The 63,870-nt window shown below is 50.8% G+C and overlaps 1 protein-coding gene across 1 annotated transcript; it reads right to left on the reverse strand.

Annotated features, from left to right (window-relative positions):
• Positions 1 to 30,881: 30,881 nt before the first annotated feature.
• TRUB1 (TruB pseudouridine synthase family member 1) lies at positions 30,882 to 37,748 on the reverse strand. Its single transcript, XM_073556592.1, has 9 exons — positions 37,482 to 37,748; positions 35,658 to 35,750; positions 33,856 to 33,911; positions 33,593 to 33,674; positions 33,256 to 33,328; positions 32,954 to 33,093; positions 32,442 to 32,498; positions 31,813 to 32,051; positions 30,882 to 31,736 (listed from the first exon to the last, which is right to left on the reverse strand). Exons 1-8 carry the CDS (start codon positions 37,597 to 37,599, stop codon positions 31,852 to 31,854), a joined length of 819 nt encoding a protein of 272 aa, XP_073412693.1. The 5' UTR covers positions 37,600 to 37,748; the 3' UTR covers positions 30,882 to 31,736; positions 31,813 to 31,851.
• Between the last annotated feature and the right edge of the window lie 26,122 nt (positions 37,749 to 63,870).

Below are 63,870 nucleotides of genomic sequence, written 5' to 3' on the forward strand. Positions count from 1 at the left end.
GAGGCCAATCTAATAAAGGACAAAAAGGCAAATTGGCAAATGCAGATAAATAAGAGTTGGAGTTCAGCACAGCCCAGCCGGGCTGGCTGACCACAAAAAAACTGAGTTGACCAACAAGAGCAAGTGTGAACATTAGCAAAAACAAACTTAACTTGAGAAGACTGGAGCAGAGCTGAAGTCCAAGACCTGAGAAGCAGACTGAATCACCAGCAACTGGATAGGGCGTTAGCTGTCTTATATCCAGTCTGATACTCCAGAGTCACACTAGCGAGAAAAACGGACGAGCGCTATGTGATAAAAAAATCGTATTGCACTCATCTCAATGTTAATCTATGGGGCAGCTCCCATCATCCGATTTTTTTCTTGCTCGTTTTAATCGGGCGGAGAAAATCGCAGCATGCTGCAATTGTCACCGATTCTCGGCCAAGACTTGCCAAATGCAAGTCTATGGGTGTGAGAAAAAATCGGATTACACACGGACCACAAGTGTGACTTGCGAGAAATACGTACCGGTGTCCTTTACCAAAAGCCGGCAATTCATTTAGCGATACAGTAAAATCACACTGACATGTTTAACCCCTTCACTACCAAGGGTGGTTTGCACGTTAACTCCCGGGCCAATTTTTACAATTCTGACCACTGTACCTTTATGAGGTCATAACTCTGGAACGCTTCCATGGATCCCGGTGATTCTGACATTGTTTTCTCGTGACATATTGTACTTCATGTTAGTGGTAAAATTGCATTCAAATAACTTGCGTTTATTTGTGAAAAAAACGGAAATTTGGCGAAAATTTTGAAAATTTTGCAATTTTCCAACTTTGAATTTTTATGCCCTTAAATCACAGCGATATGGCACACAAAAAACTTAATACATAACATTTCCCACATGTTTACTTTACATCAGCACAATTTTGGAACCAAAATTTTTTTTTGTTAGGAAGTTATAAGGGTTAAAAATTGACCAGCGATTTCTCATTTTTGCAACAATATTTTATTTTTAGGGACCACATCACATTTGAAGCCACTTTGAGGGGTCTATATGATAGAAAATACCCAAAAGTGACACCATTCTAAAAACTGCACCCCTTAAGGTGCTTAAAACCACATTCAAGAAGTTTATTAACCCTTTAGGTGCGTCACAGGAATTTTTTGAATATTAAAAAAAAAATGAACATTTAACTTTTTTTCACAAAAAAAATACTTCAGGTTCAATTTTCTTTATTTTACCAAGGGTAACGGGAGAAATTGGACTGCAAAAGTTATTGTGCAATTTGTCCTGAGTACGCTGATACCTGATTTGTGGGGGGGAACGACTGTTTCGGCGCATGGCAGAACTCAGAATGGAAGGAGCGCCGTTTGACTTTTTCAATGCAAAATTGGCTGGAATTCAGATCGGACGCCATGTCGCGTTTGGAGAGCCCCTGATGTACCTAAACAGTGGAAACCCCCCCCAAGTGACCCCATTTTGGAAACTAGACCCCCCAAGGAACTTATCTAGATATGTGGTGAGAACTTTGAACCCACAAGGGCTTCACAGAAGTTTATAACGTACAGCGGTACAATTAAAAAATCATATTTTTTCCACAAAAATGATCTTTTCACCCCCAATTTTTATTTTTCCAAGGGTAACAGGACCCTAAAAGTTATTGTGCAATTTGTCCTGAGTACGCTGATACCCAATATGTAGGTGTAAATGACTATTTGGGCGCATAGCAGAGCTCGGAAGGGAAGCAGCGCCATTTGACGTTTTTGGCTAGAATTGAGATCGGACACCATGTCGCGATTGGAAAACCCCTGATGTACCAAAACAGTGGAAACCCCCCACAAGTGACCCCATTTTGGAATCTAGACCCCCCAAGGAACTTATCTAGATGTGTGGTGAGAACTTTGAACCCCCAAGGGCTTCACAGAAGTTTATAACGTACAGCGGTACAATTAAAAAATCATATTTTTTCCACAAAAATGATCTTTTCACCCTCAATTCTTATTTTTCCAAAAGTAACAGGACCCTAAAAGATATTGTGCAATTTATCCTGAGTACGCTGATACCCCACATGTGGGGGTAAACCACTATTTGGGCGCATGGCAGAGCTCGGAAGGGAAGCAGCGCCATTTGACGTTTTTGGCTGGAATTGAGATCGGACACCATGTCGCGTTAGGAAAGCCCCTGATGTACCAAAACAGTAGAAACCCCCCACAAATGACACCATTCTGGAAACTAGACCCCCCAAGGAACTTATCTAGATGTGCGGTGAGCACTTTGAACCCCCCAGTGCTTCACTGAAGTTTATAACGTCCGGGCGTGAAAATAAAAAAATCGTATTTTTTCCACAAACATCATCTTTTAGTCACCAATTTTTTTATTTTCCCAAGGGTAACAGGAGAAATTGGACCCCAAAAGTTGTTGTCCAATTTGTCCTGAGTACGCTGACACCCCATATGTGGGAGAAAACTACTGTATGGGGACACGTCGGGGCTCGGAAGGGAAGTAGTGACGTTTTGGAATGCAGACTTTGATGGAATGGTCTGCGGGTGTCATGTTGCCTTTGGAGAGCCCCTAATGTACCTAAACAGTGGAAACCCCCCACAAATGACCCCATTTTGGAAACTAGACCCCCTAAGGAACTTATCTAGATGTGTGGTGAGCACTTTGAACCTCCAAGGGCTTCACAGAAGTTTATAATGCCCAGGCATGAAAATAAAAAAATCGTATTTTTTCCACAAACATGATCAATTAGTCTCCAATTTTTTTATTCTCCCAAGGGTAACAGGAGAAATTGGACCCCAAAAGTTGTTGTCCAATTTGTCCTGAGTACGCTGATACCTCATATGTGGGAGAAAACTACTGTATGGGCACACGTCGGGGCTCGGAAGGAAGTAGTGACGTTTTGGAATGCAGACTTTGATGGATTGGTCTGCGGGTGTCATGTGCGTTTGGAGAGCCCCTGATGTACCTAAACTATTGAAACTCCCCACAAGTGACCCCATTTTGGAAACTAGACCCCCCACGGAACTTATCTAGATGTGTGGAGAGCACTTTGAACCCCCAAGTGCTTCACAGAAGTTTATAACGCCTGGGCGTGAAAATAAAAAAAACATTTTTTTTCCGCAAAATTATATTTTTGCCCCCAATTTTTTATTTTCCTAAGGGTAACAGGAGAAATTGGACCCCCAAAAGTTGTTTTGTAATTTGTCCTGAGTAGGCTGATACCCTACATGTGGGGGTAAAACACTGTTTAGGCGCATGGCAGAGCTTGGAAGGGAAGGAGCACCATTTGACTTTTTCAACGCAGAATTGGCTGGAATTGAGATCAGACGCCATGTTGCCTTTGGAGAGCACCTGATGTGCCCAAACAGTGGAAACCCCCCAATTATAACTCCAACCCGAACCCCAACACACCCCTAACCCTAATCTGAGCCCTAGCCCTAACCCTAGCCCTAACCCTAGCCCTAACCCTAACCCTAGCGGGAAAATGGAAATAAATACATTTTCTTTTAGTTTTATTATTTTTCCCTAACTAAGGGGGTGATAACGGGGGGTTTGATTTATTATTTATGGCGGTTTTTATGTTTGGCGAATGTCAGACGCTAAAAGACGCTTTTTATTGTAAAAATAGTTTTTGCATCACCACATATTGAGAGCTATAATTTTTCCGTATTTTGACCCACCGAGTCATGTGAGGTCTTATTTTTTGCGGGACGAGTTGACATTTTCATTGGCACCATTTTCGGGCACGTGACATGTTTCGATCACTTTTTATTCCGATTTTTGGGACTCAGAATGAACAAAAACCAGCGTTTCATGAATTTCTTTTGGGGGGTGCGTTTACACCGTTCCACGTGCGGTAAAATTGATAAAGCGGCTTTATTCTTCGGGTCAGTACGGTTACAGCGATACCTCATTTAGGTCGTTTTTTTATGTTTTGTCGGTTTTTTGCAATGAAAACAATTTTATATAAAAAATAATTATTTTTGTATCGCTTTATTCTGCGAGCTATAACTTTTTTTATTTTTTGCGGATGACGCTGTATGGCGGCTCGTTTTTTGCGGGACAAGATGACGTTTTCAGCGGTACCATGGATATTTATATGCGTCTTTTTGATCGCGCGTTATTGCACTTTTTGTTCGGTGGTATGATAATAAATCATTATTTTTTGCTTCGTTTTTTATTTTTATTTTTTAAGGGGTTCGCTACGGACTCGGCGATACCAAATATGTGTACTTTTATTGCTTGCTTTTTTTTATTTTGAAAAAATGGATTTATTTGGGAATATTTTTTTTTTTTTTACTAATTTATTTAGCGATTTTTTTAAATTTATTTTTAACACTTTTTTTTTTTTTTTTACTTTATTACCTTGTCCCAGGTGGGACATCACTGTCCTGTGACAGATCGCTGATCTGTCACATCACAGATCACTGTGACAGATCATCGATCTGTCACAGGCACTGCACAGGCTTTCCTCATGCCTGTGCTTTGCAGGCAGTGAGGAAGTCAGCTCCCTGCAGGCCCCCGAAGGCCCCCGTCGCCATCTTGGATCCAGGGGCCTGTAGGGAAAGAGCCCCCCGCCGCAGCGCGTTTGATCGCGGTGTACAAGGGGTTAACGTGTCGGGGGCGGTCCGTGACCGCCCCTGACACATTGTGCCGGGTGTCAGCAGTGATAATCAGCTGACACCCAGCCGCGATCAGCGGCGCTCACCACGTGGGCGCCGCTGATCGCTGGGACGTAATATTCCGTCCATGGTAGTTAGGTCCAGGGTCACATGAACGGAATATTACGTCTATTGTAGGTAAGGGGTTAATAAAGAAACGAAAGATTAGATATATACACATACAGTTAGGTCCATATATATTTGGACAGAGACAACATTTTTCTAATTTTGGTTCTAGACATTACCACAATGAATTTTAAACAAAATAATTCAGATGCCGTTGACGTTCAGACTTTCAGCTTTCATTTGAGGGTATCCACATTAACATTGGATGAAGGGTTTAGGAGTTTCAGCTCCTTAACATGCGCCACCCTGTTTTTAAAGGACCAAAAGTAATTGGACAGATTAAATAATTGTAAATAAAATGTTCATTTCTAGTACTTGGTTGAAAACCCTTTGTTGGCAATGACTGCCTGAAGTCTTGCACTCATGGACATCACCAGACGCTGTGTTTCCTCCTTTTTGATGCTCTGCCAGGCCTTCACTGCGGTGGTTTTCAGTTGCTGTTTGTTTGTGGGCCTTTCTGTCTGAAGTTTAGTCTTTAACAAGTGAAATGCATGCTCAATTGGGTTGAGATCAGGTGACTGACTTGGCCATTCAAGAATATTCCACTTCTTTGCTTTAATAAACTCCTGGGTTGTTTTGGCTTTATGTTTTGAGTCATTGTCCATCTGTAGTATGAAACGACAACCAATCAGTTTGGCTGCATTTGGCTGGATCTGAGCACACAGTATGGCTCTGAATAGCTCAGAATTCATTCGGCTGCTTCTGTCCTGTGTCACATTGTCACGGGGTCCTTCTCCGATGCCACACAATCAATAGAGCGAGGGAAGGGTGAACAATTCCAAGACCTTTATTACAGGCAAAATTAGAAGGTCCATAAACAATCCACCACACTGAGGATGCAATAGTCCAGAACAAGAATGTAGTCCAGTAACAGGATAAAATGTCCAGGGAGACGAGATTCCAAAACTCTAGCACCAGAGGATAAAATGGGTCCTTCTCTCTGGGGTGCAGTCTTCACGAAGCTCTCCACACAGGAACTGACTTGTCCACCTCCTCTCCTCCCCACCCCCCTCCTTGTGTACAGCTTCTGTCCTCCCCAGCCCCCTCCTTATGTCCAGGGGTAGTCAGACAGGTTGAGGAGACAAAGGAGCCTTGGGGATTAAGGAACCACTGGGGGTCATCAAGAGACAGACACAGTCAGGCTACAGACGCACAAGGCAACAAGAAAAACGATGAAAATCAGTGAAACAGAAATATACACAAAATGATATCCACACAGCATATCACACCATCACAACCTCTCCCCCCCACAATAAGTGAGTACGCTATTAGGTCTACACAGACTTCTGGCCTGCTCACTTTAGTCCACATTGTTCAGTTATTTATAGTTCCTTGTACTGTGGCAGGGGTAGGTCGGCCTGGGAAGCCTATGGTTCTTCTTGTCGAGACAGACCATCAGCGTTCTGGTGTTGGCTTCCCTGCTTGTATTGGATGGAGAAGCTGTAGGGTTGTAAGGACAAGCTCCACCGCAGCAATCTTCCATTGTCCCCTGATACGCGGTTCAGCCATGTGAGGGGGTTGTGGTCTGTAACAATTGTAAAGTCTCTGCCATACAAGTATGGCTGCAATTTTTTTAGCGCCCATACGATGGCAAGGCACTCCTTTTCAGTAGTGGCATAGGCAACTTCCCGATCCAGTAGTTTCCGACTGGCAAAAGCAACAGGATGTTCTTCTCCGGCGGCGTTCACTTGGCTAAGTACTGCCCCAATCCCAAAGGTGGATGCATCCGTCTGCATGAGGAACCTGCGTTTATAATCAGGGTGTCATGATCCAGGACGGGGTTTTGTCTTTGGCCCGTCCTGGTCAGACAGGGGTTGTTTCTGCCTCTCTCTGGCAGAGGGCGGCTATTTAGTGGCCACTCGACCTAGGTCCGGTGTCAGTTATACTCCTGCCCTCGGCTGAGTTAGTTGACCTATTGCGTACGTGTGCCTTGTGCCTGTTAACTTGTTGCTTGTTTGGTTTTGATCCGGTTCTGTCCCAGTTACGAGTTCTGCCTGTCCCTCTTGTACTGTGCTACCCTCTCTGTGTATGACCCTCTGCCTGTGACTTGACTATTCTTTGCTTGTCCCTCTGGTATCGCACCGTCCTCTCCGTGTATGACCTCTGCTGGTCTGACCTGCGTTTCCCTCTCCCCTACTACAATATCTCTGCAGTAAGTATATTACATCATCTGCAGCAGTAGGACGCTAAGCCCCACCCCCTGCAGTCACATGATCGTAGGTCCTTGTACTCCTTACTACTTTCAGTGTCACAGGTCCTGTCTGCTTGAACTTTCACTGCAGTATCGGACCCCAGGCCCTCCCGTAGTGTGGATAAGTCACCCTGCTCAGCCGTGGCAGTTTGCCGACGCTGACAGGATCCTGACACAGGGGCAGCCAAGATAGGAGCAGTGACAAGGGCGGTCTTTAACGCTGAAAATGCATCCTCGCATGCAGTCGTTCACGTCACATTCCTAGGCATGTTCTTGCGGGTCAGGTCGGTTAGGGGCTTGGCCAAGGTGCTGAAGTTAGAAACAAATTTGCGATAGTAACCAGCAGTTCCTAAAAATGCAAGTACCTGCTTTTTTGTCTGGGGTCTACATCAGTTGCTAATGGCTTCCACCTTGGCAGGATCAGGCCTTAGGGTCCCACCCCCTACTCTATGCCCGAGGTACTGCACCTCAGCCATCCCTATTTGGCACTTATCAGGGCGAATGGTCAGTTCTGCAGTAAGGATACAGTCTAGCACTATGCCCAAGTGTTTAAGATGTTCCTCCCAGGTTGTGCTACAAATGGCGATGTCGAAAAAAGCACAAAAAAAAAAGCACAAAATGGCAAATTTGAAAAAATACTCTGCAGTAAAAAACATAAAAGTAATCAGCAAGTGCTGTATAACAAATACAGGGTATTTAGTCGACACATTTTTTGCAAAAAATACATACCAAGCTGCTTCACCACTTCACGGTAACCCTTCATGAAGCAGTCCCTATCTAATGTATTCAAAACCTGAACATGTGAACAGTGTCTGAATGAACAGGATACAGACAGGCGCTTCCCAGTATATGGGCTTGTTGGTGAAAGACAGCTCATTTATGTGCATGTCACAAAGGAGGAGTGTTGTTATACAGCACTTGCTGATTGCTTTTATGTTTTTTACTGCAGAGTATTTTTTCAAATTTGCCATTTTGTGCTCTCTTGTGGTTCAGCCATTGGGTGGTGTGGGCATTGTCTTACCAACTTGTTCACACTTGTGCATGTCACATATATGTTTTTAATCCTTTTTTTCCGTGCTCAGCACGGTTTGGGAGACCCCACCCTCCTCCTTTGTGACATGCACATAAATGAGCTGTCTTTCACCAACAAGCCCATATACTGGGAAGCGCCTGTCTGTATCCTGTTCATTCAGACACTGTTCACATGTTCAGGTTTTGAATACATTAGATAGGGACTGCTTCGTGAAGGGTTACCGTGAAGTGGTGAAGCAGCTTGGTATGTATTTTTTGCAAAAAATGTGTCGACTAAATACCCTGTATTTGTTATACAGCACTTGCTGATTACGTTTATGTTTTTTACTGCAGAGTATTTTTTCAAATTTGCCATTTTGTGCTCTCTTGTTGTGGTTCAGCCATTGGGTGGTGTGGGCATTGTCTTACCGACTTGTTCACACTTGTGCATGTCACATATATGTTTTTAATTTTTTTTCAGTCTCTGGAAAGTAGCGGGGGCAGTTTTTATCCCAAAGGGCATTCCCAGGAACTCAAAAAGCAAAATGGAGTAATGAAGGCCGAGCGCTCTCGAGCGTCCTCCGTTAGGGGTATCTGCCAGTACCCTTTGCTCAAGTCTAATGTAGTCATAAATTGGGCACTGGCCAGACGATCCAATAGATCATCAATCCTGGGCATCGGATAAGCATCACTCTTGGTGGCATCATTTAATCGTCTGTAATCAACGCAGAATCGTGTTGTACCATCCTTCTTGGGGACCAGGACAACAGGAGAGGCCCAAGAACTGTGAGATGGCTGAATAACTCCCAGTCGTTTCATCTCCTCCAGTCCGTTCTTTATCATGCCTTGAACAGCCTCTGGAACCCGGTAGGCAGCCTGCTGGATGGGGCGTTGTCCGGGGGTTTCCACATGGTGGCTGGTGAGAGTAGTCTTCCCCGGCTTTGAGGAGAAAGCAGCAGCCCTCGGCCTTAGTACGGCGACAATATCGTCCTTTTGTATATCCGATAAATGGGACCCCAGGGGCACTTGTTCCAGTGATCCTCCCGCTTGGGCAACCTGGAGGAGATCGGGGAGACACTCGTCGGCGGCGGTATCACTAGGGGGGTGGCAGACAACTAGAACAGGCAGAGCTCGGTCATGGTAGTCTTTCAGCATGTTAATGTGGACGGTTTTCTGTCGTCGACCACTAGAGTCCAGGGCAATAACATAATTAGTGTCATTAATTTTCTTGACAACCTGATAAGGGCCTTCCCACACTGCTTGAAGCTTGTTGGCAGGGGAAGCAGTAATCATGAGCACTTGCTGTCCTTCCATAAATTTCCGGGTCCTGGCATTACGGTCATACCAGGTTTTTTGTCTGGACTGGGCCATTCGCTGATGTTCTTTAGCCAAGGTAGCTAGCTGGGCGAGACGGTCTCTGAGCTCTAGAACATAGGGAACGATGGGCATTCCGGTATCTGAGATGTCTCCCTCCAAATGTTCTTTCAGAAGAGTGAGAGACCCACGGACCTTCCGGCTAAAGAGTAGTTCGAAGGGAGAGAACCCTGTGGACTCTTGGGGAACCTCCCGATAGGCGAAGAGGAGATGTGGCAGGTACTTTTCCCAGTCTTTTTCAACATCAACAAAAGCCCTCAGCATATCTTTTAGGTTTCCATTAAAGCGTTCACATAGTCCGTTGGTCTGCGGGTGGTATGGGGTGGTGCGAATGGCTCGAACACCACAGGTATGCCATAGGGACTGGACCAGATCTGACATGAACTGAGTGCCTTGATCCGATATTTCACTAGGAAACCCTACCCGGGTAAAGATGGTAACAAGGGCCTCGGCTACCTTTACTGCTGTAATACTGGACAGGGCCACAGCTTCAGGATACCTAGTGGCATAGTCCACCACGGTCAGGATATATTTTTTCCCCGACCGGCTGGGGTGGGCCAGAGGACCTATGATGTCGACAGCTACACGTTGAAATGGTTCCTCAATTATGGGCAGGGATTGCAGGGGTACCTTATGTCGCGCTCCTCGATGCCACATTCGCTGGCACACATCTCAGGTGCGGCAATAATGGGCTACAGACTGCGAGACGCCCGGCCAGTAAAAACTTTGGGTGAGTCTCTTTTCAGTCCTTTTTCTCCATTGATGCCCAGCCAAGGGGATGTCATGGGCCAGTTGGAGTAGCTGTGCCCTGTACTTCTGAGGGACAATGAGTTGCCTGGTCGTTGCATCAGGGTTGCCCTGGTCACTGCCCTTTGTTACACGATAATACAGTCCGTTTTCCCGAGTGAAGCCATCCCCATTATCTCCCATGTGCCCAGTTTCTGCCTTCCGCCTAAGGGTTGCTAAGGTAGTGTCACCCTCTATTTCTCTCCTAAACTCCTCTCTGTCCCAAGACTCTCCCAATGTAGTAGCAGCGAAAGTATTGCTTACCGACTCTGATGCGGTTCGTGGTGGTTGCTCCCCGGTGGGGTCCGGATGACGTAGTGCTTGAAGGGCCTGTAGTCGGGTGACAGCTCCCACAAATTGGCACTGTAACTCCCCAATGTCGTTCCCAAGGAGGATATCTGCAGGAAGTCCTCCCATAAGTCCAATCCAACACAGTTTTTCTCCACAACCATAATCCAAACGCACAGAAGCTCGCTGTATATATTTGCGGGCACCGCCCGCCAGGACAATGGGAATTCCCGGACCCTAGTAAATTGCCTCGGGTCGAACCACACGGGGGTCAGCGATAGTCAAGAATGCCCCGTGTCTCTAAATCCTGACACTTTGTATCCATCAATAAAGACATCCTGCAGGTGGCGGTGCCGTTGCTCAGAGTAGCTAAAGGACAGAGGCCGGAGTCCGTACACTCCAGGAGGGGTATCTATGGTGCTGTGGTCGGTGGTCCACTCTGGTGGGGGTGGTGGTAGCTCTTCCTCAGGCGGGGTGGAGTGCACAAGATGCACTGGATGAGGTGGGGCTGCGTGGGGCTCCCTCCGAATCCTGGAGGGACAGCCAGACTGCAAATGTCCAGGTTGCCCACACCCATAACACCTCCTCTCTGTGATACCCCCAGGTCGTGGTTGGAACTGTTGGGGCCTAGGATTGTGAGGCGTGATTGTCATTGGCTTGCGACTAGGTGGAAGGGCAGATATAATTGGAGGGGGACGGGGAACGGGAGCAGGCCGTGGTTCATTGTCCAGAAGCCTCCTCCATTGCGGCCGGATAGTAAGGGCTTCATCGGCCAAGGCTGCAGCTCTATCCACTGTACACGGCGTGCGCTCCCGGACCCATTCCCGTACCTCTGCAGGGCACTTGGCAAGAAATTGTTCTATAAGGAACGCCTGTATAACATCTTCCACAGTAAAGGCGTTTTCTGCTTCCAGCCATCTCCGACATGCCTGGGACATCTTATATGCATACATCCTAAACGATCCCCCCGTGGTGCATGGGAGGTCTCGGAACTTGGACCTATATGAGTCTGGGGTGATAGCATGGTAATCCAGGATAGTCTGCTTTACAATGTTATAATCCCGATTCCAGAGTGCATCAATGGTTCGGTAAGCCTCCTCCATGCTTCGGTTCAGGAGCCCCACTAACAAACGCATCCAGCTAGAGTGGGGCACCTCCATCACAGCACACTGCTGCTCAAAGTCCTTGAAGAACCCCTCCACATCTCCGGAAGCCTCATCAAATGGCTTGAACTCTGTCCGGGTGATCCGTACAGGCTCCCGGATTGTTGGGGTTACACTCCACATTGCGTTACTCCCTCTTTTTTAAGCTCCATTGCTTCCTGTCTCCGCTGTGCCCGGCGGGCAGCCTCCTCCTTGTACTCCTGAGAGACGCCGGGGCCCAGAACCGCCATCTCTTCTTCGTACCACACCAACCACTGGCTTTTCTGGATGGGGATCCCTGTCTCCAGTGCTCGTCCTTCAGACATCTGGGAGGAGGTGGCCGGGCTAGCGCCCACCAGTAGATCGATTAAGGCCTCTTTAGTCAGTCCTTGGTAGTTCAGGCCCAGGTCTCTGGCTCTCTCCTGTAAACTGCATACAGTCCAATTTCTGTACTCACTCTGTGATGGAGTCAGCTTACGCTGAGTCGATTTCTTTAGAGTGGACCCTCTGGGTCGTGGCACCCACTTACCTAGGGCGAGCTGACCTTGTGAGGATCCACCCCCTATACAGGGAGTGTCAGGGGCAAGACCAAGGGGGTGAGCCACCACGACTGCTTGAACCAGACGGCCGGCTCAAGTAGACACTAGGTACGAGTGTCTGACGACAAAGGACGTGCAGGAAACAATACAAGACAATACATGAATTCAAGGTATGTTCATTAAGGCAAATTCAGGATAACATTAAGTGCAAAATGTGATAACAGGCAAACACAGCAAGGTGCGTGCGTGGCACGCCAAGGTCCATGGCATGGTACCTGCCAGAAGGTAAGCCCTGTTACCGGCAAGGACATGATGGCATCGGACTCTGGACAGCTGGCAAGGATCAGGGCATCAGGCTGCGGACACCAGCTCCGGACATCAGGCCGTAGTCTTCATGCTTATGATCTCTGGCAGTGATGGCAGGTTCCGGGAATCCAGCAGGCAAACCAGGGTACAGGCAAGGAGGCATGGCAGATCTCCAGACATGGTGCGTGTCAGGGGACACGCCGAGGTCCAAGGCAAGATTCCAGGCAGGGTGCGTGCTAGGGGCACACCAGGGTCCAGGGCAAGGTGCAAGGCAAAATGCGTGTGTAGGGGACACGCCAGGTTCAACATGCAAAGAACAAGACATGGTGCACGTGTAGGGGACACGCCAGGGTTCAAGGTCCAAGATACAAGACAAGGTGCTTGTGTAGGGACACGACAGGGTCCAAGGCAAGGTCCTGCGCGTGCCGAGGGACATGCCAGGGACAGGGTTCAAGGCAGAGTCCTGCGCGTGCAGAGGGGCACGCCAGGGTCAGGGTTCATGGCAAGGTCCTGCGCGTGCCAAGGTCAGGTTCAAGTCAGGGTGCGTGCTAAGAGACACGCCAGGGTTCAGGATAAGGCAAGGGCCTGCGCATGCTAGGAGGCACGCCAGGGTACAGGCTAGGGCCTGTGCGTGCAAGAGGGCACTACAGGGTACAAGCTAGGGCCTGTGCGTGCAAGAGGGCACAACAGGGTACATGGCAAGACCTGCGCGTACTTTTACAGAAGCACGGGGAGGTATGCCAAGGGGCAGGCTAGGGCCTGCGCGTGCTATTAGAGAAGCACGCAAAGCACAGTGCAGAGACAGTGTGGGTGCAAGGGAGCACAGAGAGCAGGCTGGGACACTAGCTAGCTGGTCGGGCTGAGGCACAGACAGACGGGGAAGACTCCGGCGAACCTGGCTGGGGCATAACAGGCGACACAGCTGTCACTGGCCGACGAGCACGGCTGAGGCACAAGCAGGCGGGCACGGCTAGGGCGGCCACGGCTGAGGCAGAGACAGGAGGCTAGGAAGGCCAGGTGCATGCAAAGGGCACACAAAGAAATAAGGCAAAGTAAGGCGAGAAACAAGGTAAGACAAGATACAGGGCAAGGAGCAGAACGTAGGCAGAAACAGAGAGTCAGGTCAGAGCGAGAACAGAGCTAGCAGCGGAGTGTAGGCCGAAGCCCAGAGCCGGGTCAAGGGGGAACCTTGAGACTAGCCCCGAAATGTGCAAGAGAGCACAAAAGGACAAAGAGCAGGAATGGTGCATGTGCCAGGAGGCACAACAGAGCACCATAGGTACGAGAGGAGGAATGGTGTGTGTGCCAGGAGGCACCACAGAGCACCATAGGTCAGAGCAAGGAAGAACAAGCAAAGACAGAGAACATAGGAAGGACCACAAGGCAAAGCATAGCAAAGGCAAGACATGGTAAAAACCAGGGGAAGAGTCTTGAGGAGATCATTTGCATATTCCCAGTGCCTTCTGGGATAAGTGAAGAGTCTCCGTGAGCTCAACGATCACTGGGTTTTGGCCGTTGCAGCTGAAAAGAGGAAATCGGAAAAACCGCGCGCCTATCGGCGCGCAAATTTGGGCTCATCTTTCATCGTTTTTAAGAAATCTCAAGATGGAAGAGGCCAGGAGCCATTTGGTGAGCTGCATTTCTTGCTACATGTTCACAGACTTACCAGTGGAAAAGCCAAACTTCACATGCCACAAATGCAAGCTTGTGTCCCTGTTGGAGGAAAAGTTGCAAAATCTCGAAGAGAGGTTAGCTACGTTGAAGATCATTAAGGAAGGTGAAGAGTTCTTGGACAGAGCAGAATTATCTCTTCATGTTACAGAAAGAGAAGAAATTCGAAGTGCACCTGAAGAAACAGAGGAATGGAGACATGTGACCCAGAGAAGCAGGAGGATCAGGAGGCAGTCAGCACCCATACTGCTCAGGAACCAGTACCAGGCTCTCACGCAGGAAAACGATGAAGAAATACATCAGGAGAAGACTTTGCCAACAAACAGCAACCTTGTACGCCTTCAGAGTCCTCCTGGATGGAGAAAGAAAAATGTTGTGAAGAAGAAACGGAGAGTGGTGGTCATGGGGGATTCCCTGTTGAGAGGAACAGAGGCCGCTATCTGCAGACCGGATATTACTTCAAGAGAAATGTGTTGTCTTCCAGGTGCAAAAATTAAAGATGTGTCTGACAGGATATCAGGACTCTTCAGACCTACAGATGACTACCCATTCCTGCTACTACATGTGGGGACAAATGACACTGCAAGAAACGACCTGGAAACCATCTGCAGAGTCTTTGAAGACTTAGGCAAGAAAGTGAAAGAACTGGGAGCGCAGGTGGTCTTCTCTTCCATCCTCCCAGTGGATGGCCATGGAACAAGGAGGTGGAATAAGATTCTGCAGGTGAACAACTGGCTACGTCGATGGTGCCGTCAGCAACGATTTGGATTTCTGGATCACGGAGTGAACTACTTATACGATGGACTACTTGCTAGAGATGGGGTGCACCTTACGAAGACTGGAAAGCATGTATTTGGAAGTCGCCTTGCTACACTTGTAAGGAGAGCTTTAAACTAGAACAACATGGGAAGGGAAGCAAAAGACCAGAAAAAGCCATACACCTGACAAATGCTATTGAGAACTCTGCTATTAGAAGTGGAAAGGAAGAACAAAGACGAAAGAGTCTAATTAATAAAAATATTGGAGAAAGAGAAACCAATCACAAACTAAAAAGTTTCTATACTAATGCACAAAGCATGGGCAACAAACAAGGAGAATTGGAACTACTAACACAGGAAAAGAAATATGATGTCATTGGAATCACTGAAACTTGGTGGGACAATACACATGATTGGAATACAAGACTAGAAGGATACAACTTATTTGCAAGAAACAGACTTGATAAACGAGGAGGGGGTGTCGCATTGTATGTTAGAAACGCGTATATCTGCACAGAGATTGAAGCTTCAGAGACTGGGAGTTCTGTGGAAACTGTTTGGGTAAGAATACAAGGACAGAACAATGGAAAGGACACCATTGTAGGCATTTACTACAGGCCGCCTGTGCAAGCTGAAGATATGGATGAACTCTTTATGCATCAAATGGCCAAGTTCTCCAAAAAATATGACATAGTTGTCATGGGAGATTTCAACTATCCAGACATTTGTTGGGAATCTCTCTCAGGCAAAACTAACAGGTCAAGGAAATTCTTATCCTCTCTTGCTGACAACTTTATCTTCCAAAAGGTAAGGGAGAAAACAAGGGGAACTGCTACCTTGGATCTAATCCTTATAAACAGGGAGGAAATGGTTGAGGAGGTAAAAGTGGCTGGGACCCTAGGAGGTAGCGACCATGCTATTTTAGAATTTTGGATAACTAGAGGCGGAAGACCTGTGAAGACTCAGACGTCAAGGTTAGATTTCAGAAAGGCAGATTTTAAGGGATTCAGAAAGAGAATTGGAGGAATCCAATGGCTGGATATCCTTAAAGACAAAAATGTCCAGGAAGGATGGGAAATCTTGAAAAATGAAATTCTCAAAGCACAGTTGTTAACAATTCCGAAAAGAGGGAAGAATAGGAAGCAGTTAAGGAAACCAGGATGGATGAACACAGAACTTAAGCACATGCTAAAAAGGAAGAAAAAAATGTTTATAAAATGGAAAGAGGGAGGCATATCTAAAGAAGAATATAATGCTGTCTGCAGAACCTGCAGGGCACAAATCAGATTATCTAAAGCTGAAAATGAATTGAGGCTTGCAAGAGATGTCAAAAGCAATAAGAAAAGGATTTTGGGGATATGTCAAAAGTAAAAGAAAAGTCAAAGATGCTATAGGATTTTTACAGGATGAAAATGATGAAATGGTAAGACAGGATGTTGAGAAGGCTGAACTTTTAAATTCCTATTTTGCATCTGTTTTCTCTCAGAAAGGAAATGTAACATCAACTGTTATTCACTGTCCTATTAAGGGAATAGAAGAATCCAGGATATCTATAAACAGAAAGATAGTGAGGAAACACTTAGCTAGCCTAAATGAATTCAAGTCTCCAGGTCCAGATGAATTACACCCCAGAGTACTGAAGGAGATAGCAGAAGAAATTTTTGAACCCCTCTCTATAATCTTTGAAAATTCTTGGAGAACAGGAGAAGTGCCAGAAGACTGGAGAAGAGCAAATGTTGTTCCTATCTTCAAAAAGGGGAAGAAAGTGGACCCAGGTAACTATAGGCCGGTGAGTCTGACTTCTATACCAGGAAAGATCTTTGAACAAATTATTAAACAACATGTATGTCAATACCTGGATAAGAATGAAGTGATTAAACAGAGTCAGCATGGGTTTGTAACTAATAAGTCATGTCAGACTAACTTAATTTCCTTCTATGACGGTATCACTGATTGGGTGGATCAAGGAAATGCTGTAGATATAGTATATCTTGACTTCAGCAAAGCATTTGACAAAGTCTCTCATACAATCCTTATTGAAAAAATGACTAAGTATGGAATGGACAAGGCAACTGTTAGGTGGATTCATAACTGGCTTAGTGATCGGACCCAAAGAGTGGTCGTAAATGGCTGCACATCCAGTTGGAAGAATGTCTCAAGTGGGGTACCACAGGGCTCTGTCCTGGGCCCTGTATTGTTCAACATCTTTATCAACGATTTAGATGAAGGAATTGAGGGTAAACTGATTAAATTTGCTGATGACACAAAGCTAGGAGGGATAGCTAATACTAGAGAAGAGAGAGAGAGGATTCAAAAAGATTTAAATAAACTGGAGAAGTGGGCAGCAACAAACAGAATGGTTTTTAACAGGGAGAAATGCAAAGTACTACATCTGGGCAATAAAAATGGAAAAAGCATATACAGAATGGGAGGAATAGGGCTAAGTGACAGCACATGTGAAAAAGACTTGGGTATACTAATAGATCACAGACTGAATATGAGTCAACAGTGTGATGCAGCAGCAAAAAAGGCAAATGCAATTCTAGGATGTATTAACAGAAGCATACAGTCTAGATCACGTGAAGTCATTATTTCCCTCTACTCCTCTTTGGTCAGACCTCATCTGGAATATTGTGTCCAGTTTTGGGCACCACATTTTAAAAAAGACATCAACAAACTGGAGCACGTTCAGAAAAGAGCGACCAGAATGGTGACCGGTCTGCAAACCCTGTCTTATGAGGAAAGGTTGCAGGATTTGGGAATGTTTAGTTTGCAAAAGAGAAGACTGAGAGGAGACTTAATAGCTGTCTACAAATATCTAAAGGGCTGTCACATTGTAGAAGGATCAACTTTATTCTCATTTGCACAAGGAAAGACTAGAAGCAATGGGATGAAACTGAATGGGAGGAGACACAGATTAGATATTAGAAAAAACTTTTTGACAGTTAGAGTGATCAATGAGTGGAACAGGCTGCCATGAGAAGTGGTGAGTTCTCCTTCAATGGAAGTTTTCAAACAGAGGCTGGACAGACATCTGACTGGGATGATTTAGCGAATCCTGCTTTGAGCAGGGGGTTGGACCAGATGGCCCAGGAGGTCCCTTCCAACTCTACGATTCTATGATTCTAAAGCAGGCAAGGCAGAGAACACAGGAAGGACTACAAGGCAAAGCATAGCAAGGACAAAACATGGCACAAAGGACAAACACAAGACAAGGCACGGGACAAGAGGCAGAGTGCAAGCACAGAGCTTGTGCAGAGACGCACTACAGGGCAGAGTGCAGGGGCACTCAATATACAGGGAGCGACCGAGCAGACCAAGCAGCCATGCAGGGAAGCAACACGATACTCAGGCCCCGACCATAGGAAGGGGCGGTCTGATATAGCACCATAGCACCTGCACTTCCGGGTCAGGACCAGGGAAGGACTTCCGGTTCAGATCCTCCAGGATCATAGAGAGCATTGCTAGATCAGACTGGGCTGGACCATAGAGGTCACATGATCAGGGGCTCCAGAAACATTGAGAAATTAGCTGGCTCAGACAGTGCTGGAACATAGCAAAGGTCACAAGATCAGGGGCTCCAGGAACACAGAGAGGATTGCTGCAGGCAGAGCAGAGACGGCTGGTCACACAGCAACGGCGTATAGCCATGAGGTAAAACACACGCGCACTGGCAATGGCAGGCAGCCATGAGATGAGGCGCGCATGCACACTGCTCCATGCATCTTGCAGCACAACAGTCATGAAGTGCGTGTGCACACTGTTTCCAGGGATCTTGCAGCATAAGACATAACGGGCATGAGTTCAGTGCACGTGCACACTGCCCCAGGAGTCATGCGGCATACCAGACATGGCGGACATGACACACTCTGTGGGTGGTTCTCCATTGGGTTACGCTCTGTTGATCCCACTGCTGCCACCAGTTGTCACGGGGTCCTTCTCCGATACCACACAATCAATAGAGCGAGGGAAGGGTGAACAATCCGAAGACCTTTATTACAGGCAAAATTAGAAGGTCCATAAACAATCCACCACACTGAGGATACAATAGTCCAGAACAAGAATGTAGTCCAGTAACAGAATTAAATGTCCAGGGAGACGAGATTCCAAAACTCTAGCACCAGAGGATAAAATGGGTCCTTCTCTCTGGGGTGCAGTCTTCACGAAGCTCTCCACACAGGAACTCACTTGTCCACCTCCTCTCCTCCCCACCCCCTTCCTTGTGTACATCTTCTGTCCTCCCCAGCCCCCTCCTTATGTCCAGGGGTAGTCAGACTGGATGAGGAGACAAAGGAGCCTTGGGGATTAAGGAACCACAGGGGGTCATAAAGAGACAGAAACAGACGCACAAGGCAACAAGAAAAACACTATGAAAATCAGTGAAACAGAAATATACACAAAATGATATCCAATCAGCATATCACATCATCAATAAACACTAGTGACCCAGTGCCACTGGCAGCCATGCATGCCCAAGCCATCACACTGCCTCCGCCGTGTCTTACAGATGATGTGGTATGCTTTGGAACATGAGCTGTACCACGCCTTCGCCATACTTTTCTCTTTCCATCATTCTGGTAGAGGTTGATCTTGGTTTCATCTGTCCAAAGAATGTTCTTCCAGAACTGTGCTGGCTTTTTTAGATGTTTTTTAGCAAAGTCCAGTCTAGCCTTTTGATTCTTGATGCTTATGAGTGGCTTGCACCGTGCAGTGACCCCTCTGCATTTACTTTCCTGCAGGCTTCTCTTTATGGTAGATTTGGATATTGATACGCCTCCTGCAGAGTGTTGGTCACTTGGTTGGCTGTTGTGAAGGGGTTTCTCTTCACCATGGAGACTATTCTGCGATCATCCACCACTGTTGTCTTCTGTGGGCGCCCAGGTCTTTTTGCATTGATGAGTTCACCAGTGCTTTCTTTCTTTCTTAGGATGGGCCAAACTGTAGATTTTGCCACTCCTAATGTTGTAGTAATTTCTCGGATGGGTTTTTCCTGTTTTTGCAGCTTAAGGATGGCTTGTTTCACCTGCATGGAGAGCTCCTTTGACCGCATGTTTCCTTCACAGCAAAACCTTCCAAATGCAAGCACCACACCTCCAATCAACTCCAGGCCTTTTATCTGCTTAATTGAGAATGACATAACGAAGGGATTGCCCTCACCTGTCCATGAAATAGTCTTGGAGTCAATTGTCCAATTACTTTGGTCCCTTTAAAAACAGGGTGGCACATGTTAAGGAGCTGAAACTCCTAAACCCTTCATCCAATGTTAATGTGGATACCCTCAAATGAAAGCTGAAAGTCTGAACTTCAACTGCATCTGAATGGTTTTGTTTAAAATTCATTGTGGTAATGTCTAGAACCAAAATTAGAAAAATGTTGTGTCAGGTCCAAATATATTTGGACATACTGTAGAATACATATACACTGTGAGTGTGTGTGTGTATATATATATACACACGTCATTGAGACACATCTAATATATAATTACCAGTAAACTCTGTCACAGCTTCCGGCGCTTGTGTCGCTTCCACAATGCACCACAACCGGAAGCTGTGACAGAGCCGACCGCCATATTGGAACACCCAAGCAGGGACTATCTACCGCGCTCATAGGGGCCCGATCGCAGAGCTGCAGCCGTTCATTGGCTGTGCAGCTCCGTGGCTGCCAGGCTGCAATTGGCCTGAGGCGATGGCTGCTCTGTGTGCACAGGACCTGTGATGAGGTCACAGGAGGGGAGGAGTCAGGGGTCACATGATCAGAGGCCTCAGTGTGTGCAGGACTCTGCTGTGCTGGTTGTCATGGTGCTGGATGAGGGGAAGTTTATGTGTGGGGTCAGGAGGGTATACAGGGTGGATGTAGCAGAGCTGTGTGTGTACGAGGTGTACGGAGCGGAGCCGTGTGTGTACGAGGTGTACGGAGCGGAGCCGCGTGTGTACGAGGTGTACGGAGCGGAGCCGCGTGTGTACGAGGTGTACGGAGCGGAGCCGCGTGTGTACGAGGTGTACGGAGCGGAGCCGCGTGTGTGCGAGGTGTACGGAGCGGAGCCGCGTGTGTGCGAGGTGTACGGAGCGGAGCCGCGTGTGTGCGAGGTGTACGGAGCGGAGCCGCGTGTGTACGAGGTGTACGGAGTGGAGCCGCGTGTGTACGAGGTGTACGGAGCGGAGCCGCGTGTGTACGAGGTGTACGGAGCGGAGCCGCGTGTGTACGAGGTGTACGGAGCGGAGCCACGTGTGTGCGAGGTGTACGGAGCGGAGCCGCGTGTGTGCGAGGTGTACGGAGCGGAGCCGCGTGTGTACGAGGTGTACGGAGCGGAGCCGCGTGTGTACGAGGTGTACGGAGCGGAGCCGCGTGTGTACGAGGTGTACGGAGCGGAGCCGTGTGTGTACGAGGTGTACGGAGCGGAGCCGTGTGTGTACGAGGTGTGTACGAGGTGTACGGAGCGGAGCCGCGTGTGTACGAGGTGTACGGAGCGGAGCCGTGTGTGTACGAGGTGTACGGAGCGGAGCCGCGTGTGTACGAGGTGTACGGAGCGGAGCCGCGTGTGTACGAGGTGTACGGAGCGGAGCCGTGTGTGTACGAGGTGTACGGAGCGGAGCCGCGTGTGTTCGAGGTGTGTACGAGGTGTACGGAGCGGAGCCGTGTGTGTACGAGGTGTACGGAGCGGAGCCGCGTGTGTTCGAGGTGTACGGAGCGGAGCCGCGTGTGTACGAGGTGTACGGAGCGGAGCCGCGTGTGTTCGAGGTGTGTACGAGGTGTACGGAGCGGAGCCGTGTGTGTACGAGGTGTACGGAGCGGAGCCGTGTGTGTACAAGGTGTACGGAGCGGAGCCATGTGTGTTCGAGGTGTTTGGAGCGGAGCCGTGTGTGTACGGAGCGGAGCCGCGTGTGTATGAGGTGTATGGAGCGGAGCCGTGTGTGGACGAGGTGTACGGAGCGGAGCCGTGTGTGTATGAGGTGTATGGAGTGGAGCCGTGTGTGTTCGAGGTGTAAGGAGCGGAGCCGTGTGTGTACGGAGTGGAGCCGTGTGTGTATGAGGTGTATGGAGCGGAGCCGTGTGTGTACGGAGCGGAGCCGTGTGTGTATGAGGTGTACGGAGCGGAGCCGTGTGTGTACGGAGCAGAGCCGTGTGTGTACGGAGCGGAGCCGTGTGTGTACGAGGTGTACGGAGCGGAGCCGTGTGTGTATGAGGTGTACGGATCGGAGCCGTGTGTGTATGAGGTGTACGGAGCGGAGCCGCGTGTGTTCGAGGTGTACGATGAATGGGATGAAGCTGAATGGGAGGAGACACAGATTAGATATTAGAAAAAACTTTTTGACAGTTAGAGTGATCAATGAGTGGAACAGGCTGCCACGAGAAGTGGTGAGTTCTCCTTCAATGGAAGTCTTCAAACAGAGGCTGGACAGACATCTAACTGGGATGATTTAGCGAATCCTGCTTTGAGCAGGGGGTTGGACCAGATGGCCCAGGAGGTCCCTTCCAACTCTACGATTCTATGATTCTATGATTCTACGCAGCGGAGCCGCTTGTGTACAAGGTGTACGGAGCAGAGCCGTGTGTGAACGAGGTGTACGAAGCGGAGCCGTGTGTGTACGAGGTGTACGGAGCTCAGCCGTGTGTGTATGAGGTGTACGGAGCGGAGCCGTGTGTGTACAAGGTGTACGGAGCAGAGCCGTGTGTGTACGAGGTGTACGGAGCGGAGCCATGTGTGTTCGAGGTGTACGGAGCGGAGCCGCGTGTGTACGAGGTGCACGGAGCGGAGCCCCAGGTGTACGGAGTGGAGTCACGTATGTACGAGGTGTACGGAGCAGAGCCGTGTGTGTACGAGGTGTACGGAGCGGAGCTGCGTGTGTACGAGGTGTATGGAGCAGAGCCGCGTGTGTACGAGGTGTACGGAGCGGAGCCGTGTGTGTTCGAGGTGTACGGAGCAGAGCCATGTGTGTACAAGGTGTACGGAGTGGAGCCGCGTGTATACGAGGTGTACGGAGCAGAGCCGTGTGTGTACGAGGTGTACGGAGCGGAGCCGTGTGTGTACGAGGTGTACGGAGCGGAGCCGTGTGTGTATGAGGTGTACGGAGCAGAGCCATGTGTGTTCGAGGTGTACGGAGCGGAGCCCCAGGTGTACGGAGTGGAGTCACGTATGTACAAGGTGTACGGAGCAGAGCCGTGTGTGTATGAGGTGTACGGAGCAGAGCTGCGTGTGTACGAGGTGTATGGAGCAGAGCCGCGTGTGTACGAGGTGTACGGAGCGGAGTCGTGTGTACGAGGTGTACGGAGCGGAGTCGTGTGTACGAGGTGTACGGAGTGGAGCCGCGTGTGTACGAGGTGTACATACACACACGGCTCTGCTCCGAGGTGTACAGAGCGGAGTCGCATGTGTACAAGGTGTATGGAGCGGAACCACGTGTGTGCGAGGTGTACGGAGCGGAGCCGCGTATGTACAAGGTGTACGGAGCGGAACCGCATGTGTACGAGGTGTACGGAGCAGAGCCGTGTGTACGAGGTGTACGGAGTGGGGCCGTGTGTGTACGAGGTGTACGGAGCGGAACCGCGTGTGTACTAGGTGTACGAAGCGGAGCCCCAGGTGTACGGAGTGGAGTCACGTGTGTACGAGGTGTACGGAGCGGGGCCGTGTGTGTACGAGGTGTACAGAGCGCAGGCGTGTGTGTACAAGGTGAGCAGAGCCATGTGTATGAAGCGGAGCCGCGCTGGTACGAGGTGGATGGAGCGGAACCGCTCGTGTACGAGGTATACGTAGCGGAGCCGCACGTGTACGAGGTGTGCGGAGCGCAGCCGCGCGTGTACGAGGTGTACGGAGCGGAGCCCCAGGTGTACGGAGTGGAGTCACGTGTACGAGGTGTACGTAGCGGAGCCGCACGTATACGAGGTGTGCGGAGCGCAGCCGCACGTGTACGAGGTGTGCGGAGCGCAGCTGCGTGTGTACGAGGTGAGCGGAGCCATGTGTGTATGAAGCGGAGCCGCGTGTGTACGCGGTGTACAGAGAGAAGCCGCGCGGGTACGAGGTGGATGGAGCGGAGCCACGCGCGTACGAGGTGGACGGAGCGGAGATGTGCGTGCATTTTGGCATGGGGGGCCCCCATCTGAAAGTTCGCACGGGAACCCATGACTTTGCAGTTACGCCACTGCACCCAAGTTATGGGTATTCCGATATGGCGGCCGAGATTCATATCCCCCACCGGCTGAGCAAATGAGAGTTTTCACGCGGGATTTGAATCCCCTGCCAAGCCGCGGCGCAGGATTCAAATCCCCCGCCAAAAGCGTGAAGCTCCGCTCATTGGCTGAGCCGCCCGCCGGCAGGGCGGGGGATTACTTACTTACATACCTGACCGGGACGAGTGTTCCCGCGACGCTTCTCTTCTCACCGGAGACGGGGGGCAGGAGTGTGGTGTGGGAATCGCGCATGCGCATAGCGCTATCCGACCCCATTTTACTGAAAACACATTTGCAGCGTGCCTTCAGCAATATGGCTCCGGACAGTGCGGTATGGGCATACGCAGAATGGGACAGAGCTGGAGCACAGGGAAGAAAGGTGAGCATAAAAGTTTTTTGGTTTTTTTTGTATGTGCGCAGTTTAATAGGGGTGAGAGGACCCTACATATCAGGATAGGGGGGAGATAGGTAGCATGCATACCAAGATAGGGGATTAGGGGACCATGCATATCAGGATTGGGGGTGAGAGGACCATGCATATCAGGACTGGGGGGTGAGAGAACCATGCATATCAGGATTGCGGGGTGAGGGGACCATGCATATCAGGATTGGGGGGTGAGGGAACCATGCATACCAGGATTGGGAGGTGAGAGGACCATGCATACCAGGATAGGGGGTGAGAGGACCATGCATATCCGGATTGGGGGTGAGAGGACCATGCATACCAGGATTGGGAGGTGAGAGGACCATGCATACCAGGATAGGGGGTGAGAGGACCATGCATATCCGGATTGGGGGTGAGAGGACCATGCATACCAGGATTGGGGGGTGAGGGGACCATGCATACCAGGATAGGGGGTGAGGGGATTATGCATACCAGGATTGGGAGCTGAGAGGACCATGCATACCAGGATTGGGGGGTGAGGGGACCATGCATACCAGGATAGGGGGGTGAGAGAACCATGCATACCAGGATTGGGAGGTGAGAGGACCATGCATACCAGGATAGGGGGTGAGAGGACCATGCATACCAGGATTGGGGGTGAGAGGACCATGCATACCAGGATTGGGGGTGAGAGGACCATGCATACAAGGAAAGGGGGGGTGAGGGGACCATGCATACCAGGATTGGGGGGTGAGAGAACCATGTATACCAGGATTGGGAGCTGAGAGGACCATGCATACCAGGATTGGGGGGGTGAGGGGACCATGCATACCAGGATTGGGAGGTGAGAGGACCATGCATACCAGGATAGGGGGTGAGAGGACCATGCATATCCGGATTGGGGGTGAGAGGACCATGCATACCAGGATTGGGGGGTGAGGGGACCATGCATACCAGGATAGGGGGTGAGGGGATTATGCATACCAGGATTGGGAGCTGAGAGGACCATGCATACCAGGATTGGGGGGTGAGGGGACCATGCATACCAGGATAGGGGGGTGAGAGAACCATGCATACCAGGATTGGGAGGTGAGGACCATGCATACCAGGATAGGGGGTGAGAGGACCATGCATACCAGGATTGGGGGTGAGAGGACCATGCATACCAGGATTGGGGGTGAGAGGACCATGCATACAAGGAAAGGGGGGGTGAGGGGACCATGCATACCAGGATTGGGGGGTGAGAGAACCATGCATACCAGGATTGGGAGCTGAGAGGACCATGCATACCAGGATTGGGGGGTGAGGGGACCATGCATACCAGGATAGGGGGGTGAGAGAACCATGCATACCAGGATTGGGAGGTGAGAGGACCATGCATACCAGGATAGGGGGTGAGAGGACCATGCATACCAGGATTGGGGGTGAGAGGACCATGCATATCAGGATTGGGGGTGAGAGGACCATGCATATCAGGATTGGGGGTGAGAGGACCATGCATACCAGGATTGGGGGGTGAGAGAACCATGAATACCAGGATAGGGAGGTGAGAGAACCATGCATACCTGGATTGGGAGCTGAGAGGACCATGCATACCAGGATTGGGGGGTGAGAGAACCATGCATACCTGGATTGGGAGCTGAGAGGACCATGCATACCAGGATTGGGGGGTGAGAGAACCATGCATACCAGGATTGGGGGGGTGAGGGGACCATGCATACCAGGATTGGGGGGTGAGAGAACCATGCATACCATGATAGTGGGGTGAGAGAACCATGCATACCAGGATTGGGGGGTGAGAGAACCATGCATATCAGGATTGGTGGGTGAGAGAACCATGCATACCAGGATTGGGGATGAGGGGACCATGCATACCAGGATTGGGGGTGTGAGGACCATGCATACCAGGATTGGGGGTGAGAGGGCCATGCATACCAGGATAGGGGGGCGAGAGAACCATGCATATCAGGATTGGTGGGTGAGGGGACCATGCATACCAGGATTGGGGGTGTGAGGACCGTGCATACCAGGATTGGGGGGTGAGAGGACCGTGCCTACCAGGATAGGGGGGCGAGAGAACCATGCATATCAGGATTGGTGGGTGAGGGGACCATGCATACCAGGATTGGGGGTGAGAGGACCATGCATACCAGGATTGGGGATGAGGGGACCATGCATACCAGGATTGGGGGTGTGAGGACCATGCATACCAGGATAGGGGGGTGAGAGGACCATGCATACCAGGATTGGGGGGTGAGGGGACCATGCATATCAGGATTGGGGGGTGAGGGGACCATGCATACCAGGATAGGGGGGCGAGAGGACCATACATATCAGGATAGGGGGGCGAGAGGACCATGCATATCAGGATTGGGGGTGAGGGAACCATGCATATCAGGATTGGGGGGTGAGAGGGCCATGCATGCATTCAAATCCCGTGCGGCACCGCTCATTGGCTGAGCCGCCCGCCGGCGGATGTTCATTTCACCGCACTCCCGATGCAAAAATAAATCAATTGTCGGCTTCTGTAAAATACAGTAAATACAAAAACTGACATGAAATGACACATGGTTACATACAGTAAACCATTTAATTGAGTTTTTATATGTCTTTGACTAATAATTAGATGAGGGTTTGTGTATAAAATTTGGGACATTTAAATACAAATAACTCAAGGAAAAGTGCAATATAAAATCACATGGAAGAGTTAGCGGACAAATCGGATAATTAAAATCAAACAAAGGAAGAAAACCGAAGGAATGTCCAACAATATAAAATTTATTAAATTGATAAAATGGTATAGTACAATATCAAGAAAAGGGGAAGGCCAATGCCATGGATAATGAGATATACAAAACCGTCGGCACAACTCTGGCATGGTGGTGCACAAGTAGGATCAAACTCCATATACTTGTGTAAACTAACTTGGCACACACACGTGGATATTGCAGGTGAAAAGGTATTTTAATGAAAAGTAGTACATACAGTAAACGTTTCGGTCACCGCGTCCTTCGTCAATGTACTATAGAGTGTACTGAGTGCACTCGTTTCTAGGGCAACCTATCCATTAAGAATAATGCCAGAGCATAGAGGGTTACCCGAAGGTACACCGAAACGCGCGTCGGGGCTGGCACATCCCGGGAACTTCAGCAGGTATAGCACTGAGCTTGCACATTTAACACTATTGTTTTGCCTCTAGAGTTATTTCACCACACTGCACTTTACTTACCTCCGTTGTCATGTGTATTAACTGTTTGCTGCTCTGCCTTATATGCATTTGCACTTTATTTTTTAAAATACGAATAAGTTCTACTTGGTTGTTTGCACATTATTGTCATATTAGCACCAGCACTTTATCTACTTACTGAATTTACCTCTTGCATTGTATTTTACGAATTGATTTTATTAATACAGCATAAGAACTTATTATTGTCCCCGGTTGTGCCTTATCCATGGCATTGGCCTTCCCCTTTTCTTGATATTGTACTATACCATTTTATCAATTTAATAAATGTTATATTATTGGACATTCCTTCGGTTTTCTTCCTCTGTTTGATAAAATTTGGGACATGTAGGTATTAAATTAAGGGGTTAATTCATTGAAAAAAATTGTGTGTGCTCCCGCAGAAATTTCTCCGCCAGAGAGATGCACCTTTTCTGGCACTTAGCCCTGGCTGTGTTTCCGGTCATTGTCATGGTGGAAGACTCAGCCACGACCCATCTTCAATGTTCAATGCTATTACTGAGGTAAGGAGGTTGTTGTCCAAAATCTTGTGATACATGACCCCTTCCATTCTCCCCTCAATACAGTGCAGTCATCCTGTCTCCTTTGCAGAAAAGCACCCCCAAAGTATGAGGTTTCCCCCACCATGCTTTACGCTTGGGACTGTGTTCCTGGCATTGTACTCATCCTTTTTTTTTTTCCTCCAAACACAGAGAATGAAGTTGATACCATAAAGTTATTTTTTGGTTTCATCTGTCCACATCACCTTCTCCCATGCCTCCTGTGGATCGTCCAGATCGTCATTGGTAAAATTCAGACAGGCCTGGACATGTGCTGGTGTGAGCAGGAAGACCTTGCGTGCCCTGCAGGATTGTAATCCATGACAGTGTAGTGTGTTACTAATGGTAATATTTGACTGTGATCCCGGCTCTCTTCAGGTCAATGACCAGGTCCTCCCGTGTAGTTCTGGGATGATTCCTGACCATTCTCAGAATCATCCTTACCCCACGAGGCGAGATCCTGCATGGAGCCCCAGACAGCGGAAGATTGATAGTCATTGTGTGTTTCTTTCATCTTCTAATACTTGTGCCAGCAGTTGATATCTTCTCACCAAGCTGCTTGTCTATTGTCCTGTAGCCCATCCCAGCCTTGTGCAGGGCTACAATTTTGTGCTTGGTGTCCTTAGACAGCTATTTGGTCTTGGCCATGGTGGAGAGGTTGGAGTGTGTGGGAAGGTGTCTTTTATACAGGTAATGAGGTCAAACAGGTGCAATTAATACAGGTAATGAGCGCAGAGTAGGAGGCTTCTTACAGAAAAACCAATAGGTCTGTGAGAGGCAGAATTGTTGCTGGTCGGTCGGTGATCAAAAACTTATTTAATGCAATAAAATGTAAATTAATTATGTAACAATCCTACAATGTGATTTTCTAGATTTCATTTTTTTTACTTTTGTAGGTGGGAAAGTGTGCAAAATCAGCAGAGTATCAAATATTTATTTTCCCCACTGTACACCTGCTTCTGTGGCCTGAGAACAGGGGCTGAATGGAATCAGTGATCACCGATCGTCACCATCACTAGAAGCCACTTATGTGCTGCCATCTAGTGGTCAGTATGAAAACTGCAATATTAATTAAAATGACCACCAGAATCTATTTGTCATGCTTTATAATCCCGGGTGGTTTTGGTCTTGGGGTTCTCACATTTTACCCTTTCCATCCCAGCAGGAAGCTGAGATTTTTGCACCTATAAACTTTGAGGCTATGGTTTTCTTCAGGATATGTTGCAAACAAAGCCACGCCATTGCTGGAGCTCGGTTATAAATGATGGTGCTTGTGCTCCATCCCGTCAAGGATGATTTTAAAATAATAAACAGACATACTCACCCTTCATTCCCTCCCAGATATATCGTGCAAGCCGCCCAAGAGGTCTGCAACAACTAGCATTCACAGAACCGCTACAGCCGGTGATTGGCTGCAGTGGTCTTGTGATTTCTGACAGCAGCAATTCTGGAATCAGTGTAGACCTCAGGCACTGGATCTTGCGGGGACAGGAGGTGAATAGGCCTCCATTTACATCACACAACCTGTGCAAATTCCAGAAAGAGAATATTCTCCATCCTCTGATGTTGCAGTGGAAGTAACACTGTGTATCGGACGCCCGAGTGGGAACCGGTGGGTGCGGGCACCTCCGTGATTTGGTGGACCCAGTCCAAACCTTCCAGGTAACCTGTTAGAAAAGTCTAAACCCCCCCAAACCATTTATGTGACCGTGGAAATGACTTTATGTCCCCAAAGCAATTGAAGTTGTGAATATGTGTGTGTGAACGCAGCGGGGCGACATGATGCACTTCCTGCTGTATTCCCTGCACGCTCCCTGCAGATGACAGGTCGTTGGTTCCAATACACGGCAGGGAATATTGCGTGGGGTTGAGGAGGCACGTGGCGACTTCTCAGTGCTGGAGCATCGGCTTTGGGGGCAGAAGGGATCAACTAGTTTATCATGAAAGTTGCTACACAGTCAGATACATAGTTTGGGTGCACAGGAGATTCTGACACTTTCCCCTTCATTCTTCTAGTCCCTGAGAAGCAGCAAACGTTCGTTAGTGAAGAGCTTTGTGCGGCTGATGAGAAGGTATAGCTACATTGTTAGGCCGGGGTCACACTTGTGAGTACATTGTGAGAAACTTTCACAAGTCTCACGTCTCCAGACCCGGCACTGCTGACGGCGCTCATCTGCATAGAAATACACACAGCTGCAGCTCCGGTCCCAAGGGCCGGGTATTGATGCACGAGTTTCTCGCAAGTGTGACCCCGGCCTTACAGTCTGTCTCTTATGTCATCAACGCATCCTTTACAAACGGAACAAAAAAGGATGCAGAGTGGAAGCACAGTGTGCACGTGGTTTTACTTGTATCCATTTTATTATTAATGAGGTTTTCCACTACTTTATCATCAATGATGTATGCTTAGGGCAGATCAATGTCTGATCGGTTGGGTCCGACGCCCCCGTCGATGAGCTGTCCTCTGTGTTGGCGACTGGCACTGCTCTATTGTGGAGCTGCTCTGTCTTCCGATAGTGACCACTGCCGGGTACTACACATCCGCCCACTATTGATATGAATAAGAGGCGGACATGCAGAACGCGGCTGTGGTCACTATCACAGGACGGAGCAGCTCTGCCGCCACCGGGAACAACTGATCGGCAGAGGCGCCAGACCCCAACCGATCAGAAGAGTAGCAGCGCAGGAATAAAGCCCGGACAATAACAGGACAACACAAAATCAAGGGGTTTTATTAAATTATGTAAAAAAAAAAATGGTGGTCAAATGCTTGCAGACATGTAACATAACACATTATTCACTCGCCCCGGCTCCTGCACTGTCTGTCCGCCGTGGCACTGGTCACAACACCGCTGCAGTCAGTCACTGCGCTCAGCCAGTTTGCTGCTGTAGATAACACAGGCACTGCGCTCAATGATTGACTGCAGCGGTGGCGACAACGCAGAACCCCAGGAGGGGGAATTTGTGACTGTTTTATTACAAGAATCCATTCATTTGTCTTAATACAGGACAAACATGAAGAAGTCATCAACTCCCAGAAGAATCCTCCAATATCAGGAGACGAAGAGGAGAAGTAGAGTGAGTAGAAATGGAGGAAAAGTAGTAAAACATGAGAAACGTCGTTGCTATTAAGAGGTGAGAAACGCCCAAAGGAATAACAAAAAAATGCAAATGTCACATGGAAAAGGGTCTTGTGGAGTGAGGGTCTGCAGAGTCCGCACACATGGAGCAGCCCACCGCGGCCGCCTCCAGACTTGTGTGCCCGCAATCACTAGTCAGTGGCCGAGGGTCTCACGTTCTTCCTTTATTAGATTTCTGGACATTCTCCATCTATAGACCACCAAGATCTCTGTGGAGACCACCCTCTTCGGTGTCAGCATACACTATACAGTCTCTGATTTTGTTGGGTGTCACATTAGACCATTCTTCTATGTAATGTTTGGGGGTCTCACCGAGCTGCCTCTGTATTGTCGGGGTCCCCGGCTTCATCTGCGGTAATTTCTGAGGTTCCTTCATCTCAGACGTCGTCCTCAGGACTTCATAAGCTGATAATCCAAACTATTGAGTGAAGTGAAAATAATGAGACCCCTGTGATGTTCTGAGGGGCAAGTGTCGCAGGGCGGCAGATATTTACCATCTGCCACACATCTTTGTCATCAAAAGATCTGGACACTCAGGACTGGACCACAGCCTCCCCGTCCTCCGCAGTCTTCTGCCGCTTGCACGCTTGTTCTGGCAGTGTGGCACTCATCTGCAGAGCCCGGGTGATGTGCTCAATGTCCCACCGATCCTCCCTCAGGGTCTCCTCGTCCAGTGTGAATGGCCCCTGCTTGGTGCGGATCAGATCCTTCACACTGGCGACACTGGACAACGCTGCGAGATGGGGAGAAAGTAACAAGTCCAGTGACCGGGAGGTGAAGGGGTTAAAGTGGCCGCACTAAAGGAAGGGTTGGCAACGACTGCACACAGGCCGCACAGGAGGAAGAGACGACGACAACCGCCGCCGGGCAGGAGGAAGAGACGACGACAACCGCCGCCGGGCAGGAGGAAGAGACGACGACAACCGCCGCCGGGCAGGAGGAAGAGACGACGACAACCGCCGCCGGGCAGGAGGAAGAGACGACAACTACCGCACACAGAGGCCGCACAGGAGGAGACGTCAACCCCGTGCAGTGGCTGCACAGGATGAGGAGGAAGGGATTACACACAGAAGGAGATCGCAATAGTGACTGCACTGGACAGTCAGGCGCACAGGGACATTACCTTCTCCAATATCTCTGATGAGACTCCGGACGTAGAAGCCGCCTCCACACTCCACATCTGTGACAGAAAAGAAGGAGATGAGTGGACGACACAAGTAATGATTAGCAATATCTTCTTATAAGCCTCAATATACACACACAGGTCTCCAACATACAGCCCCTCCCCACATCCAAGATGGCGGAGACGCAAGGAACATGTCTCTGATGCTGCCGCTGGATCCGGGCTCTGTGGTGCTTTTCTTGAGTAAGATATTAGTAACCTTTCCTCACCCTACACCCCGACAGCAGCTGCTGTTTTCTCCGGAGCAGCCGGAGGGTGAACGTTGCAGCACATCAGCAGCGTTGAGGGTCAGGAATCGAGGAGGCCATACTGAGACCCCCCAAAAACAGATCTGTAATGATTTATCCTCCAATTATATAATCATATTAAAGGGAAACTTCTCCCCCATGGTGGAAAGGGTGTTGGGGGCTCCTTGCTTTTAGGGAAGACCAATGTGAGAGCGGCACACGCACCGAGTGTAAATAGCGGAGGCTGGAAGTCGGTCAGTGACAGCTTGTAGACCACCACGGGCCGCGCCGGCTTGGCTTCCACCTCTGCCCCCTCTCTCACCAGACACGACAGTCTTTTCCCATTCTTCTTTAAGGCCGAGAAGCTGAAACAAAATAACCCTTTGAGGTCCAGGTCTCAGCGAGTCTCCGGACTTACTCCATTAACCCATTGTGCAGCCATCCTTGCCACAATATATAATAATGGGGTTCCAAATACTGACCCGCAAAGGAGTGGCACTGAATCTGCCGGACGGTGAGATACTTACAGTGGAGGAACCTGAAGGATGTTCCCGGTGAACGTGCCAAGCGCGGCCTCCATGGCTTCTCTGGTGATGTGATCTGAAGAGACAAGAAAACTCCGTTTATAAGGAAGGGATGACATAGCGACCGACCTCAGCTGCGACCACTGGAGCCGTGCTGTGCACGTGAGTGCAGTCTATTACTCCCAGTTATCAGCCATTGTAGTGAGAGGCTGACAGATGTGGCTGTCACACTGCAGACTATGGGAAGTACAGTAGCCATGAGCAGAGGCAACAATGGCGGCCGGTAGTATCTCCTGCCAGCAACATGCCCCGCGGTTAGCGCCAGATCACGAGTACTTACCGTAAGGCTTCTCTTCTGTCACAGACCCGGAAGCATCCAGCGTGTCGGTGGCTTTCCCCAGCTGCCCGATGGTGGTGTATTTCTGCCAGAGAGGATAAGGCTATGTTCACATTGCGTCACTTGCATCTGAAAATCTCTAAAAAACAGGGATTTACCCACAGATCACGGCTACGACAGCAGGGAAATACAGGGCTTTAGCTGACAAGTTATAAAATAAGAAAATCTGTAGATTTGCCCCAAGACAAAAGGCGCTGAGCGGTTACCTTACTCCCGGTCAGCATCGCCCCCAACATCTTGGTGCCGTCCCCGATACCGACCACTGAAGGAAAGATGTGTAGCGAGATGTCAGTCACATGACGTCAGGACACTTCCCCCGATCCCAGGAAGAAATGGCGCAGCTCACTGATTGAGCCAATGAGATACTGACAGCTGAACGAACCGTAGGGCACCGTGGTGCTGCACCTCGACCCCCTGGTGCTGCCCCTCGACCCCGCCGATGCTGCACCTCGACCACCTGCCAGCTTCCCAATATTAGGACTAGGGGTCGATGACTTACAGGGGTCGGTGCAGTCTCCTGTGAAGAAGTTCTGCAACTTTCTAACAAACTTTCACTTCCTTGCCAATTTTAAGATCTCTGCTCATCACCAAATGGAAACACTGACGTCCAGAGGCTGAAGTCTCACCCTGACCCCAGGTTTGTTACAGTGTATAAGATCATGGAGTCCAGGACTGCAGAGAGATTTGTGTGCGCCCGCTCTAAAAATCAGATCTGCAACCAGAGGAGCGGCCGACACTGCGTCACAGTCATCAGCACGCGGCACGAGCAAAACGATAGATGGTTAATTAATTAATAAGTGGAATTTTTTATTTTTTCACAATTACCATATTTTGTTGCCTGCACCGAAGTAAATCTGATGTGTTTTACGACTCCACACAGCTTCTCTGGAAACAGAGATTTCTGCCAGAAATTTTCACCACCAACCAGAAGATATACAGGGGAGAAACAGCGATGGCGGCTGACAGCTGAGCGCAGCACCGGTGTCAGAGGGAGCCGTGGATCTCCGTGGTGGCCCCACCTACCGCCGAGCGACAGTATCACCACTAATCTGCACCATCTCCAGTGGCCGATTCATCAGTTTTGGTAACTCTCTTTTTAATGTAAAGTTGGCTGGAGATCGTCGCTGCCAGAACCACAGAGGTCAGGAGTCCGAGTCTGGAGGCGCTGCCATCAATTTTTATGCTGAAGTAAAAACAAACTTTGAAAGGCCAGACATCCAGTTCAGCGCAGTCCCCGGACGGCTTTTTCTTGCCTCAAAGCCAACAGTTGGCAGCAGCACAGAACGTCGCCCGGCACCGCACCAGACTCGTCACTCCAGGAACACTGGCCGACTCCTCAGCCTCTTACACAGGTCCTCCGGTTATGGGGATCAAAATCATTTCTGGTATTCCGTCTCATTACACATTTTGCATAGTTCTGCAGTTTCCGGCCGTTTGTTTCCCGCACACTCCACTTTCATGTAGTCATAAATCAGCTGAGTTGAACTGAAGGACGTAGATCTGGGGATTTATTCTGACGGAATAGAGGCTGAACTGGATGGACACAGGGCTTTATTCGGCCTTGTTACTATGCTGTTAACTATGAGAGGAGCTCAGAAAAAGACAGATGAGAGTTACATACTTTCCTGTCAGAAGGAGCTCACTGACAGATTCTCAGTTAACTCATTTTGTGGCAAGCAATTGACACTGCAGCACAGCGGCGGCTGGAGAATACAAATGGTTAAAAATTTGTAATGAAAACTAATTACAAAAATAATTATCACCCAAAATCCACACATTTAAGTAAAAACAAGAAAATTGGTGCACAAAGTAAACAGCTCTGTGATCACCAAGTAGGACGCACCCCCTGTGATGGCTGTATGGGATGCCCCCCGCGATCACAGAGTAAGACAGATTACAGAATAGAACGCCCCCCCCCCCCATGATGACAGTATGGGATGCTCCTTCCATCACCGAGTAGGACACCCCCCATGATCACTGCGTGGATGGTTCGGCTCTGTGCAGTTACCCAGCAGTCCGGATGCCGCACTATCCAGGGTCCCTCCGTGGCCGATCTTCAGTGTCTGCTTCCGTTTCTTGGTAAATTCCTTTAAACCGGCTTCTGCGGACGAGAAGAAAATGTAAAACACCGAGCTCAAATCTTGCATGACCTCCGGGCCCTGCGCCGGCACATGACAGGTTAACAGGGCAGCCGATTAGATGCCACCCCCGTCACTGACAGCAAGCAGAGGTGCAGGAGGCTGGACAGGTCAGTGACGACGTCCAGGTACAGTCTGACATCGGGCGGACGCTCTCGGGAAATAGTCCAAGAAAGGAAACTAGCCGCCAGCACGTCCACCCCACGACGCACACTCCAGAGCCAAGGACCCAACTGGAAAGAAAGTGATCAGAAAAGGAACAGCGTCCAGTCCAGGGGATGAAAAAAGAAGGAAAACTTTATTCTGCCATGATACGATGTTTCACCAAAGTCGGTCAATGGCAGCGTTACATAGCGAGGAGGCGCAGTGGTCATCAACAAGGCCCGGCCCACTAAGGGTTAATAGAAAAAATATACAAAATATCACAGAGCAACAATATACACATGTATCCAATATAGTGTAAATATCAGAGTGTCAGCCCCCTACACAGAGGCAGTCCCCCCCGGCCGAGCGTCAGCCCCCTACACAGAGGTAGTCCCCCCCGGCCGAGCGTCAGCCCCCTACACAGAGGCAGTCCCCCCCGGCCGAGCGTCAGCCCCCTACACAGAGGCAGTCCCCCCCGGCCGAGCGTCAGCCCCCTACACAGAGACAGTCCCCCCCGGCCGAGCGTCAGCCCCCTACACAGAGACAGTCCCCCCCGGCCGAGCGTCAGCCCCCTACACAGAGACAGTCCCCCCCGGCCGAGCGTCAGCACCCTACACAGAGACAGTCCCCCCCGGCCGAGCGTCAGCACCCTACACAGAGACAGTCCCCCCCGGCCGAGCGTCAGCCCCCTACACAGAGACAGTCCCCCCCGGCCGAGCGTCAGCCCCCTACACAGAGACAGTCCCCCCCGGCCGAGCGTCAGCCCCCTACACAGAGACAGTCCCCCCGCGGAGCATCAGCCCCCTACACAGAGGCAGTCCCCCCCGGCCGAGCGTCAGCCCCCTACACAGAGACCGTCCCCCCGCGGAGCGTCAGCCCCCTACACAGAGACAGTCCCCCCCGGCCGAGCGTCAGCCCCCTACACAGAGACCGTCCCCCCGCGGAGCATCAGCCCCCTACACAGAGACCGTCAGGGTGCAACATCACAGTCCAAGCTTCTGACTTAGGCTGGTTTCACATTAGCGTGTAACATGTTGCATTTCGGCGCGCAAGGCGCACCGTCAAAAGTGCGCAGCACACTACTTTCACACTGGCAGCGCATGATCTGCGCACCCTATGCTAAAGATTGGGTGCGCCGATCGCATGCGTGCAAATGCGAAGGTAGGCGGTGATCCCGGATGGGGCGGGGCTTACCGACGCAGCGTTGTTTCAACGCTAATGTGAAACCAGCCTTAGAGGACACATGGCCAAAACCCCCAAATGTGCGTGTGCACCAGTGTTAGGTCTGCCGCTGGTACCGTGGAGACGCCGGTGCGTCCCGTCCTCGCTGCGGTCACTCCTAGAAACGCTCCACCGAAATCACAGTACACATAACGGCGTGGTCAATGGCGACCAATCAGATTGCAGCTTTCACTTTCCCAACAGAGAGTACAATAAGTATGCAACAATCTGATTGGCCACTGAGGGTCACGTTTACACAAGATTCTGTCATGGCGCCCTAAGTGTGTGCAAGCTGCGGTACTAACGATCCCGTCCGCCCCGACTCTGACCTTTCAGCAGGCGGCTCTTCAAATCATTCAGGGTCTGGGCGGACGTGGCTCCCGGGGGCTTATACACCGGGAACAGACCGTTCAGCGATAACAGCCTGGACGCTTTCTCTGCAGCCATGCTCACACCTTCCGAACAGACGCTGAGAGTGACGTCATCACTGACCGCCGCTCGCTCCGGGGGATTCTGGGAGATGTAGTTGTGACAGGTGTGCGCGGTGATGCGCGCAGATCACGTTCTACTGCTCTTGAAGCCGGCAGCACCAGTGTGGCGGGTGGAGAACAGGAGGACTACAGGTCCCAGCACTGCGGGTCTAATTCATTTTAATTCTATTCAGCTGCATCCTGTGATCGGAGTATTCCGGGCAGTGGCGGAGCTCGGGGTTCAGCTCGCGGGGGGTTGGTGAAACATCTGAGTGGGCCCTAACCAGTAACCCTGACTCCACAGATGGGGACTGTGCTCACACCGTGTGGCCCTCCAAAGAAATGCCACCCCACACCATTACTGACCCACTGCCACACCGGTCATGCTGAAGGATGTTGCAGGCAGCAGATCGCTCTCCACGGCGTCTCCAGACTCTGTCACGGCTGTCACATGTGCTCAGGGTGAACCTGCTCATCTGTGAAGAGCACAGGGCGTCAGTGGTGAATTTGCCAATCCTGGTGATCTGTGGCAAATGCCAAGCGTCCTGCACGGTGTTGGGCTGTGAGCACAACCCTCATCTGTGGACGTCGGGCCCTCAGACCATCATCATTGAGTCGGTTTCTAGCCGTTTGTGCAGACACATGCACATTTGTGTCCTGCTGGAGGTCATTTTGCAGGGCTCTGGCAGTGCTCCTCCTGTTCCTCCTTGCACAAAGGCTGGGGTAGCGGTCCTGCTGCTGGGTTGTTGCCCTCCTACGGCCCCCTCCACATCTCCTGGTGTACTGGTCCGTCTCCTGGTAGCCCCTCCAACCCCTGGACACTACGCTGACAGACACAGCAAACCTTGCCACAGCTTGTATTGATATGCCATCCTGGATGAGCTGCACTGCCTGAGCCACTTGTGTGGGTTGTAGAGTCCGTCTCATGCTACCACGAGTGTGAAAGCACAACCAGCATTCAAAAGTGACCAAAACATCAGCCAGAAAGCATTGGTACTGAGATGTGGTCTGTGGTCCCCACCTGCAGAACCACTCCTCTATTGAGGGTGTCTTGATAATTGCCAATAATTTCCATCTGTTGTCTATTCCATTTGCACAACAGCATGTGAAATTGATTGTCAGTCAGTGTTGCTTCCTAAGTGGACAGTTTGATTTCACAGAAGTTTGATTTAGGGTAATTTCATATTTGCGTTTAAGGCCGCAGCGACAGCCTGCGCACTGCCGCCGCTAGCTCCGACTACTTGCGCATAATGCTGCATGCGTCCCCCATCTTTAGCACTGGGAACGCAGGCCGTGCGCAGGTATGCGTTTGGCAGCGCATGCGTCCCTTTTGATGCTGCGCCGACCGCACCAAATCGCAACAGGTTGCGTTTGGCGCTGGTTGGCGCAGCGTAAAAAGGACGCATGCGCTGCCAAACGCATACCTGCGCACGGCCTACGTCCCCAGTGCAGAGATAGGGGACACATGCAGCGTCATGCACCCGTAGGCGGAGCTACTGGAGGAGGCCGTGCGCAGGCCGTCGCTGCGGCCTTAAACGCAAATGTGAAACTACCCTTACTTGGAGTTAGATTCTGTTGTTTAAGTGTTCCCTTTATTTTTTTGAGCAGTATAAATATATATACACACTAGCTGAAGAGCCCTGCATTGCCCGGGCATAGTAACTAATTACGGTTAGTTATAACAAATTATAATGATTATATCTATATAAAGCTGAGTGTATAGCCCCGCCCACGTTCACTATAATATCCCGAATCATCCCGTCAGCCAGAGCCACCGGACTACTACCCCTAATATCCCGCATCATCCCGTCAGCCAGAGCCACCGGACTACTACCCCTAATATCCCGCATCATCCCGTCAGCCAGAGCCACCGGACTACTACCTCTAATATCCCGCATCATCCCGTCAGCCAGATCCACCGGACTACTACCCCTAATTTCCCGCATCATCCCGTCAGCCAGAGCCACCGGACTACTCCCCCTAATATCCCGCATCATCCCGTCAGCCAGAGCCACCGGACTACTACCCCTAATTTCCCGCATCATCCCGTCAGCCAGAGCCACCGGACTACTACCCCTAATATCCCGCATCATCCCGTCAGCCAGAGCCACCGGACTACTACCACTAATATCCCGCATCATCCCGTCAGCCAGAGCCACCGGACTACTACCCCTAATATCCCGCATCATCCCGTCAGCCAGAGCCACCGGACTACTACCCCTAATATCCCGCATCATCCCGTCAGCCAGAGCCACCGGACTACTACCCCTAATATCCCGCATCATCCCGTCAGCCAGAGCCACCGAACTACTACCCCTAATATCCCGCATCATCCCGTCAGCCAGAGCCACCGAACTACTACCCCTAATATCCCGCATCATCCCGTCAGCCAGAGCCACCGGACTACTACCACTAATATCCCGCATCATCCCGTCAGCCAGAGCCACCGGACTACTACCACTAATATCCCGCATCATCCCGTCAGCCAGAGCCACCGGACTACTACCCCTAATATCCCGCATCATCCCGTCAGCCAGAGCCACCGGACTACTACCCCTAATATCCCGCATCATCCCGTCAGCCAGAGCCACCGGACTACTACCCCTAATATCCCGCATCATCCCGTCAGCCAGAGCCACCGAACTACTACCCCTAATATCCCGCATCATCCCGTCAGCCAGAGCCACCGGACTACTACCCCTAATATCCCGCATCATCCCGTCAGCCAGAGCCACCGGACTACTACCCCTAATATCCCGCATCATCCCGTCAGCCAGAGCCACCGGACTAATACCACTAATATCCCGCATCATCCCGTCAGCCAGAGCCACCGGACTACTACCCCTAATATCCCGCATCATCCCGTCAGCCAGAGCCACCAGACTACTACCCCTAATATCCCGCATCATCCCGTCAGCCAGAGCCACCGAACTACTACCCCTAATATCCCGCATCATCCCGTCAGCCAGAGCCACCGGACTACTACCACTAATAACCCACATCATCCCGTCAGCCAGAGCCACCGGACTACTACCCCTAATAACCCACATCATCCCGTCAGCCAGAGCCACCGGACTACTACCCCTAATATCCCACATCATCCCGTCAGCCAGAGCCACCGGACTACTACCCCTAATATCCCACATCATCCCGTCAGCCAGAGCCACCGGACTACTACCACTAATAACCCACATCATCCCGTCAGCCAGAGCCACCGGACTACTACCACTAATAACCCACATCATCCCGTCAGCCAGAGCCACCGGACAACTACCCCTAATATCCCACATCATCCCGTCAGCCAGAGCCACCGGACTACTACCACTAATATCCCACATCATCCCGTCAGCCAGAGCCACCGGACTACTACCACTAATATCCCACATCATCCCGTCAGCCAGAGCCACCGGACTACTACCACTAATATCCCACATCATCCCGTCAGCCAGAGCCACCGGACTACTACCCCTAATATCCCACATCATCCCGTCAGCCAGAGCCACCGGACTACTACCCCTAATATCCCACATCATCCCGTCAGCCAGAGCCACCGGACTACTACCACTAATAACCCACATCATCCCGTCAGCCAGAGCCACCGGACTACTACCACTAATATCCCACATCATCCCGTCAGCCAGAGCCACCGGACTACTACCACTAATATCCCACATCATCCCGTCAGCCAGAGCCACCGGACTACTACCCCTAATATCCCACATCATCCCGTCAGCCAGAGCCACCGGACTACTACCCCTAATATCCCACATCATCCCGTCAGCCAGAGCCACCGGACTACTACCCCTAATATCCCACATCATCCCGTCAGCCAGAGCCACCGGACTACTACCACTAATAACCCACATCATCCCGTCAGCCAGAGCCACCGGACTACTACCACTAATAACCCACATCATCCCGTCAGCCAGAGCCACCGGACTACTACCCCTAATATCCCACATCATCCCATCAGCCAGAGCCACCGGACTACTACCACTAATAACCCACATCATCCCGTCAGCCAGAGCCACCGGACTAATACCACTAATATCCCACATCATCCCGTCAGCCAGAGCCACCGGACTACTACCACTAATAACCCACATCATCCCGTCAGCCAGAGCCACCGGACTACTACCACTAATAACCCACATCATCCCGTCAGCCAGAGCCACCGGACTACTACCCCTAATATCCCACATCATCCCGTCAGCCAGAGCCACCGGAATACTACCCCTAATATCCCACTTCAGCCAGAGCCACCGGACTCCTACCCCTAATATCCCACATCACCCCGTCAGAGCCACCGGACTACTACCACTAATATCCCACATCATCCCGTCAGCCAGAGCCACCGGACTACTACCTCTAATATCCCACATCATTCCATCAGCCAGAGCCACCGGACTACTACCACTAATATCCCACATCATCCTGTCAGCCAGAGCCACCGGACTGCTACCACTAATATCCCACATCATCCCGTCAGCCAGAGCCACCGGACTACTACCCCTAATATCCCGCATCATCCCGTCAGCCAGAGCCACCGGACTACTACCCCTAATATCCCACATCATCCCGTCAGAGCCACCAGACTACTACCCCTAATATCCCGCATCATCCCGTCAGCCAGAGCCACCTGACTACTACCACTAATAACCCACATCATCCCATCAGCCAGAGCCACCGGACTACTACCCCTAATATCCCACATCATCCCGTCAGCCAGAGCCACCTGACTACTACCACTAATAACCCACATCATCCCATCAGCCAGAGCCACCGAACTACTACCCCTAATATCCCACATCATCCCGTCAGAGCCACCGGACTACTACCCCTAATATCCCACATCACCCCGTCAGAGCCACCGGACTACTACCCCTAATATCCCACATCATCCCGTCAGCCAGAGCCACCGGACTACTACCTCTAATATCCCACATCATTCCATCAGCCAGAGCCACCGGACTACTACCACTAATATCCCACATCATCCTGTCAGCCAGAGCCACCGGACTGCTACCACTAATATCCCACATCATCCCGTCAGCCAGAGCCACCGGACTACTACCCCTAATATCCCGCATCATCCCGTCAGCCAGAGCCACCGGACTACTACCCCTAATATCCCACATCATCCCGTCAGAGCCACCAGACTACTACCCCTAATATCCCGCATCATCCCGTCAGCCAGAGCCACCGGACTACTACCCCTAATATCCCGCATCATCCCGTCAGCCAGAGCCACCGGACTACTACCCCTAATATCCCGCATCATCCCGTCAGCCAGAGCCACCGGACTACTACCCCTAATATCCCACATCATCCCGTCAGAGCCACCAGACTACTACCCCTAATATCCCGCATCATCCCGTCAGCCAGAGCCACCGGACTACTACCCCTAATATCCCGCATCATCCCGTCAGCCAGAGCCACCGGACTACTACCCCTAATATCCCACATCATCCCGTCAGAGCCACCAGACTACTACCCCTAATATCCCACATCATCCCATCAGCCAGAGCCACCGGACTACTACCCCTAATATCCCGCATCATCCCGTCAGCCAGAGCCACCGGACTACTACCCCTAATATCCCGCATCATCCCGTCAGCCAGAGCCACCGGACTACTACCCCTAATATCCCACATCATCCCATCAGCCAGAGCCACCTGACTACTACCACTAATAACCCACATCATCCCATCAGCCAGAGCCACCGAACTACTACCCCTAATATCCCACATCATCCCGTCAGCCAGAGCTACCGGACTACTACCCCTAATATCCCACATCAGCCAGAGCCACCGGACTCCTACCCCTAATATGCCACATCACCCCGTCAGAGCCACCGGACTACTACCTCTAATATCCCACATCATCCCGTCAGCCAGAGCCACCGGACTACTACCTCTAATATCCCACATCACTCCATCAGCCAGAGCCACCGGACTACTACCCCTAATATCCCACATCATCCCGTCAGCCAGAGCCACCGGACTACTACCACTAATATCCCACATCATCCCGTCAGCCAGAGCCACCGGACTACTACTACTAATATCCCACATCATCCCGTCAGCCAGAGCCACCGGACTACTACCCCTAATATCCCACATCGCCCCGTCAGCCAGAGCCACCGGACTACTACCCCTAATATCCCACATCAGCCAGAGCCACCGGACTACTACCCCTAATATCCCACATCGTTCCGTCAGCCAGAGCCACCGGACTACTACCCCTAATATCCCACATCAGCCAGAGCCACCGGACTACTACCCCTAATATCCCACATCGTCCCGTCAGCCAGAGCCACCGGAATACTACCCCTAATATCCCACATCAGCCAGAGCCACCGGACTACTACCCCTAATATCCCACGTCAGCCAGAGCCACCGGACTACTACCCCTAATATCCCACATCAGCCAGAGCCACCGGACTACTACCCCTAATATCCCACATCACCCCGTCAGCCAGAGCCACCGGACTACTACCACTAATATCCCACATCATCCCGTCAGCCAGAGCCACCGGACTACTACCCCTAATATCCCACATCGTCCCGTCAGACAGAGCCACCGGACTACTACCTCTAATATCCCACATCGTCCCGTCAGCCAGAGCCACCGGACTACTACCACTAATATCCCACATCGTCCCGTCAGCCAGAGCCACCGGACTACTACCCCTAATATCCCACATCGTCCCGTCAGCCAGAGCCACCGGACTACTACCCCTAATATCCCACATCGTCCCGTCAGACAGAGGTACCAGACTACTACCCCTAATATCCCACATCATCCCGTCAGCCAGAGCTACCGGACTACTACCCCTAATATCCCACATCATCCCGTCAGCCACAGCCACCGGACTACTACCCCTAATATCCCACATCGTCCCGTCAGACAGAGCTACCGGACTACTACCACTAATATCCCACATCGTCCCGTCAGCCACAGCCACCGGACTACAACCCCTAATATCCCACATCATCCCGTCAGACAGAGCCACCGGACTACTACTCCTAATATCCCACATCGTCCCGTCAGCCAGAGTCACCGGACTACTACCCCTAATATCCCACATCGTCTCGTCAGCCAGAGCCACCGGACTACTACCACTAATATCCCACATCGTCCCGTCAGCCAGAGCCACCGGACTACTACCCCTAATATACCACATTGTCCCGTCAGACAGAGCCACCGGACTACTACCTCTAATATCCCACATCGTCCCGTCAGCCAGAGTCACCGGACTACTACCCCTAATATCCCACATCGTCCCGTCAGCCAGAGTCACCGGACTACTACCTCTAATATCCCACATCGTCCCGTCAGCCAGAGCCACCGGACTACTACCACTAATATCCCACATCGTCCCGTCAGACAGAGCCACCGGACTACTACCCCTAATATCCCACATCGTCCCGTCAGCCAGAGTCACCGGACTACTACCTCTAATATCCCACATCGTCCCGTCAGCCAGAGCCACCGGACTACTACCCCTAATATACCACATCGTCCCGTCAGACAGAGGTACCGGACTACTACCCCTAATATCCCACATCATCCCGTCAGACAGAGCTACCGGACTACTACCACTAATATCCCACATCGTCCCGTCAGCCACAGCCACCGGACTACTACCCCTAATATCCCACATCGTCCCGTCAGACAGAGCCACCGGACTACTACTCCTAATATCCCACATCGTCCCGTCAGCCAGAGTCACCGGACTACTACCCCTAATATCCCACATCGTCCCGTCAGCCAGAGCCACCGGACTACTACCACTAATATCCCACATCGTCCCGTCAGCCAGAGCCACCGGACTACTACCCCTAATATACCACATTGTCCCGTCAGACAAAGCCACCGGACTACTACCTCTAATATCCCACATCGTCCCGTCAGCCAGAGTCACCGGACTACTACCCCTAATATCCCACATCGTCCCGTCAGCCAGAGTCACCGGACTACTACCTCTAATATCCCACATCGTCCCGTCAGCCAGAGCCACCGGACTACTACCACTAATATCCCACATTGTCCCGTCAGACAGAGCCACCGGACTACTACCCCTAATATCCCACATCGTCCCGTCAGCCAGAGTCACCGGACTACTACCTCTAATATCCCACATCGTCCCGTCAGCCAGAGCCACCGGACTACTACCCCTAATATACCACATCGTCCCGTCAGACAGAGCCACCGGACTACTACCTCTAATATCCCACATCATCCCGTCAGCCAGAGCCACCGGACTACTACCCCTAATATCCCACATCGTCCCGTCAGCCAGAGCCACCGGACTACTACCCCTAATATACCACATCGTCCCGTCAGACAGAGCCACCGGACTACTACCTCTAATATCCCACATCATCCCGTCAGCCAGAGTCACCGGACTACTACCCCTAATATCCCACATCGTCCCGTCAGACAGAGCCACCGGACTACTCCCCCTAATATCCCACATCGTCCCGTCAGCCAGAGTCACCGGACTACTACCTCTAATATCCCACATCGTCCCGTCAGCCAGAGCCACCGGACTACTACCACTAATATCCCACATCGTCCCGTCAGGCAGAGCCACCGGACTACTACCCCTAATATCCCACATCGTCCCGTCAGCCAGAGCCACCGGACTACTACCCCTAATATCCCACATCGTCCCGTCAGACAGAGGTACCGGACTACTACCCCTAATATCCCACATCATCCCGTCAGCCAGAGCTACCGGACTACTACCACTAATATCCCACATCATCCCGTCAGCCACAGCCACCGGACTACTACCCCTAATATCCCACATCATCCCGTCAGCCACAGCCACCGGACTACTACCCCTAATATCCCACATCATCCCGTCAGCCACAGCCACCGGACTACTACCCCTAATATCCCACATCGTCCCGTCAGACAGAGCTACCGGACTACTACCACTAATATCCCACATCGTCCCGTCAGCCACAGCCACCGGACTACTACCCCTAATATCCCACATCGTCCCGTCAGACAGAGCCACCGGACTACTACCCCTAATATCCCACATCGTCCCGTCAGCCAGAGTCACCGGACTACTACCCCTAATATCTCACATCGTCCCGTCAGCCAGAGCCACCGGACTACTACCACTAATATCCCACATCGTCCCGTCAGCCAGAGCCACCGGACTACTACCCCTAATATACCACATCGTCCCGTCAGACAGAGCCACCGGACTACTACCTCTAATATCCCACATCATCCCGTCAGCCAGAGTCACCGGACTACTACCCCTAATATACCACATCGTCCCGTCAGACAGAGCCACCGGACTACTACCCCTAATATCCCACATCGTCCCGTCAGCCAGAGTCACCGGACTACTTCCTCTAATATCCCACATCGTCCCGTCAGCCAGAGCCACCGGACTACTACCCCTAATATACCACATCGTCCAGTCAGACAGAGCCACCGGACTACTACCCCTAATATACCACATCGTCCCGTCAGACAGAGCCACCGGACTACTACCCCTAATATCCCACATCGTCCCGTCAGCCAGAGCCACCGGACTACTACCCCTAATATACCACATCGTCCAGTCAGACAGAGCCACCGGACTACTACCCCTAATATACCACATCGTCCCGTCAGACAGAGCCACCGGACTACTACCCCTAATATCCCACATCGTCCCGTCAGCCAGAGTCACCGGACTACTACCTCTAATATCCCACATCGTCCCGTCAGCCAGAGCCACCGGACTACTACCCCTAATATACCACATCGTCCCGTCAGACAGAGCCACCGGACTACTACCTCTAATATCCCACATCGTCCCGTCAGCCAGAGCCACCGGACTACTACCCCTAATATACCACATCGTCCCGTCAGACAGAGCCACCGGACTACTACCTCTAATATCCCACATCGTCCCGTCAGCCAGAGCCACCGGACTACTACCCCTAATATCCCACATCGTCCCGTCAGCCAGAGTCACCGGACTACTACCTCTAATATCCCACATCGTCCCGTCAGCCAGAGCCACCGGACTACTACCACTAATATCCCACATCGTCCCGTCAGACAGAGCCACCGGACTACTACCCCTAATATCCCACATCGTCCCGTCAGCCAGAGTCACCGGACTACTACCTCTAATATCCCACATCGTCCCGTCAGCCAGAGCCACCGGACTACTACCCCTAATATACCACATCGTCCCGTCAGACAGAGCCACCGGACTACTACCTCTAATATCCCACATCATCCCGTCAGCCAGAGCCACCGGACTACTACCCCTAATATACCACATCGTCCCGTCAGACAGAGCCACCGGACTACTACCTCTGATATCCCACATCGTCCCGTCAGCCAGAGCCACCGGACTACTACCCCTAATATCCCACATCGTCCCGTCAGCCAGAGCCACCGGACTACTACCCCTAATATACCACATCGTCCCGTCAGACAGAGCCACCGGACTACTACCTCTAATATCCCACATCATCCCGTCAGCCAGAGTCACCGGACTACTACCCCTAATATCCCACATCGTCCCGTCAGACAGAGCCACCGGACTACTCCCCCTAATATCCCACATCGTCCCGTCAGCCAGAGTCACCGGACTACTACCTCTAATATCCCACATCGTCCCGTCAGCCAGAGCCACCGGACTACTACCACTAATATCCCACATCGTCCCGTCAGGCAGAGCCACCGGACTACTACCCCTAATATCCCACATCGTCCCGTCAGCCAGAGCCACCGGACTACTACCCCTAATATCCCACATCGTCCCGTCAGACAGAGGTACCGGACTACTACCCCTAATATCCCACATCATCCCGTCAGCCAGAGTCACCGGACTACTACCTCTAATATCCCACATCGTCCCGTCAGCCAGAGCCACCGGACTACTACCCCTAATATACCACATCGTCCCGTCAGACAGAGCCACCGGACTACTACCTCTAATATCCCACATCGTCCCGTCAGCCAGAGCCACCGGACTACTACCCCTAATATACCACATCGTCCCGTCAGACAGAGCCACCGGACTACTACCTCTAATATCCCACATCGTCCCGTCAGCCAGAGCCACCGGACTACTACCCCTAATATCCCACATCGTCCCGTCAGCCAGAGCCACCGGACTACTACCACTAATATCCCACATCGTCCCGTCAGACAGAGCCACCGGACTACTACCCCTAATATCCCACATCGTCCCGTCAGCCAGAGTCACCGGACTACTACCTCTAATATCCCACATCGTCCCGTCAGCCAGAGCCACCGGACTACTACCCCTAATATACCACATCGTCCCGTCAGACAGAGCCACCGGACTACTACCTCTAATATCCCACATCATCCCGTCAGCCAGAGCCACCGGACTACTACCCCTAATATACCACATCGTCCCGTCAGACAGAGCCACCGGACTACTACCTCTGATATCCCACATCGTCCCGTCAGCCAGAGCCACCGGACTACTACCCCTAATATCCCACATCGTCCCGTCAGCCAGAGCCACCGGACTACTACCCCTAATATACCACATCGTCCCGTCAGACAGAGCCACCGGACTACTACCTCTAATATCCCACATCATCCCGTCAGCCAGAGTCACCGGACTACTACCCCTAATATCCCACATCGTCCCGTCAGACAGAGCCACCGGACTACTCCCCCTAATATCCCACATCGTCCCGTCAGCCAGAGTTACCGGACTACTACCTCTAATATCCCACATCGTCCCGTCAGCCAGAGCCACCGGACTACTACCACTAATATCCCACATCGTCCCGTCAGGCAGAGCCACCGGACTACTACCCCTAATATCCCACATCGTCCCGTCAGCCAGAGCCACCGGACTACTACCCCTAATATCCCACATTGTCCCGTCAGACAGAGGTACCGGACTACTACCCCTAATATCCCACATCATCCCGTCAGCCAGAGCTACCGGACTACTACCACTAATATCCCACATCATCCCGTCAGCCACAGCCACCGGACTACTACCCCTAATATCCCACATCATCCCGTCAGCCACAGCCACCGGACTACTACCCCTAATATCCCACATCATCCCGTCAGCCACAGCCACCGGACTACTACCCCTAATATCCCACATCATCCCGTCAGACAGAGCTACCGGACTACTACCACTAATATCCCACATCGTCCCGTCAGCCACAGCCACCGGACTACTACCCCTAATATCCCACATCGTCCCGTCAGACAGAGCCACCGGACTACTACCCCTAATATCCCACATCGTCCCGTCAGCCAGAGTCACCGGACTACTACCCCTAATATCCCACATCGTCCCGTCAGCCAGAGCCACCGGACTACTACCACTAATATCCCACATCGTCCCGTCAGCCAGAGCCACCGGACTACTACCCCTAATATACCACATCGTCCCGTCAGACAGAGCCACCGGACTACTACCTCTAATATCCCACATCATCCCGTCAGCCAGAGTCACCGGACTACTACCCCTAATATACCACATCGTCCCGTCAGACAGAGCCACCGGACTACTACCCCTAATATCCCACATCGTCCCGTCAGCCAGAGTCACCGGACTACTTCCTCTAATATCCCACATCGTCCCGTCAGCCAGAGCCACCGGACTACTACCCCTAATATACCACATCGTCCCGTCAGACAGAGCCACCGGACTACTGCCTCTAATATCCCACATCGTCCCGTCAGCCAGAGCCAACGGACTACTACCCCTAATATCCCACATCGTCCCGTCAGCCAGAGCCACCGGACTACTACCCCTAATATACCACATCGTCCCGTCAGACAGAGCCACCGGACTACTACCTCTAATATCCCACATCGTCCCGTCATCCAGAGTCACCGGACTACTACCCCTAATATACCACATCGTCCCGTCAGACAGAGCCACCGGACTAGTACCCCTAATATCCCACATCGTCCCGTCAGCCAGAGTCACCGGACTACTACCTCTAATATCCCACATCGTCCCGTCAGCCAGAGCCACCAGACTACTACCCCTAATATACCACATCGTCCCGTCAGACAGAGCCACCGGACTACTACCTCTAATATCCCACATCGTCCCGTCAGCCAGAGCCACCGGACTACTACCCCTAATATACCACATCGTCCCGTCAGACAGAGCCACCGGACTACTACCTCTAATATCCCACATCGTCCCGTCAGCCAGAGCCAACGGACTACTACCCCTAATATCCCACATCGTCCCGTCAGCCAGAGCCACCGGACTACTACCCCTAATATACCACATCGTCCCGTCAGACAGAGCCACCGGACTACTACCTCTAATATCCCACATCGTCCCGTCATCCAGAGTCACCGGACTACTACCCCTAATATACCACATCGTCCCGTCAGACAGAGCCACCGGACTAGTACCCCTAATATCCCACATCGTCCCGTCAGCCAGAGTCACCGGACTACTACCTCTAATATCCCACATCGTCCCGTCATCCAGAGCCACCGGACTACTACCCCTAATATACCACATCGTCCCGTCAGACAGAGCCACCGGACTACTACCTCTAATATCCCACATCGTCCCGTCAGCCAGAGCCACCGGACTACTACCCCTAATATACCACATCGTCCCGTCAGCCAGAGTCACCGGACTACTACCCCTAATATCCCACATCGTCCCGTCAGCCAGAGCCACCGGACTACTACCACTAATATCCCACATCGTCCCGTCAGCCAGAGCCACCGGACTACTACCCCTAATATACCACATCGTCCCGTCAGACAGAGCCACCGGACTACTACCTCTAATATCCCACATCATCCCGTCAGCCAGAGTCACCGGACTACTACCCCTAATATACCACATCGTCCCGTCAGACAGAGCCACCGGACTACTACCCCTAATATCCCACATCGTCCCGTCAGCCAGAGTCACCGGACTACTTCCTCTAATATCCCACATCGTCCCGTCAGCCAGAGCCACCGGACTACTACCCCTAATATACCACATCGTCCAGTCAGACAGAGCCACCGGACTACTACCCCTAATATACCACATCGTCCCGTCAGACAGAGCCACCGGACTACTACCCCTAATATCCCACATCGTCCCGTCAGCCAGAGTCACCGGACTACTACCTCTAATATCCCACATCGTCCCGTCAGCCAGAGCCACCGGACTACTACCCCTAATATACCACATCGTCCCGTCAGACAGAGCCACCGGACTACTACCTCTAATATCCCACATCGTCCCGTCAGCCAGAGCCAACGGACTACTACCCCTAATATCCCACATCGTCCCGTCAGCCAGAGCCACCGGACTACTACCCCTAATATACCACATCGTCTCGTCAGACAGAGCCACCGGACTACTACCTCTTATATCCCACATCGTCCCGTCATCCAGAGTCACCGGACTACTACCCCTAATATACTACATCGTCCCGTCAGACAGAGCCACCGGACTAGTACCCCTAATATCCCACATCGTCCCGTCAGCCAGAGTCACCGGACTACTACCTCTAATATCCCACATCTTCCCGTCAGCCAGAGCCACCGGACTACTACCCCTAATATACCACATCGTCCCGTCAGACAGAGCCACCGGACTACTACCTCTAATATCCCACATCGTCCCGTCAGCCAGAGCCACCGGACTACTACCCCTAATATACCACATCGTCCCGTCAGACAGAGCCACCGGACTACTACCTCTAATATCCCACATCGTCCCGTCAGCCAGAGCCACCGGACTACTACCCCTAATATACCACATCGTCCCGTCAGCCAGAGCCACCGGACTACTACCTCTAATATCCCACATCGTCCCGTCAGCCAGAGCCACCGGACTACTACCCCTAATATCCCACATCATCCCGTCTGACAGAGCCACCGGACTACTACCCCTAATATCCCACATCATCCCGTCATACAGAGCCACCGGACTACGACCTCTAATATCCCACATCATCCCGTCAGCCAGAGCCACCGGACTACTACCCCTAATATCCCACATCATCCCGTCAGCCAGAGCCACCGGACTACTACCTCTAATATCCCACATCATCCCGTCAGACAGAGCCACCGGACTACTACCCCTAACATCCCACATCATTCCGTCAGCCAGAGCCACCTAACTACTACCCCTAATATCCCACATCATCCCGTCAGCCAGAGCCACCGGACTACTACCCCTAATATCCCACATCATCCCGTCAGCCAGAGCCACCGGACTATTACCACTAATATCCCACATCATCCCGTCAGCCAGAGCCACTGAACTACTACCCCTAATATCCCACATCATCCCGTCAGCCAGAGCCACCGGACTACTACCTCTAATATCCCACATCATCCCGTCAGACAGAGCCACCGGACTACTACCCCTAATATCCCACATCATCCCGTCAGCCAGAGCCACCGGACTACTACCTCTAATATCCCACATCATCCCGTCAGCCAGAGCCACCGGACTATTACCACTAATATCCCACATCATCCCGTCAGCCAGAGCCACCGGACTACTACCCCTAATATCCCACATCATCCCGTCAGCCAGAGCCACCGGACTACTACCTCTAATATCCCACATCATCCCGTCAGACAGAGCCACCGGACTACTACCCCTAACATCCCACATCATTCCGTCAGCCAGAGCCACCTAACTACTACCCCTAATATCCCACATCATCCCGTCAGCCAGAGCCACCGGACTACTACCCCTAATATCCCACATCATCCCGTCAGCCAGAGCCACCGGACTATTACCACTAATATCCCACATCATCCCGTCAGCCAGAGCCACCGGACTACTACCCCTAATATCCCACATCATCCCGTCAGCCAGAGCCACCGGACTACTACCTCTAATATCCCACATCATCCCGTCAGACAGAGCCACCGGACTACCACCACTAATATCCCACATCATCCCGTCAGCCAGAGCCACCGGACTCCTACCCCTAATATCCCACATCACCCCGTCAGCCAGAGCCACCGGACTACTACCCCTAATATCCCACATCATCCCGTCAGCCAGAGCCACCGGACTACTACCCCTAACATCCCACATCATTCCGTCAGCCAGAGCCACCTAACTACTACCCCTAACATCCCACATCATCCCGTCAGCCAGAGCCACCGGACTACTACCCCTAATATCCCACATCATCCCGTCAGCCAGAGCCACCGGACTATTACCACTAATATCCCACATCATCCCGTCAGCCAGAGCCACCGAACTACTACCCTTAATATCCCACATCATCCCGTCAGCCAGAGCCACCGGACTACTACCACTAATATCCCACATCAGCCCGTCAGCCAGAGCCACCGGACTACTACCTCTAATATCCCACATCAGCCCGTCAGCCAGAGCCACCGGACTACTACCCCTAATATCCCACATCAGCCAGAACCACCGGACTACTACCCCTAATATCCCACATCATCCCGTCAGCCAGAGCCACTGAACTACTACCCTTAATATCCCACATCATCCCGTCAGCCAGAGCCACCGGACTACTACCTCTAATATCCCACATCATCCCGTCAGCCAGAGCCACTGAACTACTACCCTTAATATCCCACATCATCCCGTCAGCCAGAGCCACCGGACTACTACCCCTAATATCCCACATCAGCCAGAACCACCGGACTGCTACCACTAATATCCCACATCATCCCGTCAGCCAGAGCCACCGGACTACTCCCCCTAATATCCCACATCATCCCGTCAGCCAGAGCCACCGGACTGAGAAATAGAAAGAAATAGGAAGAAATAGAGCGTATTCAGACATTACAGAATAGGATCACAGCTGGTTCTTTCTTTTAGAGCATCGCTTAAAAACAGGCAGAGAATTGATTTATCTCACAAGAAGAACCAGCTGTGATCCCGGCTGTTCTGTCTGTATACTCACTATTTCTTCCCCCTGCCCAGGAGCTGTGGTATGATCAGACCATGTTCTTGCGTGGTCAGACATGACCATTACACAGCAGGGCACATGTATAAGATTATCTCAGCACAGGAACATTTTATTTAAACACATCCAATTGTGGAAATTCTTATTAATCCAAGATCTATTGATTAAAATCAACTTCGTTTGTGGAAAACATGGATTTTTGTGATAACTCACCGTAAAATCCTTTTCTCCGAGACGCTCACTGGGGGACACAGGTACTGTGGGTGTATGCTACTTCCGCCTCGAGGCTGTCACTAAGTGAAAAAAAGAGGTTCGCTTCTCCTCCACCGTATACACCCTCGTCCCGATTGCGGGCGGAAACCAGTTTGGTGCAAAAGCAGTAGGAGATCAAACAAAAATCAAACAACATCAACCTTAATGCAGGTAACAACAGGTCTAGTAAATAACCACCCTAATCTCATACAGAGAGCATATTAATTAAATAAACAGAAGCCAACTTGGCTAATAGGGAGGGTGCTGTGTCCCCCAATGAGCGTCTCGGAGAAAAGGATTTTACGGTGAGTTATCATAAAAATCCATGTTTCTCCTTCACCTCAATGGGGGACACAGGTACTGTGGGACGTCCTAAAGCAGTCCTTGGGTGGGAAGTTGATTCACCGATCCAAGCTACATGCCACTGCTGCTTGGAGAATTCTTCTACCCAGGTTCGCATCCGCCGAAGCCTGAGTATGGATATTGTAATGTTTAGTAAACGTGTGCAGGCTGGACCAGGTCGCTGCCTTGCAAACCTGTTCCACCGAAGCCTGGTGCCGAAGCGCCCAAGAGGCGCCCACTGCCCGAGTAGTGTGCTCTGCTCCCTGCTGGAATAGGCCCGCCTCTGATGTGGTAGGACTCCTGAATAACCAAACGAATCCATCTGGCTATGGTCAATTTTGAGGCAGCGAGTCCCTTCCTGCGACCTTCAGGGAGCACGAACAGCGCATTTGACTGACGTAAGGGTGCCGTCCGCGACACGTACCTCCTGAGGGCTCTCACCAGGTCTAACGTATGCAGGGCCTTTTCCACACGGTGTACCGGTGCTGTACAGAAAGAGGGCAACACAATATCCTCATTAATATGAAACGACTTTTAGCAAAAAAGGAGGAGCTGATCTAAGAACCACCTTGCATTTGTGAAAGGTCAGAAACGGGGCTCGGCCAGATAACGCTGCCAGCTCCGAGACCCGCCTGATTGATGTTATAGCTACCAGAAACACCACCTTCCAGGAAAGGTATGACAAAGATATCCTTTAGCGACTCGAATGGAGGTTCCTGCAGAACACTTAGGACCAGGTTAAGGTCCCAGGCGTCCATAGGTGCCTTATAGGGCGGTACCAAGTAGGAGACCCCCTGGATGAAAGTCTTTACCTGCAAGTTGGTAGCAATCCTGCGCTGAAAAAGGACGGATAAAGCCGATATCTGTCTCCTGAGAGAACTGGGGGCCAAGCCTGAGTCTAGGCCAGACTGGAGAAAGCCAAGATATTAGGGATGGAGAACCTCAGTGGCGAACAACTGTTGCCTCGACACCATGCAAAGAACACCTTCCAGGTGTGGTAAATTCGTGCTGAGGCAGGCTTCCGGGCGCTAACCATCGTAGCAACCACTTTGCGCCCAAACCCCGCCTGCGTCAGAATCCAAGATTCAACGGCCAAACTGTCAAACACAGGGCCCCTGAGTTCGGGTGGCAGATCAGCCCTTGAGAAAGTAGATCTGGGCGCTCTGGCAGTCGTCATGGAACGTCGACGGGCAGCTGCACTAGATCTGCGTACCACGCCCGACAAGGCCAGTCTGGGGCCAGCAGAATCACTGGCACCCCATCTGCCTTCATCTTCTTGATGACCCTCCGAAGTAGTGGCAGCGGGGGGAATAGGTATAGTAGGCGAAACATTCCATGGCAGAACCAGCGCATCCACGGCGATTGCCTGCGGGTCCCGGGACCGAGCGACAAATACGGACACCTTGGCGTTTACCCTGGAAGCCATCAGATCCACATCTGGTGTTCCCCACCATTGGCAAATCTGCTGAAAGACCTCTGGGTGTAGTGACCATTCCCCGGCGCAAGCCCCTGCCGGCTGGGGAAGTCTGCCGCCCAGTTCTCTACCCCCGGGATGTGGACCGCCGATATCAGCGAGCGGTTCCTCTCGGCCCAGCAAAGCACGTGCCCTACCTCGCGCATGGTTGCCCTGCTGCGGGTGCCCCCTTGGTGATTTATGTAAGCCACCGCCGTGGGGTTGTCCGACTGAACTCGGACAGGGCGGCCTGCTAGAAGGTGATAAAACCATTGCAGAGTCAGCCAGATCGCCCATATCTCCAAGTTGATCGGGAGGCGTGCCTCCTGTGGCGACCACCGTCTCTGGGTCGTGTGGTGGCGAAAAACCGCTCCCCAGCTGAGAAGGCTGGTGTCGGTTGTGACCACCAGTCACTGCTCCGGGGGAAAGGATTTTTCCCTGAAGAAGGGATGAACTGATTGTCCACCACTCTAGTGACTGTATGACCTGAGAGGACAACCGGTACCGATGATCGAGCGTGAATGGGTTCTTGTCCCAGGCTGACAAGAGGGCGTGCTGCAGGGGGCGAAGATGGAACTGGGCAAACAGGATCGCTTCCATCGCTGCCACCATTTTCCTAGAATCCTCATGCAGAAACGGATGGTGTGAGGGACTGGTTGGCGCAGTACCCGCACTCCCTGCCGGAGGGCTAGGGCCTTGTTTCGAGGGAGAATTACCAACCCTCGGCAAGTGTCGAAGGTCATCCCTAAAAAGGAAATTCTCTGAGCTGGAACAAGGAATGACTTCTTTACATTGACCAACCTCCCTAAGCAGGCAAGAGTATCTAGCGTAATGCTGACACTTTCCTCGCATGCCCGCCTTGAAGGGCCCTTGACCAAGAGGTCGTCGAAGTAGGGGAATACGACTATGCCCCGGGAGTGCCATGACCTTTGTGAACACTCTGGGGGCAGTGGCTAGCCCGAAGGGCAGCGCTGCAAACTGAAAATGTAGACCGTTCATGACGAAGCGTAGAAACCTTTGATGCAGAAGGAAAATGGGGATATGTAGATAGGCGTCCTGGATATCGATAGAGGCCCAGTACTCTCCCTGCCCCATTGCCGATATGACGTAACGGAGAGACTCCATCCGGAAATGTCTGATCCTGATAAATTTGTTCAGGAGCTTTAGAACCAAAACGGGTCTGACAGTCCCGTCATTTTGGGGACTGCAAACAGATTGGAATAGAAGCCCTGCATCTTCTCGTTTTCCGGTACCGGAATGATAACTCCGTTGTGGCTAAGCAAATCGATGGCTACTAGTAAAGCCTTTGCCCGGGTATCCACTTTGGGAAGACGGGAAATAAAAAATCGTCTTGGGGGTACCTGACAAATTCTATCTTGTAACCTGTGGACACCAGCTCTCTCACCCATGTGTCGTGTGCGACATTGAGCCAGGTGTGGTGAAACCGGAGTAGGCGGCCGCCTACCTTGCTGGTGCCGCCTGACAAATGCCCTGAGTGATTTGGCTGAAGATCTTTGGGACCTGGATCCCCTCGACCTGGACTGGTTAGCATGCATCCTCCCTATTCTGGTTGGGGTGCCCTGATGCAGCGGAATTAGCCGCCGTAGTCCACCCGGGGTTGCGAAAGGCCTGAAAACGCGCCTGAAACTGGTGACGAAACGGCTGTTTGACCTTTTCTTGAGGAAGAAAACCGCTCTTGCCTCCTGTGGAGTCGGAGATGAGCTGATCTAACTTCTCTCCGAACAGGCGGGCTCACTGGTATGGTAGTGCTGTCAAGGACTTTTTTGAGGCTGAATCAGCCCGCCATGTCCTTAACCATAGCGCTCTCCTAATGGAGATTGCATTTGCGGCCGCAAGTGCCGCGCAGTTGGCTGCATCTAAAGATGCATTAATCAAGTAGTTCCCCACCATGGCTATCTGATTTGTGATTTCCGATACTTCCGCTGGTAGGTCTATGTCCTGCAAGGCTCTATTCCAAGTTTCTGACCAAGAAATCATGGCCTTGGCTACCCACATTGCTGCGAACGAGGGAGAGCGTGCTGATCCTGATGCCTCAAACACTGAGCGAGCCAAGTTCTCTATGAGACGATCAGTGGGATCCTTAATAGAAGAACCACTAGGTACGGATAGTAGAGTTTTTGTAGCCATGCGCGACACAGGTGGATCCACCGTTGGGGATTCCGTCCACTTTTTACGGACATCCGGGGCAAAAGGATACTTCGCCTTGAGTGCCTTCTGGCCCGAGAACCGCCTGTCCGGCTGTTCTCTGTGTCTTAGCACAATGTCCTCAAATTCAGGGTGAGTGCAAAATACTCTATGGGGACACTTGACTCGCTTAAATGACACCTTATGGCCCGCAGCCAGAGTGGAATCATCCTCAATCCTCAGAGTCTGGTTGTCAGCTTCTATGAGACTGTCAACTGTTTCCTGACCACCTGGCGCATCTAGGTCAAGGGGTACGTCCGAGTCTTGCACGCTATCGACTGCTGGTGACGGGGAGCGAGAAGCAGAGCTCACGAATGCCGAGGCACCGGATAGAATCATAGAATCGTAGAGTTGGAAGGGACCTCCTGGGCCATCTGGTCCAACCCCCTGCTCAAAGCAGGATTCGCTAAATCATCCCAGTCAGATGTCTGTCCAGCCTCTGTTTGAAGACTTCCATTGAAGGAGAACTCACCACTTCTCGTGGCAGCCTGTTCCACTCATTGATCACTCTAACTGTCAAAAAGTTTTTTCTAATATCTAATCTGTGTCTCCTCCCATTCAGTTTCATCCCATTGCTTCTAGTCTTTCCTTGGGCAAATGAGAATAAAGTTGATCCTTCTACAATGTGACAGCCCTTTAGATATTTGTAGACAGCTATTAAGTCTCCTCTCAGTCTTCTCTTTTGCAAACTAAACATTCCCAAATCCTGCAACCTTTCCTCATAAGACAGGGTTTGCAGACCAGTCACCATTCTGGTCGCTCTTTTCTGAACTTGCTCCAGTTTGTTGATGTCTTTTTTAAAATGTGGTGCCCAAAACTGGACACAATATTCCAGATGAGGTCTGACCAAAGAGGAGTAGAGGGAAATAATGACTTCACGTGATCTAGACTGTATGCTTCTGTTAATACATCCTAGAATTGCATTTGCCTTTTTTGCTGCTGCATCACACTGTTGACTCATATTCAGTCTGTGATCTATTAGTATACCCAAGTCTTTTTCACATGTGCTGTCACTTAGCCCTATTCCTCCCATTATATGCTTTTTTCATTTTTATTGCCCAGATGTAGTACTTTGCATTTCTCCCTGTTAAAAACCATTCTGTTAGTTGCTGCCCACTTCTCCAGTTTATTTAAATCTTTTTGAATCCTCTCTCACTCTTCTCTAGTACTAGCTATCCCTCCTAGCTTTGTGTCATCAGCAAATTTAATCAGTTTACCCTCAATTCCTTCATCTAAATCATTGATAAAGATGTTGAACAATACAGGGCCCAGGACAGAGCCCTGTGGTACCCCACTTGAGACATTCTTCCAACTGGATGTGCAGCCATTTACGACCACTCTTTGGGTCCGATCACTAAGCCAGTTATGAATCCACCTAACAGTTGCCTTGTCCATTCCATACTTAGTCATTTTTTCAATAAGGATTGTATGAGAGACTTTGTCAAATGCTTTGCTGAAGTCAAGATATACTATATCTACAGCATTTCCTTGATCCACCCAATCAGTGATACCGTCATAGAAGGAAATTAAGTTAGTCTGACATGACTTATTAGTTACAAACCCATGCTGACTCTGTTTAATCACTTCATTCTTATCCAGGTACTGACATACATGTTGTTTAATAATTTGTTCAAAGATCTTTCCTGGTATAGAAGTCAGACTCACCGGCCTATAGTTGCCTGGGTCCACCTTCTTCCCCTTTTTGAAGATAGGAACAACATTTGCTCTTCTCCAGTCTTCTGGCACTTCTCCTGTTCTCCAAGAATTTTCAAAGATTATGGAGAGGGGTTCAAAAATTTCTTCTGCTATCTCCTTCAGTACTCTGGGGTGTAATTCATCTGGACCTGGAGACTTGAATTCATTTAGGTTAGCTAAGTGTTTCCTCACTATCTTTCTGTTTATAGATATCCTGGATTCTTCTATTCCCTTAATAGGACAGTGAATAACAGTTGATGTTACATTACCTTTCTGAGAGAAAACAGATGCAAAATAGGAATTTAAAAGTTCAGCCTTCTCGACATCCTGTCTTACCATTTCATCATTTTCATCCTGTAAAAATCCTATAGCATCTTTGACTTTTCTTTTACTTTTGACATATCCCCAAAATCCTTTATTATTGCTTTTGACATCTCTTGCAAGCCTCAATTCATTTTCAGCTTTGAAAAATCTGATTTGTGCCCTGCAGGTTCTGCAGACAGCATTATATTCTTCTTTAGATATGCCTCCCTCTTTCCATTTTATAAACATTTTTTTCTTCCTTTTTAGCATGTGCTTAAGTTCTGTGTTCATCCATCCTGGTTTCCTTAAATGCTTCCTATTCTTCCCTCTTTTCGGAATTGTTAACAACTGTGCTTTGAGAAGATTTCCCATCCTTCCTGGACATTTTTGTCTTTAAGGATATCCAGCCATTGGATCCCTCCAATTCTCTTTCTGAATCCCCTAAAATCTGCCTTTCTGAAATCTAACCTTGACGTCTGAGTCTTCACAGGTCTTCCGCCTCTAGTTATCCAAAATTCTAAAATAGCATGGTCGCTACCTCCTAGGGTCCCAGCCACTTTTACCTCCTCAACCATTTCCTCCCTGTTTATAAGGATTAGATCCAAGGTAGCAGTTCCCCTTGTTTTCTCTCCTACCTTTTGGAAGATAAAGTTGTCAGCAAGAGAGGATAAGAATTTCCTTGACCTGTTAGTTTTGCCTGAGAGATTCCCAACAAATGTCTGGATAGTTGAAATCTCCCATGACAACTATGTCATATTTTTTGGAGAACTTGGCCATTTGATGCATAAAGAGTTCATCCATATCTTCAGCTTGCACAGGCGGCCTGTAGTAAATGCCTACAATGGTGTCCTTTCCATTGTTCTGTCCTTGTATTGTTACCCAAACAGTTTCCACAGAACTCCCAGTCTCTGAAGCTTGGATCTCTGTGCAGATATACGCGTTTCTAACATACAATGCGACACCTCCTCCTCGTTTATCAAGTCTGTGTCTTGTAAATAAGTTGTATCCTTCTAGTCTTGTATTCCAATCATGTGTATTCTCCCACCAAGTTTCAGTGATTCCAATGACATCATATTTCTTTTCCTGTGTTAGTAGTTCCATTTCTCCTTGTTTGTTGCCCATGCTTTGTGCATTAGTATAGAAACATTTTAGTTTGTGATTGGTTTCTCTTTCTCCAATATTTTTATTAATTAGATTCTTTTGTCTTTGTTCTTCCTTTCCACTTCTAATAGCAGAGTTCTCAATAGCATTTGTCAGGTGTATGGCTTTTTCTGGTCTTTTGCTTCCCTTTCCATGTTGTTCTAGTTTAAAGCTCTCCTTACAAGTGTAGCAAGGCGACTTCCAAATACCTGCTTTCCAGTCTTCGTAAGGTGCACCCCATCTCTAGCAAGTAGTCCATCGTATAAGTAGTTCACTCCGTGATCCAGAAATCCAAATCGTTGCTGACGGCACCATCGACGTAGCCAGTTGTTCACCTGCAGAATCTTATTCCACCTCCTTGTTCCATGGCCATCCACTGGGAGGATGGAAGAGAAGACCACCTGCGCTCCCAGTTCTTTCACTTTCTTGCCTAAGTCTTCAAAGTCTCTGCAGATGGTTTCCAGGTCGTTTCTTGCGGTGTCATTTGTCCCCACATGTAGTAGCAGGAATGGGTAGTCATCTGTAGGTCTGAAGAGTCCTGATATCCTGTCAGACACATCTTTAATTTTTGCACCTGGAAGACAGCACATTTCTCTTGAAGTTATATCCGGTCTGCAGATAGCGGCCTCTGTTCCTCTCAACAGGGAATCCCCCATGACCACCACTCTCCGTTTCTTCTTCACAACATTTTTCTTTCTCCATCCAGGAGGACTCTGAAGGCGTACAAGGTTGCTGTTTGTTGGCAAAGTCTTCTCCTGATGTATTTCTTCATCGTTTTCCTGCGTGAGAGCCTGGTACTGGTTCCTGAGCAGTATGGGTGCTGACTGCCTCCTGATCCTCCTGCTTCTCTGGGTCACATGTCTCCATTCCTCTGTTTCTTCAGGTGCACTTCGAATTTCTTCTCTTTCTGTAACATGAAGAGATAATTCTGCTCTGTCCAAGAACTCTTCACCTTCCTTAATGATCTTCAACGTAGCTTAACCTCTCTTCGAGATTTTGCAACTTTTCCTCCAACAGGGACACAAGCTTGCATTTGTGGCATGTGAAGTTTGGCTTTTCCACTGGAAGTCTGTGAACATGTAGCAAGAAATGCAGCTCACCAAATGGCTCCTGGCCTCTTCCATCTTGAGATTTCTTAAAAACGATGAAAGATGAGCCAAAATTCAGATTTCCTCTTTTCAGCTGCAACGGCCAAAACCCAGTGATCGTTGAGCTCGTGGAGACTCTTCACTTATCCCAGAAGGCACTGGGAATATGCAAATGATCTCCTCAAGACTCTTCCCCTGGTTTAGACCGGGAGACGCCGTGTGGGTTCGTTTCCCTCGCGCTTGCCTGGAGTGAGAGCGGCCCCTGCAGGCTGGAGGCTCCTGTTAGGTAGAGGACCCCTCTAAGACAGGCGAACCCCTGTCCCTGCCCCTATCTGGGGCCCGATGGGACTCGATTGCTTTCGTGACGCCATAGATTGCGACAGTGATAACGCCCATTCCGGGGGACTTGGTACACTGGGCTCGGTCGCAGGGGAGTGCTCCTGAGCGCGTTCGGACTCGAAGGCTTTGCATACTCACTCACAATTTTTTTCGGCGTCCGCCCAGGCCACGGGGGGGTGGGGCCGCCGTGACGCGATGCCGAGGGCGGGGACTTCCGGCCGCAGCCTCGATTTTTTCCTCCATCCGGCGGGGGGGGGGGGGGGGCTGGCAGAACCACCGGACCCCAGAATCACTGCCGGGAACGGATCAGTCGCTCCCTGACGCTGCAGGAGCCCTCCCTGGCCATCCACCTCTTCAGCTCAGGTAGAGGGGAGGGGGGCCATATGAAGCAAGGACGGTGCAGGCACCCTAGCTCCATCTAACCCCTTTAAGGGGTGAGGACCGGGACTGTCCGTCACCTTGCCCAACCGCAGTCTTTAGCATTGGTGGGGCAGTGGGGGCCGCACGGACTATGC

This window comes from Dendrobates tinctorius, unplaced genomic scaffold, assembly GCF_039654945.1.
Source record: "Dendrobates tinctorius isolate UK_male_01 unplaced genomic scaffold, ASM3965494v1 ptg000236l, whole genome shotgun sequence".
Lineage (NCBI taxonomy): Eukaryota > Metazoa > Chordata > Amphibia > Anura > Dendrobatidae > Dendrobates > Dendrobates tinctorius.

Coding starts and splice junctions, on each gene's coding strand:
- TRUB1 (XM_073556592.1), bottom strand. CDS start 37,599: ATGGCTGCAGAGAAAGCGTCCAGGCTGTTATCGCTGAACGGTCTGTTC. Junction 33,675..33,855: donor CGATGCTGACCGGGAGTAAG/GTAACCGCTCAG, acceptor CCTCTCTGGCAG/AAATACACCACCATCGGGCA. Junction 32,499..32,953: donor GCCTCCGCTATTTACACTCG/GTGCGTGTGCCG, acceptor TTTCTGTCACAG/ATGTGGAGTGTGGAGGCGGC.